Here is a 72,089-nt window from a genome sequence, read left to right as displayed (position 1 = left end):
GACACACATCACCAGCCAATAGGATTGGGGCAGTGAGACATAGTTTCTGTCACGGATCCCATGAGATGTTAACAATAGCAAGACTCCGAAGCGAGTATTATGAAATAGAATTTACCTTTGTTTGGTAGACGAATAGCAGTTAGCTCAGATAGTCTACTCAAGATGACCACTGGGGATAGTTTAGCCTCCTCCCTTTGGACAGCAAGACCTGGGATACAGATAAAAGCAAACAGTCAGACAGTCAGGGAGACAGTCGTCGTCGTGATGGAGCAGTAGTCCAGTTCTGTTATGTTTATCATCCCTCATCACAAAAGCATGTCTCAAAGAGCTTTACATAGCACCATCACACATATACTACATCAGCGTTTCTCAACTGGTGGGTCGCTTTCATTGGGTCGCGGACATTGGCAGAAAAAAAAAAAATTGCCCAAAAAGATTACGCTTTTATTTTGAAGGGCACACGAGCCATACCAGGAAGTAGCGCGCGTCAATGTGTCAAGCCTCCTGACTGTTTTACTTGTTTAACAAGCTGAAGCATATGCTCTGCCTGTGATTCATGAAAACTCTGGCTTTTTATTTCATATTACCGTAGTTAAATTCAGACTATTGAAACTGGATTAGCATGACCAGGTTAACTTGTTTTATTATTATTATTATTATTATTAACTTGTTTAAAAACATATAGGCATGTAATTCAAGATAAGTCTGCCTTTTATTTCATATTTCATACAGTTCAAATAAGACTTTCTGAGCATGACCAGTTTGACTTGTTTAAATTTAAAAACATATAGGCCTGTAATTCAAGTCTGCCTTATTTCAACTGGTTTTTAGCCCTAGTTGCACTTTTTTGTTCATTTGAGGTTTATAACTGTGCATGAAGGCATTGTGTATTAATGCGCTATTTTTTGTGCCATACATTTGAGTGGTTTAAAAAGAAATCCGGGTCGCGACTTCATGACAAGGAAAATAGTGGGCCCTGAGGCTACACCAGTTGAGAACCACTGTACTACATCATATCTACACACAGACTAGGTTACATACATCATATACATACTCCACATTTTACTAGATTATACATTATGATAATACACAAATCCAGCACATCTTTAGACTGTTTAGAGACATTAGATGTAGTCAGAAAGCTGGTGGCTCTCACGGTGAAGACTTAGTGCATCTGTGGTACTACACACAGTGAGTTTATATTGAGTGGGTATCATCATAAATTTGGTGACGTCACTAACATCACAGCATGGACTGCTGTTAATGCTGTGCAAACAAAATGAAGAAATGTACATGATACTAAACAAAACGTCACGCATCGACACCTATTAGAGCTAAGTTATGTCAACAGCTACAAAATAAGTTTTGCGTTTTCATGACAACAAAATTCCATGACTTTTCCAAAACTAAGGATTTTACAAATTCCATGACTTGTCCAGGCCTGGAAAATGAGATTATGAAAATCCCAGGTTTTCCATGACTGTGGGAAGCTATCTGTCCTACTGAAGATGGGCATCTGCTAAATACATAAAAAGTAAAGTAATATCACAATCTTGGGGTCTACTTATCTTGTTGAACAGTGCACAAGTGTGTTTGAATTTAACCTGGTCTATTTGTGATATTCGAAAAACAATACTTGAGTACCATTCAGCATAACATGCAGTAAACGGTGTATGTATTTACTTGTGACTGTATTTGCGTATGAATGCATTGGCAATTATTTTTAATGGACCATATGCATTTTTATTTTCACTTTCAGTTAATACAGATTAATGAAATCTTACCATTTCTGTCAAACTTAAGGAAACATCTGTGGCTCTCAAGCAAACTCTTTAGATTGTCTCTGTGCAAACCAGACCAGAGACTGTTGTCCAGGTACGAGGGGGCATAAAAAAATGAGGAAACCTGTAAAAGAATACTGAAATCAACAACATGCACCTATGAAAGACAAAATCTTGGTGTTTAAAAATAAATTTGGCAATAATGATTTCAAGAGTCACTTTCAGGGTGGGAATTACACCGAGGCCATGAGCCCCGTTGCCCCTCCTTCTGGCCGTGATGCCCTGAGATCCTTAAGGCCACCTTGGCAGTGCCCTGCTAGCCTAGGTAAACCCAGCCCCCACGTGACCTGCTCTCTCAGTTCCTAGTCTCTAGTGACTGAGAACAGGTCTGAGAGCAGGTCACGTGGGGGATGGGTTTACCCAGGCTAGTGCCCTGCTACCAGCCTGCTACTGTCAGTCGCTTTAAAAGTGCCAGTGGTCTCAGTTTAATGTAGCCTGCCCTATGCAAAGGAGGTCTAATTGGCTCATCTTAACACATTCTAGAAAAATCGCTCTTCATGATGTCAATAGTGCAATTGCCTTTGTGCCCTGGCATGTGGCTTTGTGCCCTAAAAAGATTGCGATGCCGAAGGCCAGATGGCCTTGCCCCTAAACTGATGAAATTCCCATCCTGGTCACTTTATTGTCCCACAGGTGGGAAACTAGTCCTGGGCATATGTATGGGTGTAAGCCTTACACCCATACTGCAGCAATAAAAACATTCACATACATAGACATGTTAATAAAAAAAAGACAACAAATGCATCACAGTAAATACAACAAAAGAGTATCTCCACAATGACATTTCTGGCAAATATTACGGCCAAAATAGCCTGACCACAACGCATACCAGACACACAATCGACCGGGTCGGGCAGCCAGGTACTGTCAGTTCAGGAACTGCATCACCCCACTGCAATGAAGTCTTACATAATGGAGTTACATTTCTTGTAGGGGTGGGGGGAAAAATCGACACACCATAGTATCGCGATATTTTGCCTGACGGTATTGTATCGATATTTGGACGGCAAGTATCGATATTATTATTATTTTTTTTTGCAGCCATGCCATGCCAGGCCACCGGGCATCTGCCCGAAGCGCCCGATGTTGCAGTCCGCGCCTGCAGTGGCGTATTGAGTCCAGAGAAGCTTAATAATGTAGCCTACGTGTGGGGCAAAAACAAAACAAAACCAAAAAACACTGCATGTTTTACTTCCGGTGAGGTCAAGGAAAAGGTAGGAAAAGGAGTTAAGACAATATATCGAAATATCATAATATTCAATATATCGCAATACTATCGTATCGTGACTCAAGTATCGTTTTAGTATCATATCGTGGGCATCTGGTGATTCCCCTAATTTCTTGATATCAATAATTGCATAGCCTAGTTTCATGTCTTGATATCGGTATTTGATAATTGCACAGCCTGTTATCTGGCGCTATTCAAAAGTTTAACTGAAACAGAAATAACATTTTTTTTAAACTGATTTAATCTACAGCGCGGGACTCTAAACCTCCTCCCAGAGGGCAGTAGCTGATACTCAGTGTGTAGGATATTTGAGGGATCAGAATCAATTAAATTGGCTTGCCTTATAAGTACCCTGTTAAACTAGAATGATATAGAACGGATATATGCTTCCGCCAACAAGTGAGCAGTCGACATGCATGTCTGTCCAGACTTTGACGTTTGAGCGAAAGTGAAGAAATCTCGTCAAGGTGTTTCTGAGATATGGCGTTACCGAGCTTGAAAATAGCGTTTGTGAGGTCAGTGACCTTGACCTTTGACCACCAAAATGTAATCAGTTCATCCTTGAATCCATGTGGACGTTTGAGGCAAATTCGAAGAAATTCCATCACGCCATTCCTGAGATATCATGTTAACGAGCTTGAAAATGGCGCCGAGAGGTCACAGTGACTTTGACCTTTGATCACCAAAATCTAAATCAGTTCATCCTTGCGTCCAAGTCGACGTTTGAGCCAAATTGGAAGAAATTCTGTCAAGCCGTTCCTGAGATATCGTGTTAACGAACTTGGGAATGGCGTTCGTGGGGTCACAGTGACCTTGAACTTTGACGTTTGACCACCAAAATCTAATCACTTCATCCTTGAGTCCAAGTCAACGTTTGAGGCAAATTTGATTTAATTCGGTCAAGGCATTCCTCAGATAGACAGACAACACGAATCCATAATGCCTCCGGCCTGGCTATCGCCGGCGCAGGCATAAAAATAGAGTGCAGGGATGAATGATGTTTCATTCCTATAATCGCCAATGCAGTCTGCATCAGTCGGACCAGTTTGGACTTTAGTTGTACAGATAAGTTACCATAGCAAGCTGTAATGCTGTATCTGATCTGACTCTCTAATACAGACTGATAAAAAAAGTAATAAATCTTTGATGCACACCATTTAATGTGTTTATTATTATTTGGCAATATAATTATTATTTGGGTGAGGTGAAAAGATGTATTTCTCCATCGTGGGACTATCACAAAACAAGAAACCAATTATAAATTTGTAATAAGTTAAAGGCCCATTCCGTCAATTGTTACTGACGCCGGTGGCCGTTAAGAGTAACTGCAGCACCATACTCGCACGCGCACAAGCAGTTGCCTGGCAACAGCAGAGGTGTTGTTTGCTTTGTAACGTTAACTCATAAAAGTCACTTAAAAACGACAACCTGGACAATTTATCGGTCAGATCAGCCTCGAGATGCCCAGGAAGGATTCTGGATGAATTATCGGACGTTATTGTGGCATGTTTGGCCGTGTTTTGGCTTACATTGGCTGCGGGGGAATGGATAGGATATTCACGTTACCGTGAGCCAGGAACTACCCTGCTTCCCCTGTATGTACGGTACCGTGTAATGCCTGGAGTTGAACAAACTGAACAATCAAACAATGTTTCATAAGCATAACAGTAACGTTAGGCATATTTACGACTGTTACATTCATTATCCACACAAGACGGTAACGTTATTAGTGGAGCTCGGTGGTAATTTCTATAAATGTAAATTAATATTAGCATCAAGCTAACGTTACTATGTGCAGTCCCACTGCAGCTAACTGCAGTCAGAGCCTTCTCCCCCAGTACGTCTTGACCAAACTGAACAGTCAAACAATGTACCGTAAGCATAACAGACAGTAGGCTAACGTTAGGCATATTTCCAACTGTTAGATTAAATATCAACACAAGACAGTAACGTTATTAGTGGGGCTGGTGGTAATTTCTATAAATATAGCTAAATCTATTAGTTAGCCACGTATAGCATCAAGCTAACGTTATGGTTATAATAGGCAGACTCACCACCGCAGCTAACTGCAGTCAAACAATAATGTTCCATGACCATAAGTAGGGATGCACCGATTGCGATTTTGTTGGCCGATTCCGATTTCCGATTTTTGAATAGTCTGACTTGCCGATACCGATTTTTGCCGATTCCGATTTTTTTTTCTAAGAACAATAATTGGCGGGTTATTTTTTTACTTTTTTTTTTTTTTTTTTTACTTTGCTTTAATAGAAAATTAACATTCATGTCACATTTCTTATCATTTGCATGAGGTAGGACATCTCACTCAAAAACATCTCAAAATAAAAGTGTTCCAGGTTACTGGACAGAGCTTTTCTTTTTTGTGTAAATACAATGAATATAAAACAATTAATTCCAGTATATCCCACAGCTATCATGCATTTACTTTTCCAAAAGAAAAAAGGTGCAACAGAACAGGGGCTTCAGATGGAAAGTAGCCTATGGCTAAATCTGTTACAAAGCATATCTTCCCCTATGGGGTTTAATGTTTTTTTTTTGTATATGTCCCTGCCAAATAAACTAATAAACTAAAATAAATAAACGTCAAAATGTTATCCATGGACAAGGAGTTTATAGCCTATAGCTCTGGAGCCCAGAGACCTTCAAAGCCATGCCCACTCTACAGTTGTGGATTTGGCTGTTATTGAGTAGCCTAGATGAGGAAATGAGTTTGAGTTGACTCAGTTTGAATATCGTAGTTTACACACAGAGTGGCGGATGCGTTTTATTATTATGTTCGTCGTTCTATTCGCAATACGAAACAAAAGTCCTCTCCTGGCTGTATGCACGTTACAACGTGAGTGACAGATAGCAGCAGCAGCAGGCAGCAGTGATGTGGACGCTGGTCTGGGAAGAGGGGACGGTGAGAGAGTGACAGTCAGAGAGAGAGCGTTTGCAGTGGGGTGTGCCCATGGCACTGACTGACTGTTGCGTGTGCCGAGAGACAGAGGAGGAAGGGGAAGCGAGCCGCTCAGACTGGACGTGGACTCCAACCTACCCTGCCCCTCCGCGGCTCCACACCGACGAAGACATGCTGTGGCATGTGTGTAGTGGCAGCTTTTGTTTTGGCTGCAACTCATCCGTCTCGGTCTCGCTGCTTTCGTGTGCGCACACGTCACTTGAAAATCGGCTCACAGAATCGGCATTTTAGAGTGACCGGCGCAGATCACCGATCGATGCCGATCACGTGAAAATCGGCCATTTCCGGTCACGTGCCGATCGATCGGTGCATCCCTAACCATAAGCATAACGGTAGTAACGTTAGGGTTGCATTACTTCACACAAGACGGTAATGTTAGCAGAGTTTCTGACCAGGTGGTCAGATACTTGTACTACGGAGTGACAATAAAAATCTTGAATCTTGAAAATCCATTAGCAAGCAGCTAACGTTATCTGGTCAAAACCACATTACAGTAGCTACAAGCAGCAAGTTCCCTTCATGAACCCGAAAACACAGTCCTGACTCTAATTTCCCCCCGATGTCGGTCACATTGCTGCTGTCTGGCCAGACGGGCTTCATTAGATAAATATTTATTTATTTATTTAGTGTGGACTTTTTCTGGAGTCTGTGTTGTTGTTTCCTTTTGCTAGCGACGAACGTAACGTTAGCCATTTCCTGTTAGCCGTCTAAGACAAGAGGCAGGCTCGTGAACGCGCAGACGTCACATCCTCTAGCTGTGGCGGGAAATGCTCACCCCTTCGAAACTGCGGTATTTCCATGTATCTTCTGAACGGCTGGTCGGAGAGAATGACGCCCCTGGTCGCCATTTTTAAGTTACGTCAAGGCACATTCACTCATTGCCAATAAAAAACACTTTGTGCACATTTATTTCTCGCCAGAACTGACGGAATGGGCCTTTAACTTTTAATAGGGAATACTTATAATGGCAAAAACCCACTTGTTTGAAGTTTGAGACTGGAAGCCGTTCCTCTAGTTGTGAGAGGAAATCACAGACCAGGGAAAGCAGTGCCGCATCAAAATGTGGTTTGAACTCCACAACAAACGCTTCCTTAGGAGGGTGGTAAAAAGTCAGAGTTAACATGAGCACAGGAGCAAGCTGCAGGGAATAATAATTGTTATAAAACTAATCAAATAAAATGTCAGACACCAATTAAAGGAGATTTTTTTTTTTACAACCTGGACCTTATTTCCAGCTTTAATTATGATTGTTAACTCACCCTGAGATAGATATATATATATATATATATATATATATATATATATATATATATATATATATATATATATATATATATCTCTATCTATCTATATATATATATATATATATATATATATATATATATATATATATATACGGTATATATATATATAATGCAGAAAGAAGGGGCCTGGAACAGAGGAAATAGACCCATTTAGAGTGGACATCACAGAGTTAGTTGCGCACGCATCGCAGTATCCAAAACTGAGGAGGCATCCGGATCTTCCATATTTCTATGACAGCTGAACCACTAGTTGTAACTTTCTCCGCCCACAAAATACATAATCGCTGTTTACAAACATAAAAAGGGTCTATAGGGACATGTGTAATGCGTGTATTTACGTCCTGTAAATAGCTTACACACACAGTGGCTCATATCCTTATTATATAATGATACTGACATAAATGTGCCCCGCTGTATTTATTTACCTCTGCCAGCCATCCATTGCTCCGTTTCCATCCGGGGACTCCCATCAGTGAGACTTGAGAGCTCAGAGCAGTCGATAAAGCCGACATGACAGTCTATGGCATGGTAAACACGGGATTTCGATAATGCATTTCAATTTGATGGCCAGAAGTATTAATTTGAGCCGGGCCGGACTAACGTCATTATGGATTACAAACTGAGGAGAGGGGTCAACGGGAGCTTCTATCTCTACCAATGTGACGGACAGCAGACGGAGACAGGGTGAACACGCTGCAGCAAGGTAAATACATACAGCATTCATTTTCTCATCGTCTCCATGATATAATAAGTATACTGTATGAGCCACTGCGTGTCAGAAAATAAGCTATTTAGAGGACATAAATACACGCATTACACATGCCCCTATTTCCTCTGTTCGAGGCCGCTGCTCGACGCATTATAGCTTTGTAGTGCATGATCGATTAAAGAAAACTTTTCGGGGCGAGTTAAAAATCCTAATTAAAGCTGGAAATAAGGTCCAGGTTGTAAAAAAATCTGAATTCTCCTTTAAAAAGGAGGAAAAGTCAAATAGAACAAAAATAAGCAAATAAATGAATGAATGAATGAATGAATACATTTAAATAAATAAATAAATAAATAAATAAATAAATAAATAAATAAATAAATAAATAAATAAATAAATAAATAAAAATAGCCACGTGTTTTACAAAGTTATTTAAAATACGGATTAAACAAATTAATAAATTTTCCTTTTCAATTTCAATGAGTGAATTTTATATTAATGAAATAGGTCACCTTGAGAAAGTGTTGACTTTCCTCATGGGTTGCCAGTACAGTTTGGGAGAAGTTGAGGAATTCAGCAACAGGAGCTTCCACCTCACTGGCCTGACAGAACATTGTGAAAGGAGATTTAACCAGCTTGTGCAAACCAAGGCCAATAACCTGGACACCATACAACTCATCTCACACTATCATCAATAACCTGGACACTAGGCTTGGGCGGTATTAGGGAATTCCCGCATATTTTGAATTTCTAATGCGGGACTAATCCCATGGGGCCGATGTGCATGCAGTAATCATGAACATCAAGTATAAATTGTCACGCTACTTGTTTTTACCCTGCTGTAATAATTGTGAGCGCAGGCAGCGGCCGATGCCGATTAATTAAAGATGCCAATAATCGGCGCCGATTGATCTGTCTACCTCTACTGGACACCATACAACTCATCTCACACTATCATCAATAACCTGGACACCATACAACTCATCTCACACTATAATCCCCTGGACACCATACAACTCATCTCACACTATAATCACCTGGACACCATACAACTCATCTCACACTATAATCACCTGGACACCATACAACTCATCTCACACTATAATCACCTGGACACCATACAACTCATCTCACACTATAATCACCTGGACACCATACAACTCATCTCACACTATAATCACCTGGACACCATACAACTCATCTCACACTATAATCACCTGAACACCATACAACTCATCTCACACTATAATCCCCTGGACACCATACAACTCATCTCACACTATAATCACCTGGACACCATACAACTCATCTCACACTATAATCACCTGGACACCATACAACTCATCTCACACTATAATCACCTGGACACCATACAACTCATCTCACACTATAATCACCTGGACACCATACAACTCATCTCACACTATAATCACCTGGACACCATACAACTCATCTCACACTATAATCACCTGAACACCATACAAGTCATCTCACACTATAATCACCTGAACACCATACAACTCATCTCACACTATAATCACCTGAACACCATACAACTCATCTCACACTATAATCCCCTGGACACCATACAACTCATCTGACACTATATAATCACCTGGACACCATACAACTCATCTCACACTATAATCACCTGGACACCATACAACTCATCTCACACTATAATCACCTGGACACCATACAAGTCATCTCACACTATATAATCACCTGGACACCATACAACTCATCTCACACTATAATCACCTGGACACCATACAACGAAAGTTACGTATGTAACTACGGTTCTATGAATCCCGAATGACCGCCAGAGGCGGTGCTTAAGCACTGAATATTCCCCTTCGCGCATGCGCAGTTCGAGTATTGTATACCAACAATGTCACCTGTGACCCCCTGGATGACCGGACAGAGGTTATATCTTCCGGTGTCATCAGGGATCATTTCCTACAGAAACTTCTCGCGAGCACACGAGGATTCTGAGTGACAGAGCGCTCTGGCGGTCATTCGGGATTCATAGAACCGTAGTTACATACGTAACTTTCGTTCTATTTCATCCCTGCTGACCGCCAGAGGCGGTGCTTAAGCACTGAATGACTTATACCAGCAAAGTCACGAGGAATCCTGAGTACCCACCTCAATGAGTATAATCAGAGGATTCTGGCACCAGGACCACGCCCAGTGGATGGGGAGTGGCAACATTCACCCGGTAGAACCTGGAGAAAGTGTCTGGTGACGCCCATGAGGCAGCAGCACATATGTCCCCCAGGGATACCCCTCTCAGGGCAGCCCATGATGTGGAGACACTCCTGGTAGAATGGCCCCTCACGCCGGATGGCAGGAGGCGGTTACTCGCCCCATAGGCATAGCTGATAGCGTCCACAATCCAGTGGGACAGACGCTGTTTGGAGAGAGCGCAACCTTTGTTAGGGCCACCATAACAGAGGAAGAGCTGTTCTGACTGTCGAATGCACATGGTAGCTGTAATATAGGCTCTTAGGGCCCGCACTGGGCACAGCAGTTCCCGCTTGTCCCCCCTCTCTCCTGGTGGGGGGTCAAATCGTGCAAGCCGTATTGGCTGGTTGAGGTGTGAGTGCGACAGCACCTTAGGGAGGAATGCTGTGTTTGGCCACAGAGTGACCCCCGAGCCATCTGAGTTCCACCTCAGACATGAGACACTGACAGACAGGGCGTGCAGCTCACTGACACGCTTTGCTGAGGTAATGGCCAGGAGGAATGCAGTCTTGCATGACACCCACTTTAGCTCCGCCTGTGCCATGGGCTCAAAGGGAGGCCTGCATAGAGCATCCAGCACCAGGGGAAGATCCCATGCTGGGATTCTCGGGGCTCTTGGAGGATGCAACCTCTGAGCCCCCTTCAGGAAGAGGGACACCAGACTGTGGCTCCCCACTGTGCCATTGTCGACTCTGGCATGTCGACACGATATTGCCGCTACGTACACTTTCAGAGTAGCAGGAGCCCGGCCTTTGTCCAGGAGGGACTGCAGGAACTCAAGGACAGTAGGCACAGAACAATGTACTGGGTCCTCGCTCCGACCCATACACCAGTTGTAAAATAGCTTCCATCTGTTGTCGTACTGCAGACGAGTGGATGGCGCCCTTGCATTCATTATAGTATGCCTGACAGGGTCTACACAGCTGCTGAGTAGTGGTTCGGGCCCTCCAGCAGCCAAACGCACAGCTGGAGGCGTTGGGGATTGGGATGCCAGATCTGACCTTCCAGTTGGGACAGGAGATCTCTCCTGTCGGGGAGGCGCCATGGAGCGCTGCGACAGAGTCTGTGCAGCAAAGGGAACCATGTCCTCCCTGGCCAGAAGGGGGCCACCAACAGAATCCTGTGGCCCTCCTGAAGAACTCTCTGAAGTACTAGCCGAATCAGAGGAAGTGGTGGGAAGGCATATAGAAGACCCTCTGGCCAAGGATGAGCCAGTGTGTCCTGGCCCAGAGGGCTGGTTGTCTCCGCTAAGGAGAACCATAGAGGGCAGTGAGTCGACACCTCTGAGGCGAAGAGGTCCACCTCTGCTCTGCCGAAGCGGCTCCAGACTGTGTGCACCACCTCTGGGTTGAGGCACCACTCCCCCGATGGAGGCTTTTGACGGGAGAGGAAGTCTGCCAAGTGGTTCTGCTCTCCCGGTAGATATATTGCCCGTAGGCTGATCAGGCGGGGGGCCGCCCATGTCAGGAGGTCCCTTGACACTTGCAGCAGCCGTGCCGACTTGGTTCCACCCTGATGGTTTATATGATAGACGGTCGAGGTGTTGTCTGACCGAATGAGGACGTGCCTGCCCCTCAGGTATGGCAGGAAGTTCTTGAGAGCTAGGTGCACTGCTCGCAGCTCCAGCACATTGATGTGTCCGGCGCGGTCTTCCCCAGACCACTGCCCGCGAGCCGTCCTGCTCTGCCACACTGCACCCCATCCTGCGGGGCAGGCATCTGTGGTGACAGTCTCCCTGCGGGACGGGATAGAGCCCATAGGGACCCCCCTTGCCATATAGGCCCCGTCCCTCCACGGGGCTAGGGCGAGGAGACACTGCTGTGCCACTCTGACCTTTCTGTGTCTGTGCCGCTTGGCGTCCAAGCGGAAGCCGTTCAGCCACCTCTGCAGGGGGCGCAGCGACAGCAAGCCCAGCGGAACAACAGCTGCGATGGATGTCAGTTTGCCCAAGAGCCGAAGAAACGTGACGTAGGGCAACAGTCTTCCCCTTTGGAACAAGGGAAGAAGGCGTAGGATATCGTCCACACGGTGTGGGGACGGACAGGCTGTCATAGTAACAGTGTTTAATGCTAGCCCAATGAAGGTTGTGGTCTGAGATGGTTCTAGACAACTCTTTTCCATATTTACCTTGAGTCCTAGGTGGGACACGTGGGACAGGAGGCACCCTGTATCTTGGGCCACTTGAGCTCGGGATGGTGCGCAGACCAGCCAGTCGTCTAGGTACGGAAGGACCTTCATGCCCTGAGACTGCAGAGGTGCAAGCGCCGCTGCCACACATCTCGTGAACACCCGTGGGGAGAGAGAGAGCCCGAATGGCAGCACCCTGAACTGCCAGTGGTGGCCTCGATAGGCAAAGCGCAGAAACTGCCGGTGTTGATGGGCAATGGGGACATGAAAATAAGCGTCTTTCAGGTCTATGGATGTGAACCACTCTCCACGGGCTACAGTTCGCAGAACGTCTGCCGTGGTCAACATATGGAAGGGCATGACCTTCATGAACTTGTTGAGTTCCCTCAGGTCCAAGACTGGACGAAATCCGCCAGTCTTTTTCGGCACGAGGAAGTATGTCGAGTAGAACCCCCTGGGGTGCGACAGAGGGTCTACAGCCTCGATGGCACCCTTGGCCAGGAGGGCAGCCAACTCCTGGTCTAAGGCTATGGCTTTCACCGGGTCGTGTATGATGGTAATTTTGACCCGGCTGGATGTTGGGGGCCGGCGTCGGAATTGAAGCTTGTACCCGTGGGTTAAGGTGGCAACCACCCACGGGTCTGAAGCATGAGCAGCCCAGTACCTGAGCTGCTGATGGAAAAAATATCCGACAGCCGGCCGCGCGGCTTCAATGTCCGCCCCGCCGGCCCCTAGGGGCCCTGAAGGGGGGGCGGACAGGATCCGGGGCCCGAGGCCGATTGGAGGGCCGAAAGTCACGGCCCCGCCTCTGCGTGTACTGCTGAGGTTCACGACGGCTACTGATGTGCTCTGGTGGTGGAAAGCGGGCTCGGGGAGCAGCCGAGGGGCCCCTGGGCCTGGTGGGTGGAGGCATACGGCGAAGACCTGCCAGTTGCTGTCTGGTCTGCCCAGCCTGGATGGTTCGTTCCAGCGCTTCCTGTGCCGCTGACCCGAACATCTCTCCTGGCTCCACTGGGAGGCTACGGAGAGTCCTCCTCGACGCCTCAGTCAAATTAGACTGTGAAAGCCAGACTTGGCGACGAGTTTGGACCAGGATGGACATCATTCGTCCAATTTCCCTGGACATAAGGCCGAACGCCTCCAGTGACGCATCACAGAAGGCCACGGAGTCAGCATTCACATTGCCCTCCTGTAGTGAAGCAGAGAGGGCGAGCATGAGGTGTGACAGGGAGTTGCCTATACGACCGGCCCGAGCTCCCGCACCATAAGCCCTTGTGAGAAGGTCGTCAGTCATCCGACACTGGGGTCGGGGGCACCTAGCATCCCTTCGCAGAGCCTCATCGGGGGAAACAATGAGGGATGCGATGGCAGGCTCCATAGCTGGCATGTGATCCAGGCCAACTCTTGCCGTGTCGTGCATGGCTGCCAGGGTTCGACCATCAGCAGAGAGACGGGAGCAAGCTCCAGTGTCCCTCCAACAGGCCTGCAACTCCCTTATGTAGTCCACTGAGTGAGGGACCTCAAAGGCAGTGGAGGCTGGCCTGCGCCTGAAGAAGGCGCTTGCGGGAGCCGATTCCGCCTGCTGCGGTATCTCCATGCGTAGGTGATCTAGCGCCCTGCGCATGACCGTACGCATGGGGCGGTCCTCCGTCTCAGTCAGCGAACTGTGAGCGGAGGAATGGGAGCCCGGCCCTGAGGCCCGGGAGACCCCATCCAATGAGTCTTCCCCATAATCATGAAAGTGAGTCGCAGAAGCTGCCAGGGAGAGTGTATCCTCCTCTGGGGCAAGCACCGGCATTGGAGGAGTGGGCCCCTCAGCCTCCTCTGAGAGGACACCAGGCTGCTGAGCCATGAGCATGGACCTCATCTGGGCCAGCTCAGCGGACAGCTGAGCCACCTTTGATGACAGCCCACTGCGGTCAGACTTCGTCTTTTTCTTGGAGGGTCCAACCGCAGCGGCCTCAGCCAGACGCCTAGAGCTCCTACGTTGGAGCGGAGACACTTGGCCCGATGGGGGGATGTCACCTTCGCCCATTGGGTGTTCCAGCTCTGCCAGTCTGACAGCCCTAACTGCCCTAGGCATGTAGCTGCAGTTCATGCATGGATTGTCCGACAGTGCCTCCCTCAGGTGCACAGGACCAAGGCACGCGGGGCAGAGATCATGGCCATCCTCTGGCTGCAGAGGGGCCTCACAGGATGTGCAATAATGTGCATTATCCATCATGGTGGCACCAGTTAGGAACACCGCCACACCGGCTAATGCACACCCTTTACAGTTAGCCCAGAGCGCGGACGCCACTGGTCCCTACTGTAGATGCTGTATGCTGGGGGGAGGGAGCGCGTACGCTGCCTATACCAGCAGGCAGCAGAGGCTTACTCACACAGTAGCCTATATATATATACACACAATGTAATTAATTAATATATATCTTAATTAATATTACTGTCACTAGCAGTGGTTAGCCAAACAAAACATCTAAACTCATCCAAAATGAAAACACTACTCACAGCGCTGACGCTATAACGTTAGTGAACAGAATGAGACCATATACTGGGGGAAGGGAGCGCGTACGCTGCCTACACCAGCAGAGGCTATTTCTTTTTTTCTTTTTTTTTTTTCTTTTAACCACTCTTACAACGAAAAAACTCTAATCATAGAGCTGAAGCTATAACGTTAATGAACAACATGAGGCCATATGCTGGGAAGAGGGAGCGCGCACGCAGCCTTCCCCAACAGAGGTTTATTCAAGTTACATAACAATAACGATAACTAATAACAACGCAACCCCCACACTTGTAATGCCGGGAGGAGGCTGCGCAACGCAACACTCACCGGCAAGTCTGCAGCAGTAGGTATCGTTGAAGATACAGCTTTGCAAACAATTATGAAGTCACCTCACCTTGTCCGGAGAGGGAAGTGGAAAACACTGCCTTACCGGCGAAAGAACGCCGCAGCGTCCACCTGAACAAAAAATAACTCCTCTCATACGAGGAAGATATTTCCGTCGCAGCTCCTGGAGGGTGAACGTTCGCTGCTCCGACCAACAACGGCCGCGGAACTACTAGCAACGGATTTAACGTTTTAATATGAAGTATCTCGGTAATGCTTTCAAAAGCACTCTGCGCGCGAGAAGTTGAAAAGAAAATTATCCCTGATGACACCGGAAGATATAACCTCTGTCCGGTCATCCAGGGGGTCACAGGTGACATTGTTGGTATACAATACTCGAACTGCGCATGCGCGAAGGGGAATATTCAGTGCTTAAGCACCGCCTCTGGCGGTCAGCAGGGATGAAATAGAACTCATCTCACACTATAATCACCTGGACACCATACAACTCATCTCACACTATAATCCCCTGGACACCATACAACTCATCTCACACTATAATCACCTGAATACCATACAACTCATCTCACACTACAGATTCTACGAGGATCAAATATACCATGTGTGAGTCAATGGGGGAATTAGCTTACAGACTACTAAACTTGGCATAACCAAATCTTGGTGAGTCAATTTTTGTCACAGCTGTATGTCTAATAACATTGCAAGAATTGAGCAGGAATATGCTATAACTTACAAACCTCAATGCTCTGAAAGGATCCGATCTTGTCGAGGAAGCCTTGGATGTCCAAGTTTGATGCCCGTTTGATGCAAGTTTCATGAAGTGTCCCTTGAAGCTCACATGTGTTCTCCATCTCCACCTTGAATTGCTCAAACATGATCTGCAAATTTAGATACAAGTAAATGAAATAAGAAGCTACCCCAACCTTCTTTGGGGAGGTGACTGACACCATATAAGCCCATATTTCTCAAAGTAAAAAATAAATAAATTGGAGCCCCATTCACACTGTTCGATTTTGGGCTGTCCCAGACGATAGACCATAGCCACTTCTTAACATGCAGTGGAATCCGTATTATAACCTGCTCCTAGCCGGTTGGCCTGCATGTTAAACAACAATTAGCCAGCCTACGCGCACTCCCGCGAGTCCGTATCTTATCTACCTCGACCGCCGGTATAAGATCCGCTTCCACGCAATCGCAGCTCATGTTAAACAGTGGCAGGTCATTATCCGCAGATCCGTCTGAGTGGGCGGGTGTGGCTCTTCGTGACTCACTTCACGTTCACTAGTTTATTAATTAATGAATCGTTCGGGCAATCGCTTATATCAACGAGCAAACTCACAGTTTCCTCAAGTGCTGCAAAAACGGCTTGAATTGTTTGGCCGTGTGATCCCAACGCGCTTCAGCTGCAGGCAGCCAGGTCCAGTGCATCAGGAGGGACGCTTACTGCTGCGCTGCTTGCTTGCTCCCATGTCAGAAAAAGCCTAACTTTTGTGGGGAGAAATACATTGAAAACTAGTCAGATATGACTTGAATGCCACTTGTAAAATAAATCACCCACAGTGATTGACGACAGTCCGACCACTATTTTGACTGGGCGGCTTTATGTAGCCTAACAAAGGCGAAGCGGTCATTTTTGGCACATTGCCACCCCTCGTTGTCGGAATGGACTCGTTAAAACGGCATGTTTTTTGAAGTCTCCAGATTTGTCGCTAACGTGATGCAGCCAATTCTATTGTGTGAGGCAGCCATTTGAGGCAGGCAGTGTTGTGTGACTGTGCATCCACACTGTGGAGAGGATAGGAGCTGACTGACTGATAGGCTATCAAACCTTTGTGGGGAGAAATACATTTAAAACTAGTCAGATATGACTTGAATGCCACTTGTAAAATAAATCACCCACAGTGATTGACGACAGTGCGACCACTATTTTGACTGCCTCATTTTTTGGCACAATGCCACCCCCTCGTTGTCGGAATGGACTGTTAAAACGGCATGTTTTTGAATGGAGTTTGGTTACAAATTCGCTAAAGCTGTTTCCTATCACATTTCTTGTTTTCGATACATGCTACTACTGAGTTTGATAGAAACAAAGGACTCTGGATGTGTGGAATTCATTTGTGGCAACATTTCAGGAACAAATTGCGTCGCAATTCTCGCTGCGGCTCTCCTGCACTGAGCCGTGGCAGGTTGCCTGTTTGTGGCTGCAGTGCAGCCTGCTCAGTGCCCTGGAAGAGGAGAAACACGACGGCGATCTTTGCAAATATTGACTTTTGAAATGCGTGTTTCAACATTCCGACCCAATGGTAATAATTGTATTTACATTAAAGGAAGATATTCACATAGTTTTGTAAGTTTTGGTTAGGTATTTTGCAGACGGTATGGGTGCCGCACTTCCAACCTGGGAGTCACAGAACTAACTAGCCTCAACGCGAGACTCATCAGTCATTCTTCCTTCAGTCTCAGATGCGCGGGTCCTCAGCGGCGGTGCTGTGTCTGAGCTGAAAACTTTGGCACTTCCATGTGAATAATGGCTCGGTATTGGAAACTACACAAGATTTTTGGAGTACATTGGCGCCGTAGCATTGGATAACAACATTGTGTGTGAGGTAGGTGCAGTTTCATTGTGATTGATAACGTGTATATCGCGTGATGCCATCCGAAATGACCTCCCAGTGGCTAGAGGACCTGAAGGAATAATGACTTAACCTTGTAACCTGATTTTGGAAACTGATTTTGGAACCAGCCTTGAATGTCTTTCCAACAACTCCCTCGGCATCACTCACTCACCTTTGCTCTCAGACCCAACATGAGGAGAGTTTTCTTTCTGTCGGTCAGAACTTCCGGGAAGGTTTGAGTCACCAGAGACACAAACTCCTCTAGCTGTCCATAGTGCTTGCTGCTCTGATGTTGTGCCAGCTGCCACATGCACGCTGACATGAGTCTCAGGGGCGGCACAAGAAGCTGCAAGGTAGAAACTGACAGTGGAGGATCTGCAAACGTTTAGAAATGGGGAAGGATTTGTTACTCTACTTTTGCACTTCCTTTATTGTTGTACATTACAGGTGGCTAAATATTTTGTTTAGGTATTATTTTACTGACTTAGTTGCAAGCTCTTTCATGTTGTCACTTAAGGCCTAAACAGACTCGTCCGTCAGAGCCTCGCCCCGCCCTCCCCGTATGACGGTGGGTGGAGCGCCGTCATATGGGGAGGGGGCGCCGTCGGCTGACGGGGGCTGCTCGAAAATGTGACTCAGCGGCGACGATACGTGCGTGACGTCATCAGTCCTTACCGTCCTCATCATCGTAAAGTCGTCTTCGAAGCATGACGTTAGATTATAACGAACTAGTTGTGTGGCTTAGCCTTCCCAAATGTTGAGGGTCATTTTTTTGAATTTAATACATAGAATTGGGAACGTTACATTCAATTTCATTCAGACTGCCTTGCACTCAATCGCCACCATTTTCCAGGAGGGAGGGTGTAGTGACGTCCTAGCGTGTAGGGCTCGCTGGCGCCGGCAGACGGCGAGACGGCTCCAATTCGAGGCGGACGGACGAGTCTGTTTAGGCCTTTAGCCCTATATGTTCCGCTGTTCTCCATTCCTCTGCGATCCACTCTGAATCAGCGTCACACAGCATTCCATAAGGAAATTGGGGGGGCCGAGCATTTAAAACGCTCTACTACCCATCTCCGACGTCCGATCACAGATCCAAAGATATAATAATCTCCCTGCGGAAGCCACTAGTATTGGTGGGGGTGTTAAAATGATACTGCTGCGTGAAACAAGTTTAAAAGCAGTCTTTCCACAGCCTGTGCCGAATTTACGGCACGGTGTGTTACGTGTTTGATCTTACTCTCATGGTGCACCGCTTGCAAGCTGTGAGCAAACAACATTGCAGTCACGGATACGGCGGCACAGTGAACAAATCAGCGCACCTGGGAAGCAAAACTCCGAAGGTTCCTGTCGGCACTGGGACGCTTCTCCTCTCCTCCTAAATTTGGCACAGGCAGTGCAAAGACTGCTTTTGGTTGTTTCACCCCCGCTTATACTACTGGCTTCCATAGGGAGATTATTATATCTTTGGATCTGCGATAGAAAAAAGTCTGCATGTCTGGGAACGCCCACAAAATGTTAAACGGTTGGCGCGCGAGTGGGGTAAAACCGCCGATATATCTCATGGGCTGTCGACTCACCAAAAGACGGTGCTGTGGCTCTAAACTACATGTTTGGGGGGTTCTAGAGCAGAACACAAGACGTCTGCTCAGATGTGCGTTTACTGTGATGGTTAAATACCTGATCGTGTCTGCCTGGGCTGGGCTATCAGCTAAATTCTAACTTTGCTGAATGGATAGAACGGGGGAATTTACCCCACCCTGACCCCGCCCCCAGCAAGGCTGAGCCAGCTAGCGGGCGTTCCCAGACATGCGGACTGTCTCTATCGCACATCTGAGAACACCCCCCCCAATTTCCTTATGGAATGCTGTGTGACGCTGATTAGAGTGGATCGCAGAGGAACGGAGAACAACGGAACATATGGGGCCAGTTGTCCCTGTACGAGTGTACCTAGGTCATCATTACTGATGATTGATTGATGAACGCTTAACGTTTAACTCTACCATTCACGATAGTATATGAATTAATCATTCATAACAAACGGCTATTTGTCCTCTTGAAGATTGCCATCTGCTGAATACATAAAATGTAACGTAATATCACAATCTTGGAGGCCACTTCTAATTGCCTCATTCATTTCTGTAAAGCGGGAGATTTGTAACGCTATTTGTTTTGAAAGTAGCGCTGGTTTGCCTTGTGGTTCACTGACTGCACTGTGTTTGCTAACTGGCTAGCACAACTAACTTAACGCTAGGTAAACAGCTAGCTACATGGCTAGCTCAAGTAAACGGAAGGCTGTGGAATCAACAAGCAGTTACTTTAATAAAGCAAGAAGAGTAACTCGACACTCTTAATGGAAAATTTTAAACTGTCGCTCGACCAAATAGCAATATTTTAGTAGGTTAATAGGCTAGTTGCACAAGTGATTAGACGAACTTCCGGTTTTCTTGCCAATCGGCGAGCCAGTTTCCGCTTTATCGGCTTCCTCTCCTTACCGGCCCGGTCGCTGTGCTAGTCGCTGTGTTTATCAAACTTATCTCTAACTATCTGGTTTTTCGACACTATTTCTGGAACTGATTACTGAATTTGGATTACGGACTTGGCTGAATGGATATTTGATTTGACCGCTGCCTGGACACGGACACGAATTTAATGATTGCGGACTTGTATGACGTTTAAGCTGGCTAAACTAACCTAACGTTAGCTAACGAACCCTTAGCTAGAAGCTAGCAAAACACTGAGAACCCCGAATGACAATAACAAGACAAGATGAGTGCTGTGAGGAAAAAGAAATATAATGTACGAGATGTGCACAAGTTACAAAGAGGTATGGGTGGCTCTAATGATCACTGCTGTGTGCCACTTTGCTCAGCTTCAAGTCGCTATAACCGTATGATGAGCTTCCACTGCTTCCCAAAAAACACAAACCTTCGTGCACGGTGGATACAGAAAATCAGGAGGATGGGATTTTCAGTGACCAAACACACAAAGGTATGCAGCCGACATTTCGAGGATAATCAAATCACCACTACTGCTAAGGGTAGACGGATATTAGAAGCAAGCTCCGTCCCATTATTGTTTGAGTGGAACAACTACACCAACAAGACACGAGCTGGTGTTTGGGAACGCTGACCTCGACCGTCAAGTCCGGGACCATGTCCGGAGCCTGTGCCGGATCCTGAGGAGGACATTCAACAAACAGTACCGATGGTTCTGGACCACGACTATGGTGCCAACCGTACCATATGTGTCGACCGGGAGCAGTATGAAGGGATGATGAGGGAAATCGAGGCGCTCAGACAGGAGCTCCAAACATATCATCTACAAAACACTTTTGGACTCCAGCGATTTGCTTCCTCCCCAGAAGACATCCGATTTTACACCAGGTAAGACATCTAGCATTAGTCTAAAATAAACCCATCAAGCTAATAAATAAATAATGGTATAGTTGTAAGATCAAAATGAAGCAGTTTTATTTTAAGTCCAAAATCACACCAAGGTGTGTCTCAATATACTTTCCGACGAATAACAGAATGAATAATACAATGAACATAACAAAAACAAAGTTAATACATCTAGTCTAAATGATTACATCAATGACTGCCCTCTCAGGCCCATGCATACTGTATATAATTGTGTATTTCTTGTCTTTGTGTTAAATATTGTAAATGTTAATATTTTGTCTGTTTTAGTGTATTGCTTTTTCTCTCTCTGGCTAATTAATATGTATTGATGCTTGACTTGCTTTTGTTATTATGTTTTGTTCTTTTGAAGATTCCCAACATACAATCATCTGATGGCATTTTGGAACCTGATCGAGGCAGCAACAGCCAAAATAGTTAGGGTCACCAGAGCAAGGAAAGCCGATGTCACTAGCACGACAACTGAAAGCCCTTTAACCAGACCAACTGTAAGTACACACACACACACACACACACACACACACACACACACACACACACACACACACACACACACACACACACACACACACACACACACACACACACACACACACACACACACACAAAGTATGGGGCATGAAGAGGATACTTTTAAACAACTAACAGCTCATTAAACTTTTTTCCCTCCAGAAACTGTTGCCGATAGATGAGCTCTTCCTTTTCCTGACATACCTGTCCACCGGATGTACCCAGAGGGAGCTTGGCCATAGATTTAACATCCACCGAGCGACAGTCAGCCGAATCATTGTAACCTGGGCCAACTTCCTCTACAGCTTACTGGGCTCCATCTGTATCTGGATGTCACCTGCAGCTGTGAAGGCCACAAGGCCACGTGATTTTGACGGCAGCTACAGCAACACACACATAGTTCTTGATTGCACAGAGCTATGGTGTCAAACACCTTCATCCCTCCTCCTTCAGAGTGAAGTCTTCTCCACCTACAAGTCCCACTGCACCTTCAAGGCCATGGTGGGCATGTCCCCTCATGGAGCCCTGACTTTTGTGTCACCACTCTTTGAGGGTTCCATGAGTGACAAGGAGGTGTTTCGTCAGTCAGGTATTACATCACTCTTAACACCTGACATGGCCGTCATGGTTGACAAGGGATTCTTGGTGGATGACCTTGTGCCTGGGAGTGTTCATCGTCCTGCCTTCCTCTCCAAGAGGACCCAAATGCCAGAGGTGGATGTTCTGAAGACGCAGTCCATTGCCCGTTTGAGAGTCCACGTGGAGAGGTTGATCAGAAGAGTAAAAGAGAACAAACTCTTTGAGACCACTATCCCTCTCTCTATATCAGGGAGCATAAATCAAATATTCACAGTCGCATGTCTCCTCTCAAATTACCAAAATGGACCCCTGGTCAAGAAATGGAGATGTGAAAATTGAAAATTGTAGCCATAACTACCTCTTCTGAGGAACTTGATATGAACTATTCAGTGTTCAATGTACACTTTTCCACCAGACAGCAGCTAAATTCCTTGTAGTTTTAATTGGTAAATAAATTGTCTGATAAAAATGTATTTTGAGTGTTTGACAATTTAAAGGTGCAAGATAATAAAATCACAATCATATTAAGTTACAGTGGTCATTGTTAAGTTGTACAGTTGTCAAAAAGGGTCAATTCCCACAACATTCTGAAACTTTTTTGCCCTTACCTGGATACCAGGAGTGTTGTCTATTCATCCAGATAATTTTGGTGTGATTTGCCTATCTGATTTCACTCAAACAATTAAAAAAAACTTGTCAATTTGTCAGTTTTTATCAGAAAAACGAAGCAAATTACACCAAAATAATCGGGATGGATAGCATTCTGGTTAAGGGGGATTTTATTTTTTGTGAACTGCCCCATACAGCTATAATTGTTAAAATTGTGAACTTTGGTTAACTGTATTAAAATAAAAACAGCAGGAGTCACTCAGCCAATTTACACTTTTATTGTGTTAACATGGTGGGAAGGCAGTGTTATTAATCATGAAAGCATTTCCCATTAATAGTGAAAGTAAGATGATTGATGCTCAACACATTTGATTTGCATAGTGTACAATATTTGATGTCTCAATCTTGAAACCTTACAGGCATTTCTGCATGTAGACATGGAAATAAAACCTGTCTACTTTCTCTCTGATCACCTCCAACATATCACTGTCCCTGTATATTCGTTGAATTAGTATGTCTTCTTCAGCTGAAACCACAAAATCACACCAATCCATTCCAGTTATTAGCATCTGCCCCTGCACTTGTGAGTAGTAAGCATGCGTTTGTTTTAGCTCCAATTTCCCCAAATTCATTTTGAGATACGGGCAGTCAACATAGCTCTTAACGTTTGGGCACTTCATCTCAATCAGACCAAACTGACATGGCTCTGAAGGGTCAAAGATCAACCCATCTGGAGATGCCCCCAGCCAAGGAGCATCGGGGTGGATTACAAATCCACAGGGGTAGTGGTTGACTCTCTTTAGCTGGCAATACTCCCAGATAGCATCTGCTTCCATTTCGAGCCCCCTCTTCATAGCTGCCGTCTGACGGGTCCCTTGCAGTATCCGGTTAGCCAGACCTTCCTCAGAGTTCTCTCTAACTTGACAGATCTCCCTGAAACGTGAGGCAGTCAGTCTAGGCCTCCTTAGGCGATGCCAGTCAGCACATGAACTTTGTGCTCTGGTAGCACACTCAAATTTCTGTGCCATAACCCAGGTGACCTCAAGACACTTAAGGTGTAGCTGTTGTGCTTCAGTACATACAAACATGGAACTGGATGGCTGCAGTCGGTAATTCTGAAGAGGCAGAGATGGAGGTGGTGGGGCAGCATGGAAGGACAGGTCTCTCTTTGCCGTCGCTTGTTGGTAGGACAAAGGACTACCGACTTGAACCTTGCCAAGGGCAGAGTCAACTAGAGGAACTTCACAGCTGATGCCCATGCTGCAAATCATCGGCGCCTCAGCTGCGGAGAAATCCTTATACACCTCTGTCACCCGAAAGACGGAAAGATCAGGCAAGTCCCCACTGAGGCCTTTGTAGAGTGTGCTCCTGTGTGGAACATAAAGGTTATATAAGTGGCGTATGCATATTTCCATTCAAACATTCATGTAGCATATTGCAATACAGTAAATCTATCATCACTGATGACATCATTTCTAGTTGAGTGACATCACTTCTGGGGAAAAAAGAGATAGATATTTTACCTCACACCCTCTGTTGTTGCTCTGCACTTTGGCTTAGCAGACAGCACAGTCATTTTATCCACAGGGCCTGGCTTTATACCCTATTAAGGTAGGGAGGATATAGATTAGAAAATATCACCAACAGGTGTATAATTATAGTGCAACAGGTTAATATGCATTTTTCTTGACTTGCCAAAGTTCTGGGCTTGTGCCATTGTTGTTCTCCCTCGGTACAGCTGAGCACAGGGGGGACCACTGGCACCTTAAGCTGGGAGTAATGTGCCGACTGGAACAGCAAAGCAACACAGTGGTTGCAGAAAGCTGTTCCCGCCACACATGTGCAACTGTGATGCATCAGCTCCACAGGACTGGAATCTTTCAATACCACCTGCAAAAAGTCACATGTCATAGTAAATACTTATTTCTCTTAGCTTGTTTCATTGTTTGACCATTCCTTTAGGATGCAATCTTGGTTTTTAAATAATATATATTTCTAATATTATTCATCTATTATCACAGACCAAATGTTATGTACTTCGATATGTTAAGAGCATGTTGTATAAGTCAAATGCACTAGATTGTTTATTTGACTCATGATAGCCTTGTACTTTTAACACCAGATTGCACCTAAATGAATGGCTGAGTAAAACCAGGGGCGTAGTGGAGGCTAAACACAAGTAAACACAGTTTACCCTCCTCTTTGAAATGAGGCAGATAGTTTACTCACCTATTTGCAGATCACCTGTATCAATTGCAGAGGGGAAACAAGGTGGATAAACTACTCACTATTGATAGTTTACTCACCTCTGTATTTACCACTACACCCCTGGCTAAAACATAGCTTATATACCACGACCAAGTGGTACAAAAACACATGCAAAATTATCTGATGAACAAAACGAACAGATTAACCCAGGTTCTGGGGATCAGCTAGGTCAATGTATCTGCCTACTCTAGCCACTCTTTTGAGCGTTCCATTACTAGTTACGTTGTATTACAACACTAGCTGAATCCCCAGAAACAACAGGAACACTGGGTTATTAAAGTAACATGCATATCGCATATAGCTTCACCATACACTCAAACTGTGTGGCTTCTCAGATTTCCTCATGGATCTGTGGCACAATGCCCTGATAATCATTTCACCTGTGCTCTGATCTTTGTTTGAAACTGAGAGAGGGGGGAGGTTAGTAGTTAGTACAACAACTAACAATGTGTGTTAACATTAATAAAAACAAGCTAACATCGTAAACAAACGTAATCTGAAAAAAATATTAAAACCCATCATTATTGACCAAAATCATCTTATGACATCGCTGTTGTGACATCATTCTAAAATGGATCCTGCCAATCTTGAACATATCCCAGGCTATGATAATCCCCCCAAGAGAAATCCAGTTTGCCTTTATGGGAAGGAAAATAATTCACTTTTTGTGTTTTCTACTGTACTTTTTACTGTACACTGGCATTTGAGGGGTTAAAATTCTGAGTAGGTATGACATGTTGGTATGAGGTATTAGGATGAAGTTAACAAACGTAACAAAAGCAAAGCATCAGCAAGGCAGCTTGAATCTAAACACTACTTACCCTCGTAGTTGTGGAGATAACTCGATATGTATAACTTGAATCCCTTCTCTCGCTTGCTTATGGGAGCGGGGGAACAGGCATTAACGATACGATGGACATCGTTTACGTTTATTTTAGGCAGATCTTGGAGACATCTCGTAAAAATTGGCATTTTTTAAGCAATTCGGTGGTAGAGAAGATGTTCGTTCTAAACCTATGGTTCCAACACTGTTAGCTTTAAACTAACGTTAACGTTAGCTGTAGCTAACGTAATAGCATATTAAGCTTCATACAAGTCCGCAATCCGTAAAAATTCAAGTCCGTGTCCAGGCGGCGGCCTAATCAAATATCAATTCAGCCAAGTCCGTCATAAAAATTCAGTAATGAGTTCCAGAAATAGTGTATAAAAACCAGATAGTCAGAGATAAGTTACATACACACAGTGACCGGGCTAAAGCGGAAGCTGGCGGGCCGATTTGACTACAACCGGAAGTTTGTCTAATCACTTGTGCACAGAGCCTATACAGACCCATCTTTCCATTGGAAACAAACAACATGCGGCGGTTACTTCCTTGCTTTCTTGAATGAGACGAGTCCATTGAGACAAACCTGGTGTAGACCGCCCCCCAGTGGGCTGGAGCCCTAGAAAAATAATTCATAGTACACATCAAGCAAAATGTAACTATTATTTAAGTGTGATTATTTTATTTAGCAAGCGGAGTACATGATTATACTGCACTAGTTGAAACATTTTAATAAAAAAAAACTACCATCTATCAATCTATCAATATGTGCCTACAATACCTACTAAAACTATTCTTGTCCAGTAGCATACATCATTACATCATAAAGTAGGCTAAACAACTTAGATCCAAAATTATAGTACATTCTGACCCTTAATTGCTTCAGCACATTTTGGGAGACAAGTGGCCACACCTGCTGCAGGCAATTACCCCATTATAAATAACAGCCCAACTGGGACATTCCACATGTGGATCCACCCCAAACCAACCATAACATTTTGGTCAATGCCAATTACCACCTGATGAGCCTGATTATCAATTGAACAAGGAAAGTGCATGCAGGTCTGCATGCACTCACTGGATAGGTTAGCTATTGTACTAAGTCCTTAGTAGGGATCCTAAGCACAGCTTGATGAGACCCCAGGAGTTTCCATGATTGTGCTAATACCAAAAGCCTCACATAGTACAGAAAATAGAATCTCCAAAGTTTATACAATGTAAAAACAATACACATTTTTATTTTGGGGGTGGCTGTGGCTCAGGAGGGAGCGGGTCGCCCACTAATCAGGTGGTCAGTGGTTTGATCCCCAGCTCCTCCATCCTTGCTCCCGATAGTTGTGCCCACACCACACCAACCACTATCAGTGTATGAATGTGTGTGTGAATGGGTGAATGTAAGCATACAATCGCTTCTATTGCAATTTGCCCCAATATATTCATTGGCATGTTTAACTCAGTAGTTTTCAGTTACTGATTTCAACAGATCAAAACAATGTGAGAAATCGGAATATTGTTTTTACCATAACTGTTCAGTTGTTGTAATTAATTATTCCAGTGAGATTGCCTCAAGACTGCAGTTTCAGTATTTATGTCTGGAATAAAATAACCATCTGAAATGTAAATATACTCCCAAAGCCTGAATTACTAACTTCTTAATTTGCTTTTTTGGAGGGAAGGGGGGGGGGGGGGGGGGGCTTGAACCAAAGTAATATTGATGATCTTGTGTTATTGACTGGTAGCCTATGCAATGTTTTGCAATTTTTTTTTATAAAAAGCTGAACGTCCATAATTTCTTAACAAACCATTATACAACCCTAACGCTGACCAAACCTAACCAGGCAACTTTTAAATTGAAATAATATGGAGAATCTCAATAAAAATATTATATACAAAATCATTATGTCCTTTGATTGCCAATATACAGCAGGTAGGCCTATTCAGCAGCCGATTGTAGCGGCAAGTATGTGCTGTATAGCAACCACCAGTGTTGGGCAAGTTACTTTCAAAATGTAATATACTACATATTATTAGTTACTTTCATTTGAAAGTAATACGTTACTTATTACACTACTTTTGCATTACTTTCACTGTAATAACAGCAGTAGCAGAATGACATCGCCGCCCCAGAACCAGCCCGAAAAATAATTTCAACCGTCTTGAAGTCAGTGTAAACAATCCAAAATTCTAAATGTTATCGTCATCTATAGTGGTTATTTGCATAAAACACAGTTTGATTAGGAAATGATTTAAATATGTGCTTTGATTAAAATAAAATGTAACTCAATTTGTAACTTGAGATACTTGACAAAGTAACTGGTATAATATTACTGAAATCCTATATAGGCCTATTACATGTAATGTTACTTTTGTAATGAGTTACCCCCAACACTGCTAACCACCACTTTAGGATTTAATATGATCATGACATGGTAGCTCCTTTCAGCACCTACATTAATAGTTAAAAGGAAGTGTTGGAGAAAAATACAAGTTCCATTGGCATTTTTCTCCAACAGGAAGAAGAAGCCAGCACACTTGAATGTCCTTTCAGGTTTTAATCCATCAATGGGAAGACAGCGACAATGGACGTTTCAGCCAAACAGGCCTTCTTCAGCGTTCGTCAGCACTGAAGGCAGCCTGTTTGGCTGAGACATCTTCAGCGTTCGTCAGCACTGAAGGCAGCCTGTTTGGCTGAGACATCTTCAGCTTTCGTCAGCACTGAAGGTGGCCTGTTTGGCTGAGACATCTTCAGCGTTCGTCAGCGCTGAAGGCAGCCTGTTTGGCTGAGACATCTTCAGCGTTCGTCAGCACTGAAGGTGGCCTGTTTGGCTGAGACATCCATTGTTGCCGTCTTGCCAGATGATGGATTAAAACCTTTGAAAGGACATTCAAGTGTGCTGGCTTCTCCTTCCTTTTAGTCATTGTTTTGTGCCTTGCACCTGAGTTTTTATCGATCGGTGAGTGTGCTCGCTACTTCCTTGGATGAACTATATTAATAGTGGCTACTATAAATAATGACTACTACTATTACTACACTCAGATTTAAGCTATCCCAATTTTGCAAAAGTTGTGACAAGTTCTAATATCATCACCACATGTTAAACAGACCTCACAATTAATGCAAATATTTTCTTTAAATAATGGAAAACAAAAGACAATCAATCAGGTTTATTTTATGCAAAAAATACAGTCAAACATTGGTATGTTATTATGAAATTCTTGTAGCTTTAGTTTGGTTCTCGATGGGTCACTGGAATTTTGGAATTCTTATGAAACCTCATATGCCCATAACGTTCCCGTTCTCCTTCCTCTGCGATCCACTCTGAATCAGCGTCACACATCATCCGCGGGTTGAGCGTTCAAAACGCTCTCCTACCGGACTTCAATGTTCGATCGCAGATCCAAAGATATAACAATCTCCCAACGGAAGCCAGTAGTTTAGGAGGGAGTGTTAAAATGATATTCCTGCGTGAAACAACCGTTTAAAAGCAGTCTTTCCGCAGCCTGTGCCGAATTTAGGAGAGGAGAAGAGTCCCGGTGCCAACAGGAACCTTGGGAGTTTGAGTACGGTATTTTACATGTTTTACTTCCCAGGTGCGCTGGATTTGATCACTGCGCTGCCGTATCCATGTGTCTGCAATGTTTATTGCTCGCAAGCGGTGCACCATGATAGTAAGATCAAAAACACCATGCTGTAAATTCAGCACAGGCTGTCGAAAGACTGCTTTTAAATGGTTGTTTCACGCAGAAATATAATTTTAACACCCCCACCTATACTACTGGCTTCCATAGGGAGATTATTATATCTTTGGATCTGCGATCGAATGTCGGAGACGGGTAGGAGAGCATTTTAAACGCTCAACCCGACGCTGATTTAGAGTGGATCACAGATGGGAACCTGATTGAAAACCACTGCAATATCTTCCAAATACAGCCAGTCTAAAATTAAAACCTTTGCTGTTGGTGACATTGGGCAGACATGAGGTTTTCAGTCACGAGTCATTGTGGACCCATGTTCACATCTCTCACTGATGATTGTTTTTAATGTGACTATTAAGGTGGCTTTTGCGTTTGAACATTTTTGAACAGTGAGCACACGAAAACGTTCTCAGTCCAGAATGAACTAAGAGATGATTCTTTAAACAAGTTGTTCGCAAAAAGCGCTTCCCACAGACGTGGCACGCGTGTGGTCGCTCTCCTCTGTGATTTCTCATGTGGAGTCCCAAATGGCTTGACGTGAAAAAGCGAGCACTGCACTCCTTGCACTGGTAGGGTTTTGTCCTTGTATGAAAACGCTGATGCACCTGGAGATCACCTGCCGAAGGAAAACTCTTACTGCAGTCCATGCAGGAATATGGTCTCTCCCCTGTGTGCTTCCGCCTTATGTGAACTGTGAGATTCCCCCTTTGGCTGAAAAGTTTTCCACAGTAGCTGCAGCAGTAAGATCGGTCATTTGAATGAATTTGAATTTTTGAATGCCTTTTCATATGTTGCTTGAAGTGTCCGTTTGAGCTGAAAAGTTTGCCGCATTGGTGGCAGAGGAAAGAGGCATTGTGCTGATTAAAATGCTGCATAAGGGAAGCCAAGTCAGTGAAAGACATCCCACATTTGTGACAGTCAATTTGGTCTTCAATGTTGTGGGCTTTTGTATGGTTTTGCAGCTCATTGATACTGGGAAAGCTCATATCACAGTGACCACAGTGCAGTGAGATTTGACTGGATGCCGTGCCACCATTGGACAGAGACACTGATCTTGGCTTTCGTTTCTGTTGAGCAACCTGGCACTCATGTTGTTGCACATGGAGAACAAGGTTGGGCAAATCAGCGAATGACTTCCCGCATTTGTGACAGTCTAGTGGTTGATGACTTTCAGCATGTCTTTTTAATTCCTCTGCTCTACTAAAGCTTTTAGGGCAGTGACTGCACTGCAGTGGGTTCCCCTGATCTTCAGCACCCAGCTCATTTCTCGTGTCTTCCGTCTCAGTAGCAACAGTGATGTCTAGTGCTTCCGTCTCAGTAGCAACACTGATGTCCAGTGTTGATTCCTGCACCTTTTGATTTGAGCTGCTCTTCAATCTGTGCTCCCACGCCACATGGTATTTAAAACTAGCGAAGAAACTGAAAGACATTCCACATTTCTGGCAGTCAAATGTTTGTTTCTGCTGACTTTTTCTGCCTTCGATGGCCTGGAAAGGATGGTTCGATGAACACCGGTGTGCCAACTTCAAGCATAAAGATGTGAAACCGTCCCCACACTTTAGGCAGCTGTATGCCGCTTGCTTGCACAAAGTCCTCTTGTGATTAGAAAGACTTGTTGAGAATCTGAAAGTTTTTCCACATTCAAAGCACTTAAACTGTCCTCTTTCCTTGTGGACCTGCTGGTGGTTGACCAGCTGGAACTGGGATGCAAAATTCTTCCCAAAGCTGAGATGTCTAGTGTCCAGTGTACTCAAATGCACAGAATTCAACTCTCTAGATCCTGCAGGTGAAGGAAGGTGAACAGGTGCTGGTTTGTCTGCTGGATGAAAATGAAGGAGAAGAGATAATTAATTAATCTGAGTTTCATATTTTGATCCGACATGTTACATAGCCCTTTAACACTTTCAGTGCCACGGCCCTTGGGCAAAAGGTTGCTTGCTGTGCCACATAGGCCGCAATGCATTTTAAAACAGTCATATAATTTTTTTAATAATTACTATGTAAACACTGAACACGCACAAATAACGATGAGACTCTCTTCTATCACCTGCAAAAAAAAGTTTATTGATCCCATTTTCCGTTCTTTAGTTATGAGCCGGAGAAGATAGCTTGATTGAACGAGAAACATACCTTTTTTTCTACGAGCTGAGATAATGAGCCTTTTGTGAAATTAAACATTTCAAGCACATCTCTGACTCTGAAGCGAATTTTCTGATGTCTGGGTCTGTCTGGGTGAAGTGTATGCTGCTCTGCTGCTCTCCGTGCTCCCCCCCCCCCCCCCCCCCTCAACTGCACACGCCTCCTGGGTGTGTCTTATGTGTCTGGTGGCTCTCAGTCTCTGCTGAGTTTGCTGCGCACACACAGTGAATGGTGCGCGACATTCAGCTTTTTGGTTCCGCGTGTGTTTGTCACGGGCTGGCATGCTTCCAGTTCGGAATAATAATGCTGATTATGTGAATGTGCTGTTGCAGCGTACATGGAAGTGCTCAGTTGTGACAGCGGATGCTGCTGCTGGGGGCACAGCTGGCGTTGTGCTCGTTTATGGAGGCACGTCGATGCATACGGACGGATGCGATGCGATTTCCTCATTTTGCCCAGTGACTATTTCTGTGTGTTTGGCTCCTTTTTCTCTGATCAGGAGAGTGCTGTCGCCACCTAATGGGTTTGTAAAATAGGTTATCGACCTCCAATAGCTACAATATTGTTAGAGGCGACGTAAGAAGCTTAGATCGACACCCCCCCGTCAAAAAAACAATTTGGAGTTATGACGCCATTTGGCGTCGCTGGCACTGTACGGTAAATTTCTAATGACGCCATATGGCGTCGCTGGCACTGAACGTGTTAAGCAGTCACCACATAATTTTGATTCAATGTTGTTTGTTGTGCTAATTCCCAAATCCTTATGCTTATGAGTACCAAAGCTCTTGTGAATTTCGATCGCTGCACCATAGTGTTCTGACAGGCTGTATCGGCTGGATAAATTGAGCAACAATTGCATTTTGACTTCCGGTCAGGATTTTTCAAAATAAAAGCTTTCATTCAAACTTGATAAAATACACAAATTGAATATACCGTAATTTCCGCACTATAAGCCGCACCGGAGTATAAGCCGCAGCAGCAAAATTGCCTGTTTGTTACATATATAAGCCGCACCGGACTATAAGCCGCAGGTGTTTTAATGTTTTTATTTATTTATTGTGTTTTAATGTTTAATTACCATATGTAAGGGTTCATGCACAGAGGGGATTGTCGGGAAAGAGATGGCTGTTTGAGGAAGCTCCCATTTATTAACATTTCAACAAAACAACATAACACAACACCACCTGTGTTTTTTTTTACAGTGCACACAGTGTCCGCGGTGTGGTGAAAAGAGGGCAAGAGAGGAAATTAAAACAGAAGTGGATTTATAGTTAGAAAGAGTGCTAAAAAAGAGAGATTTTTTTTTTTTTTTTAAATCCATAGATAAGCCGCACCGTTATATAAGCCGCAGGGCCAAAAAACGGGGGGAAAGCCGTGGCTTATAGTCCGAAATTTACGGTACATACCCTTGGAAAAGGTGATATTGCATTTACCGGTAGATATATCCTTTGGCATTTGTAGTGCTGAAGAATTGTACTAACTTCTAAGCTTGCTCCCTTCAATCAGAAGGCCATTAACGGGGCCAATTTGAAAGCGATGTAAAAAATATATAAAAAAACTGATCCAATATTAATCATTTTAGCAATATCAGAAGGGATGAGGAGGCTGTCGGTAGCCCAACAACGCCTCTTATCTTATGGACTTCTGACTGCTAAGAAACTCATCCTTTTATTCTGGAAGAAAAAAGAAGTACCCACTGTTAAACTCTGGCTAACTGAATTGACAGAAACTCTGCACCTAGAGAGAATCAGATTTATGCTTAAAGTAAATTAGGGGAATTTGAGGAGATCTGGCACCCTTTAATAATCTCCTACCTGAATGCAAACAGCAACTCAAATTCTGTAGACACTACACACACTATTCGGAAGTGTTGCTCACATCAAATGCTATAACACTGTGATGTTATGACAACTATTTCTTTGGTTACATTGTTAATAAGTGCATTTCACTGATATATTACTGTGATGCTTTTTTTTTTGCTGTAGACTTGTTTTGTCTTTTCTTGGAAAAAAGATGAAGCATACTCATGTGGATGGTAAAATATTTGAAACGTAAAAAAAAAATCCAACTCAACCGTTGCAAATCAAACTCAGTAGATATACATGTAGAGTCATACTTCATTTAGTTAACTGCTCTTTAAGCTAAATGTGTGTACATTTTTACTGTTGTTGCCATTTCTGGAAATGCAAATCTAAGCTTGCCGGCTCTCTCAGACCATTGAAACAAGTCAATTTCAAAATAATATTAAAAATCCAATCTCAATCGTTGAGAGGTTCCTCTTAGTGTTCCTATGTTATGTCTCATTGTTAGATTACTACTTTAATTTCTATTGTAAAAACGAACTTTATCACGCTATTATTTTGAAGGCAAAATCACTCAACCAGAAGTGCAATTGTGGGAAACTGTTGATGGAGATGGCTGTATCACAGTGTGGTTCGGCGACCTGTAGCCATACAGCCATAGTAGGGCACTTTTGAGGGGTCCACGCGCACCCCCCTTATTTTTTTTTCTAGTCTGGACTTTTGGCATCCTCTAAAATAAAGATTTTGATGATACCAAGAAAAAAACCTGTCCAAAATGTTTTTTTTTAAATGTTTTATTACCCCTATGAGACCCGCGAGTGAGACTGTCTTTCAGAGACTGGCGCGCTCAAATCTTGAGCTAGGTCAAAGGTAGGGATATCATTTGAAACTAGACAACCTAAGGTTTCCAAGGGGGCCAAGCGTGTCATGCTAGCTTGTCGGGAAGGGGGCTAAATAACTAATGATTCAAAGTTAGGCAAAAAAAAAAAAAAACGGCCATCACTTCCAAATGGTCCCTTGACCTGTCACCTCAATATATCTGAATGGAAATGGGTTATATGGGTACTCACAAGCCTCCCCTGTATAGACATGCCACATTTATGCTCATCACATGCAATTTTGGGCAAGAACCATGCCGTGTTTTGCATGCAGTAGGCCTAGAAAAGTGTAATTTCGGCCTATTGCAGGGGGGTGCACGTGGACCCCTCAAAAGTGCCCTACTACCAGGACTGCAGACGGTTACAAAGGACTGTGAAGACAGCAGCTAAAATCATCCAGAAACATTACCGGAGCATCAAATTACACACTACCCGTCTCAGTAATGGTTTCTTCCCACAGACAGTCAGGTTGTTGAACAGCTGAACCATACGCACATGCGGTCTGTGGTTAACAAAAGTTTATGAAACAGCGAAGTTTGCGTTCACTGTTCAGCAAGATAATCTTCACAAATGAGGACCACTTTTATGACTTTTGAGGCATTTTCTGAAAATTGTGTAAAAACAAACAAACACGTTATGCTTCCAAAGTCATAAAAGTGGTCCACATTTGTGAACATTATCTTGCTGAACACAAACTTCGCTTTTGGACCATATGCATAAGTCTTACCCATTCTGTTAAGGAAACATCTGTGGCTCTCCAGCAAACTCTTAAGACTGTCTGTGTGCAAACCAGACCAGAGACCGTCATCGATGTCCGTGTTGCCATTAAAAAATGAAGCAACCTGTAAAAGAAGATTGAAATGAACATCTGCAACAGCACTTATGGAACACAAAATCTTGACCGCGTCCGGGGGCCCCCACCCTGTATAAGTAGGGTTCCCATATTTCCCACAGTAAAACCCAGTTATTTCCACCACTGGTAATAAGTTAACTTTCAATAAGGAATATTAATAATTTCAAAAACCCACCTGTTTGAAGTTTGGGACTGGAAGCTGTTCCTCTAGTTGTGAGAGGAAATCACAGACCAGGGAAAGCAGTGCTGCATCAAAATGGGGTTTGAACTCTAAAAGAAACACTTCCTTAAGAGGGTGGGGAAAAGTCAGAGTTAACATAAGCACAGGAGCAAGTTGCAGGCAATGATAATTGTCATAAAATAAAACCCAGAAAAAAACCAGAGGATCAAACAAATAACAAGTGAAGGAAAACAGTCAAATAGAATATACGTAAGCCAAAAACTGTTTACAAAGTTATCTCAAATTCAGATGAAATAAAACACCTTTCAATTCCAACGGGTTAATTTTATATTAATGAAATAGGTCACCTTGAGAAAGTGCTGACTTTCCTCGTGGGTTGCCAGTACAGTTTGGGAGAAGTTGAGGAATTCAGCAACAGGAGCTTCCACCTCACTGGCCTGACAGAACATTGTGAAAGGAGATTTAACCAGCTTGTGCAAACCAAGGCCAATAACCTGGACACCATACAACTCATCTCACACCATCATCAATAACCTGGACACCATACAACTCATCTCACACTATCATCAATAACCTGGACAGCATACAACTCATCTCACACTATCATCATTGTACAGATTCTACAAGTACAAAATCTACCATGTGTGAGTCAATGGGGGAATGAGCTTTCAAACCAAACTTGGTATAACCAAATCTTGGTGAGTCAAATTTTTCAAAGCTGTATGCGCAATAACAATGCAACAATTGAGCAGGAATATGCTATAACTGACAAACCTCAATGCTCTGAAATGATCCAATCTTGTCAAGGAAGGCTTGGATATCACATGTGTTCTCCACATTGAATTGTTCAAACATGATCTGGGAATTGAAATAGAAGTAAATGAAATAAGAAGCTGGAGTGAAAAAAAAATATATATATATATATATATTTTTTTGGGGGGGGGGGGGGTTGACCCTACATTAAAGTCGAGCTGAACCCAAAAATGACTTTTCTTTTCTTTTAGTTCAAATACCTGGGTATGCAGTACACCTATTTAATAATGTATGCAAACAAAATCACAACAATCTAATTTCTTTAGTTTTTCACACTTTTTCACATCAAAAGTTCATTTTTCAAGATTTCATTGATAACAGTAATGTACAGTTTACTGACGTCACCTAGTACTATAAAATTTCTACCCCATTTCAACCAATCATATCACGACATGCAGCTGTCAATCAAATCTTCATTTCTGGATAATTTTCTCTTCCAAATGAAGTCGAAAATGGCGCCTAGTGCCTGTCATCTGGCAGAATTCCTATCCCATAAACTAACTACTAACTTGGCCAAGTGTTAGAAACATGAACAAAAAACAAAAACTATAATCTCTAAGAATGCAAAGAAATGTAACTGGCTCGTTAAAACGCGCATTCCAGGGATATCGTATTTACAGCAGCGATAATGGCGCGCGCATCCGAGAGCTTGGTTGTCAGGGGTCGCACTTCGGAGATTCCAGGCCGACGTGCTGCACTCTCCGCTCGGCAACACGAAGGCAGCTGGCTGCCTACGGCTCGCTGAGCTCCACTCCTCCCGTCAAAATGCTCTTCCCGAGGGGAGCGCCACAACACACTGAATCCCACTCAATTTGGAGGCGGAACACGCCAGGATTGGCCAAAGCCCAATCCAGTCCCCAGAATTGTCAAATAAAATCATCAACATGATACTATGACCCGCCTCTCAACCTGTCATCTTAGACAAACTATGTTTTCAGTCTGAAACGGACTCATTATGCACGTGACGAACAGGTTCAGTTCGACTTTAAGCCCGACGCCCGTATTTTTCAAAGCTTCACACTTTTAACTCATCTACTTCTCTTTATCTACATCTCCTCCTTTGTGATTCGTATACAGTAGGGAAAACAACATGGGATAGAGACTTTGATGCATCACATAATAAAAAAAATATCTGTTAAGTATCCTCATGAGATTTCATTAAAGTAGTGGACGGGTTGGCATTTCTACAGGAATGGCTGGTGGTAGTCAAATGACATGTGGTGACACTGAGTGGACAATTCATACACAGAATTTATTATTGTTGCGTTGGAACTTGGAACCAGCCTTGAATGTCTCTCCAACAACTCCCTCTCCCTTGGCATCATTCACTCACCTTTGCTCTCAGACCCAACATGAGGAGAGTTTTCTTTCTGTCGGTCAGAACTTCTGGGAAGGTTTGAGTCACCAGAGAGACAAACTCCTCTAGCTGTCCATAGTGCTTGCTGCTCTGATGTTGTGCCAGCTGCCACATGCACGCTGACATGAGTCTCAGGGGCGGCACAAGAACCTGCAAGGTAGAAACTGGGAGTGGAGGATCTGCAAACATTTAGAAATGGGGAAGAATTGGTTAGACTGACTCTACTTTAGACTTTTGCAATTCCTTTATTTTTGTATATGGTGGCAATATATTGACATTATTCTACTGATTTAGGCTCTTTCATGTTGTTCCTGTAGTTCAGGGATCGGCAACCTTTTTGATGTGAAGTGCAATTTTCAAATTTGATTGTCAATCAGTGTGCCACACCAAGATCAATGACTCGAACATCAAAATTTAAATCTCCAACGGATCTATAATGTTATTCCATCCAAAATCAGGACATTTTAATTAAAGCACTATACAAGATACACAGCACGGTCTTTATCTGTCTTCCGCGCTTGCATTTTTCATCTGCTGTCTGCAAGGCAACATTGGCAACAGAGGCAGAGTACAGTAGGTCACTACCGTAAATATCCTAAATAATAAAAATGCGAGCGAGGAAGACGGAGAAAAACAGTGCTGTGTATCTTGTATAGTGCAACTGCCAATGGCTGTGAAATGGTAATTTGGCAGGGCACTGCATACATTTCTACAAAAAAAAATCAATTGCACACTTATTGCTGCTGTGCTCTGCTCTGTTGTTCCACTGGTTACCCCTTCCCATGCCAGAGGTGGCACCCATGTCATAGGTTGCTGACCCCTGCTGTAGTTCATTATTACTGGTGAGTAGAGTTACCAGTGGTGATTGATTCACTCTACCATTCATCATTCACAACATAGCAGCTGTCTGTCCTGTCTGCTAAATACATACAATGCTGGGGGGCAGCTCTTCCAGAGCTACTATGGAGAATGGAGGAGTGGAGTGTTAGATGCCGCTACACGCTGCAGGTATCGCCAGAAGATTGCAAAACATATAGGATATGATCCATATACAATGTAGAGAAGTGATTTTTCCAGAAACTTGTCAGATTTTGCTAGTGATAGATGATTTCGCATTCATCAAAGTAAATATTTTGCCCATTTTCCGCAAGCCACGTATCTTCTGAACAGTCTGACTGACACTAAAATGGAATTTTTCAGACGCAGACCAGGAGAAAATTAACTTTGTTCAAGACATGTCTCTCACTCTCAGGGGATTTGGCAAAAGGAGTTCACGTTAGCAGGGAGTGAGTAGCTAAAGCTACATGTGAAGTTCGTTGATGTAGACTTGTAGTTAGATCTGTAGGGAAAACTAGAACGACCGCACCGCGGATATATGCCTCCGCCAAACAAGTGAGCAGTCGAGATGCATGTCTGTCCAGACTTTGACGTTTGAGCCAAATGTGAGGAAATTTAAAGAGCATGAAACAAGCATTGTGATGTCATAGTAACCTTGAAATTTGAGCACCAAAATATAATCAGTTCATCCTTGAGTCCAAGTGAACGTTTGAGGCAAAATGGAAGAAAATCCGTCAAGGTGTTCTTGAGATATTGCATTAACAAGCTTGAAAATGGCGTTTGTGAGGTCACAGTCACAGTGACCTTAACCTTTGTCATTTGACCACCAAAATGTAATTAGTTCATCCTTGAGTCCAAGTCGACGTTTGAGCCAAATTGGAAGAAATTCCGTCTAGGCAGTCCTGAGATATCACATTAAAGAGTTTGGAAATGGGGTTTGTGAGGTCAAAGTGACCTTGAACTTTGACCACCAAAATCTAATCAGTTCATCCTTGAGTCCAAGTTAAAGTTTGAGGCAAATTAGAAGAAATTCCATTAAGGCATTCCTGAGATATCGTGTTAATGAGCTTGAAAATGGCATCCGAGAGGTCACAGTGACATCGACCTCTGATCACCAAAATCGAATCAGTTCATCCTTGCGTCCAAGTCGACGTTTGAGCCAAATTGGAAGAGATTCCGTCAAGCCGTTCCTGAGATATCGCGTTAACAAACTTGGGAATGGCGTTCATGAGGTCACAGGACCTTGAACTTTGACCACCAAAATCTAATCAGTTCATCCTTGAGTCCAAGTCGACATTTGATGCAAATCTGATGAAATTCCGTGAAGGCGATCCTCAGATATCGCGTTAAGGAACGACGGACGGACAACCAGAATGAATCCATAATGCCTCCGACCTGGCTATCGCCGGCAGAGGCATAAAAATGGAGTGGAGAGATCTCTAAATTATCCACGATCCATCTCTGCACAGACTGTTAGCCAACTGGCTAACACAACTAGCTTTTGATATAATTTGTCCATGAATGACATCAGTGCCTCCACAACTTAACACAGACCAACTCTCAATAACTGTCAAACTACCGTAAATGAATGCCCGCAAAACTGTTTGCAGTTTTCAGAATTGTTCTCCTTTAAACTAAAAATAAGTTGGGGAAAAAAGTTGGACCTCAACGCCTTTCCAAAAATCTCTCTATAGAGAAGAGTCTATTGGTTCGGTCTGCCTGATCCCTTCTTCTCTGCTCCCGCCTCTCTCTTTCACGCTCCATCTCCTCCTCAATCAGATTGGCTAGGCGACGCCGCTTCCTCTGTGGTGGGGCTGGGGCCATTTCTTGTGCTCTGTCTGGCTCTCCCTCTCCTTTTCCTCCAACCACCACCTCCTCCTCCTCCTCCTCCTCCTCCCCTCCATCACCTTGCTCCTGTTCAGCTCCTGGCTTCGGCACACCCTCCAAAGGCAACGTGGCCCGAACCACCACAGGCATTATTGAACGCTTCTTCTCCAGGGCCTCGTCCATCAGGTTGTACCAAGGCCAGGTGGCCGGTTTGGCCTCACCACGGTCCGTACCACTACCGGTTGGTAGATCCTTCAGTTTCTAGAAGAAACGGCAATTGGACAGTGCATAAAGTAAACACAATACACTTGCAGTACTGACATGGGGTGGCCTGTGGTTAATGCTCAAGAACAATTAATACCTTGTACTGGGTCTTCAAGTTGTCCCATTTTTTTTGGGCAGATTTGTGGTCAACTTTACCCTCCAGCCCAATCTCAGCTAGTACATGACTGCAAAACAAACGCATACACAAAACAAACAGAAATACCCCATAAATGTAGTAGAACTAATCATTTACAACTTTGTGTTTTTATCATTAAAAAGTGGGTGTTACTAGTGTGCTGTACACTCTGGTGTATTATGGCAAGGAGAACTACGACACAATGGTATCTGTTGACAAGTAACCCTCGTTTTAGGTTCAGAAAATATTAGGAACACTGCTCTTTCTGTGACCAATGCAACAGTCTCTTGACTGTAGGAGAACTGGGCATAACGTTACTAGCTATTCTGTCCTTCCTGAAGCTTCATCCAGAGCAAAATAATCTGTGTTGTTCACTGTTGTATTGTAAGTGTGTAACTTACTTCCATCCATTGATGGCCGAATTCCTGTCCCCCGTAAAAATCTGCTTGAGGCGGATCCTGGCCTTTATCAGCCTCGCCGTATGTTGTTTTGTCCCTGTAAAAGAAAAAAGTTGCCACACTGTTATTTAGACAGTGAGCGGACGGTCGCTGCCGCTAGCTAAAGCCAAAACATGATTGTATAGCTAACGTTATTATGAGCTAACAAATAACGTTACCAAACATATTTCTTATTGATAACCTTACATATTCAACCAACAAATGGATACTTAAGCAAAGACAGGTAATCATTTAAAGCATGGTGAAAAACAAACTTCTTTTACACTTAAAGGTGAGCGCAGCGTCTGCCATGTTGATATCCTCCAGTCCTGGCTGTGTGTAGTCCATAGTCTTGTCCATCCTTTGTATGATCAGCCTGCATGGAACTATAAAGAAACTGGTGTGCACAATTTCAGTGGGGAAGCAAAATATTTTTCATGTGTGTCTTCAAGTGGGTGCTGCCATACCTGGGTGCTTCACAGGGACCAGATCCTTCCCCAGGACTTCACTTCTTCTGCTAGAGCCCTCTGGAGTCCATTCATCATCGCTCTGCTCTGCTTCATCAGCCTCCTCCTCTCTGCTGTGATCAGATTCTCCTTCCTCTTGGTTGTCCCCATCTGATACCGTTTCTGTTCTGTATCTTTTGCATTCACTCCTGTACTCCTGCCTTAGTTTTGCTTCGTGAGGAAGAGACTGTGTGGACAAAACCGTATCCTGAGTAGGAGAGGAGTAGGCTGTGAGGAGGAAAAACAAATTCAGATATTTGCAATCAAAATAGTTTCCTCTTGCAGAAGGATAACCTCATTAGCCAAATGGACGAGACGCCTCCTGCATATACTGCAATGCAAAGCTAAAAGGGGGTAACTAAATTTTTGTCAAAAATGAGTTTTTGTCATTTTTGGAACATTGAAGATCTGCTTTAGCATGTGGAAAAATATCTTGAGTCGCTCATATGAAATTAACCCCAGAGGTGCCAGCTCATATGACGTTAACCCCTGAGGTACCAGCTCATACAACATTAACCCCCGAGGCGCCGCGCATATGAAATTAACCCCAGAGGTGCCAGCTCATACGGCATTATCCCCCGAGGTGACAGCTCATACAACATTAACCCTCCAGGTACCAGCTCATATGACATTAACCACCGAGGCACCAGCTCATATGACATTAACCACTGAGCTACTAGCTCATACAACATTAACCCCCGAGGTGCCGCTCATATGAAATTAACACGATGTGCCAGCTCATATGACATCAACCCCCGAGGAGCCATCTCATATGACATTAACCCCGAGGCGCCAACACAGACACACAACAAGAGTCCCACCAAACTAGGCTTGAAGGATGTGTAGCGGCCTGATAATCTAGTTATATTATATTTATACGGATATTATATTAAGCGTAATTGTGCCATGAACATGAGACTTCATGTCTATAGCTGCTTTCACACATGTTTGGTATTCAGGAGTTATCTAGAGCAGTGGTTCCCAACCTACGGTACGCGTACCGTAGGTGGTACTTGCGCCCCCTGCTGGTGGTACTTGGAAGGCTCTGTGAATTTTTTTTTTTTTTTTTTTTTTTTTAAGTTTTTGTGCAAAATCCATGGTGGTCATTAGTACTGTAGTAGTTTTCAAACATGTGAAAGTGAAATAATAATAATAATTATTAATATTATTGGCAGTGTTTCTCAAGGTAGGTGGTACTTGCGCCCCCCCCTGCTGGTGGTACTTGATCCCTGGAATCCCAATGTTTAAATTATGAAATAAACCCAACTTTAAAATCAATTGTAAAACATGTTTATCTATCAAAATAATACTACGAATGAAAATAAACTTGTGATCATTGAAATTGAGGTTTATTTTGTTGTCTTGAGATTTAGAAACAAATATTTGTTTCTGACGGACACTATACCTGTTGCGCATGCACAATTACCTGCCCGCCCCGCATGGTTACACAAGTGGTGAACAAAGACGAGGAGGGATGCTAAAGTGGATCAAAACGGGAGGGAATCGTAAAAGAGCTGTAGTAGAGGAGAGCAGCAACGATGAAGCACAAGGAGGTGAAGACAGCAGTCAACCCAGCACAAGTGCAGCTGCTGCAGGTTGCACATAGGCTGCAGGTTGGAATAAATTTGCCTCCTGCGTGAACTGTGCATAGCTGAATAGACTGTATTTTAACGTCGGTCATATGGTGGTACTTGGAGAGCCAACTACTTTCTCAGGTGGTACTTGGTGTAAAAAGGTTGGGAACCACTGATCTAGAGGCCATGCGGATGGCTGTCATGTGTGAACAGATTTTCGTGGCTCATGCGCGCTCCCGCGGAGCCTCCTCCTAGACGGAGGGAAGTGTAGCCCCAGCCGTAGTCGCAGAAGCGTATTGTCCCCCCCCCCCCCCCCCTCCAGAGCTCCGTGAAGTAGTCAGCTCGTGAGTGCATGAGGACAGAGACATCGTGACAGATTATTATTATATAAATAGTTGATGTGAATGAGCGAGCAAAAAACACATCATGCCATTTGGTTTCCAAATGAAGCTCAAACCTGCTCCGTGTGCGACAGCCAACATGTTGCTGGATTGCTGGATTGAAAGGCTCATGGCTCTGATCTGATTTCATGTCTGCTTCGCACAGCACACACATTTAATAAGCATTTTTGGACGCGAGGGTTGTCCCGCTTCCCAGTATTGGACATCGCTAGGTAGGGTATCTAGATCTGGTTGCGTTCATGTCTTTGATTTAACGTTTACACAGCGTTTGTGAAGATTCAATGGCAGAACCGCAAATTCCAAGTAGCGTCAAGTCAGGCAGTATAAAACGAAAACTTCCGGGTATAACCTTCGCAATAATGGCAATTAAATAAAGTAAATGCACGTGTAATGTTTTTTGTGTGTTTCGAAAGATACAGAACGGAGATAAACTGGAAGAATATCTGCTCCCTTCGAAAAGTCAATTTTAACCCGTAGTGACTAGTGAGTCGACATTCTGATTTTTTGTTACTAAGTAATACAACATTTATTTTATTTTGAAGGTAAAAACGTATAGCTTCCTGTATTCTGTATAATTCTAGTAGGTTTGATGCATTTTAGGACTGAACATAGCAAAGACCTGTTTTGTTTGTAGTGCTTGCGACTCGAGGAAATCGATGCATCTGGGCGTGAGTTGTAGGGTTGTTTAATTAATTACTTACTAACGTTATGCGCAAATGATTATATGCCGTGAACGTTAGGCAGTTATCGCCCAATATGTATTTTTAGTTTTCACAACTCCCCATTGTGTGGTCATGCCCAAATTCCCCCACCCCCGCCCCCTCTCTACTTTACAAACTCTGCGGCGGTGCTACTCATGTGAGAATGCAACATGCCTCATGTGTGAAAGGGTACACTTCACGTATCATCCGGGGCAGGCTCAGTGGGGAGCAACCCTCACCTGATCCGGAGTTCATGTGTGAAAATAGCTTATGTTATCATTATTATCATATATATTGGTTTTATATAGTGATAAGCAACCAAGTGAAGGATCAAATTGAAGTTACTGTCTTTTTGCTTGGCATCACCCCTTATTATTTTGCAGACAATGCAAAGCCAGAGTATGGCAACTTCCAAATAAGGGTCAAAGGTCAAGTTTGAGCTATAAAAAAAATTATGGTAAATGGTAAATGGCCTGCATTTATATAGCGCTTTTATCCAAAGCGCTTTACAATCAGTAGATAGTCTACATTCACCCATTCATACACCTGCCGCCACGCAGGGTGCCTACACACCATCGGGAGCAAGGAGGGTTAAGTGTCTTGCCCAAGGACACAGCGACAGCAGCTGGGAGGGAGCGGGGATCGAGCCGCCAACCCTTGCGTCATTGGCCGACCCGCTCTACCTCCTGAGCTAAAGCCGCCCCGGGAGAGAGAGGGCGACTAGCTGTAGGGCTCCGTGAACCTCGTAGGATATAGGCTTTTTTCTTAGAGTAATTTCGTTTTGTTTATAATTTTGTTGCGTCTATTCGCTTTGTAAATATCCAGTGTGTATATATCAACATATTTTATATAGTGCACATAGTAGCGTATTTGCACTTTTGCGGAAAAGAGCACAGAGGACAACAGCGCGCAGCGAACAAAGACGGGGACTATTGTGTGCTCTCGCTGCGCGCCAAATGGAGAATATCGACAAGGATATCAACATCAGGACTCTAACCAGCGCTACCACGTACAGATACGACAGGGACGCGCTAATAAACATCATGAATAAACAGCAAAATCACCCCAACCAGGACTGGTTGGCACCAGACCTCGCCGAGTTCCCCGAACTCAAGCAGCAGCGGCGGAGAAGAGGAAGGCGAGGAGGATTTACCGTCCGCCTACGGAGACGGGCAAACAGACCAAAAAGGTCTTGGTGGAAAGGTTTTCTTGCGTTCACTGGGGGTGTGGGGACGCCGCTGTGTCCCGGCCCGGCCTTCTCTCCCACGCCTTATGTGGGGGGGGGGGGGGGGGCGGGGCGGGGGGCATCGGTGCTCTTCATCACTGGTCGAGGGCTGCCGGTTGGTTTAGAACAGTTTAGGTAGGCGATAGATTAGCTACAGCCTAAGGCTGACCTGTTAGTGTTCAGGCAAAGATCAGACTAGAGCAGAGTAGGATAGGCCAGATTAGGCTGTAGACTAGCTAGATACTATGTCCCAGTTAGCTCTGGTTAATGCTTAGAGTAGTCAGTTGTCTGATCTTCCCCCCCCCCTCTCTTTCTCTTCCCCCTCCTGTTCCCCACTCTCCCACATTTCCCACTCCTCCCCCCCGCACCCTCTCTTTCCATGCTCTTCCCTCCCCCGCTCCCCCTGCTCTCCCTCCCCTGCACCCTCCCACCTCTCCTTCTCTGTTCTCTCCTCCTCCCTGTCCTCTCCCCTCTCTCACATTCCCCCTGCACTCCTTCCCCTGCACCCCCCCACCTCTCCTTCTCTGCTCTCTCCTCCCCTCTGTCCTCTCGGGGGGGGGGGGGGGAGGGGGCGGAGAGGTCTGTTCCCTCCCCCGCCTCCTCCTCCCGCGTTCCCCCTGCACCCTCCCACCTCTCCTTCTCTGTTCTCTCCTCCTCTCCCCCTGCACTCCTTCCCCTGCACCCTCCCACCTCTCCTTCTCTGTTCTCTCCTCCTCTCTGTCCCCTCTGGGGGGGGGGGGGGGGGGGGGGGGGATGTGGGACGCTCCCCCTGCTTCTCTACCCTGGCTCTCCCTCCCCTGCACCCCCATCTCTCCTTCTCTCCTCCTCCTCCTCCTATCTTCTCCCCACCTCCCCCCTCTCCTCCGTCTATATTGCTCATTCTCTCCCCACCTCCTCCCTCCCCCTGCTCCCTTCCCCTCTCCTGCTCTCTCCTCTTGCTCCTCCCCACCTCCTATACCCTCCCCACCCCATCACTCTCTCACATTCCCCCTGCTATTCTCCCTTCTCCTGCGCTCTCCTCTGCTCTCCCCTCATTCCTATATTTTCTATATTATCAATTGTTCAAATGTTATCTTTATTCTGTATATTCTTGTTACTGTGTGTTAGCTAGAATTAGCTAGACATACTTTCTGTGAAGCCCTCTGAGACATGCTTGTGAATTAGGGCTATATAAATAAACTTGACTTGACTTGACCACCTTTACCGAGTGTACTGCTGGCTAATGTTCAATCGATTGAGAACAAGATGTGTGAATTAAGAGCATGGGCACAGTTCCAAAAGGACATAGCGAGCTGCAACGTTATGTGTTTCACTGAAACCTGGCTCTCACCTGAGACAGCAGACCACACCATCACAATACCTGGATTTAGCCTGCACAGATCTGATCGCGACCCAAAACGTCCGGGTAAGAAAAGAGGGGGCGGTGTTTGTTTGATGATTAATAAGAACTGGAGTACCAACAACACTAATATCGGGACGTTTTGCTCAGCAGACCTGGAATATGTCATGATTCAGTGTGTACCACACCACAGTCCGCGGGAATATACCTCAGTGACTCTAGCTGCTGTGTATATTCCACCACAGGCAGACACAAAGAACGCTCTCAGAGAACTGGACCACACGATCAGCGCACAGAAAGCAAGACAGCCGGAAACGGCGATGGTGGTCGCAGGGGATTTTAATAGAGCGAACCTGAGGAAGAGAATGCCCACCCTCCACCAGAATATACACTGTAGCACACGAGGCAAAAATACACTGGACCAATGTTACACTGACATTGCTGGATGCTACAAAGCAACACCCCGACCTCCATTCGGCAAATCGGACCACGCCTCCATCTGGCTCGTCCCCAAACACAAACCAAAGCTCAAACTCCACCCCCCAGTCCACCGAACCGCCCAACGCTGGTCAGACGAATCAGATGACATCCTGAGAGACTGTTTTGACCAAGTGACATGGAGAGAATTCAACACAGGAGACCTGGAAGAATACGCTGAAACGGTGTCATGTTTTATTAAACATTGCACAGAGGACATAGTCCCCACAAAAACAGTTAAAACAATGCCGAACCAGAAACCATGGATCAATAGTGAGGTCAGGGCTGCACTTCACGCCCAGACAACAGCCTTCAAGTCCGGGACGCCAGAACAATACAAGCAGACGAAATACGCCCTCCGAGTTACAATAAAAAAAAACGCAGAGAGAATATGGAAGGCAGCTGGAGGCAAAACTGGACTCCAACAACCCCAGAGACCTGTGGAGGGGACTGCATGCTGCCACAGACTTTAAAGGAGAAAAACAGCAAAAAGCCAACGCGTCTCCCACCCTGCCAGACGAACTCAACGCATTCTACGCCAGGTTCGACCCCTCTGTCAGAGCGCCTCCCCTCCTCTCCTACCCCCCTCCTCCCTCAGCCACCTCTCACCACCACCACCCCTCCTCCCCTCTCTCCTCCCCCCCACCACCCCCCCCTCCCCACCCCCCCTCACACCAATAGCCAGCAAGTGCTTTGAAAAGCTGGTCATATCAAAGATCCGCCCCACACTCCCCCCGGACCACGACCCGCTACAATTCGCATACCGCCCCAACAGGAGCACAGCGGACGCAGTAGCACACGTGCTCCACACCGCCCTGTCCCACCTGGAGGGGAAGGACACATATGTAAGAATGCTGTTCGTGGACTACAGCTCAGCATTCAACACCATAGTACCCTCCAGGCTGGTACGCAAGCTCAGGGATCTGGGACTAAACACGGCAATGTGCGACTGGATCCTGGATTTCCTGACAGACCGCCGCCAGGTGGTGAGGGTGGGCAACCTCACCTCCTCCCCACTGACCATCAGCATAGGAGTGCCCCAGGGGTGCGTCTCCAGCCCCTTCTGGTACGACCTCTACACCCATGACTGCGTGGCGACTCAAACCTCAAACACCATCGTGAAGTTTGCAGACGACACAGCAGTCGTGGGGCTGATCTCGGGGGACGACGAGACGGCCTACAGAGAGGAGGTGAGGGCCCTGGAACAATGGTGCCAGGACAACCACCTCTCTCTGAACGTCTCCAAGACCAAGGAGATCATTGTGGACTACAGGAGAGGGGGGGGCGCACACCCCCCAATCACCATCAACGGCACAGTGGTGGAAAGGGTGGACAGCTTCAAGTACCTGGGAGTCAACATCCACCAGGACCTGACCTGGGCCGGTCACACCGCCACTGTTGTCAAAAAGGCCCAACAGCGAATACACGGACTCAGGCGCCTGAAGAAATTTGGGCTAAGGAAAGAAATCCTCAGGGACTTCTACAGAGGCACCATTGAAAGCCTGCTGACTGGCGGCTTCAGCACCTGGTACGGGAACTGTACCACCATGGACCGCAGGGCGCTACGGAGGGTGAGGCGCGCGGCCCAGCACGTAACAGGATGTGAGTTGCCAGAACTGCATGAACTGTATAACCAGCGGTGCCTCAGGAGGTCCCTGAAGATCATCAAAGACACAAATCATCCCCACAACAGCCTGTTCTCCCTGCTACCCTCAGGGAGGAGATACAGGGTTCCAAAAGCACGCACAAATCGCTTGAGGAACAGTTTCTTCCCGCAGGCCACGAGACTCCTTAACATACACAAATAGTGTAGTAGTCGTACCGTACCGTACTGCAGCTGCTACCATTACGTATGTCTAATGTTTAATTGTATGTTTAATAAGGTACATGCTATTTGCACCTGTATGTCAAATACGTCGAATTTAAAATGTTTAAGCACGCCTAACGTATGCACATGACATGTGCACCTATGTGCAGTGAATATGCCACTGTCTCGGACTGTCTTATCACTATACTGCCTTATTGCTTATTGTTGCTATTGCTTATTGCCTTATTGCTTATGCACTCATTGTTATATTTGTACTATGTCGTAAACGGAGTCTACAGCACAAGAATTTCACACGTGATACTTGTACCATGGAGTGACAATAAAAATCTTGAATCTTGAATCTGTCTGCTAAATACATACATCGCTCCCAGAGCCACTATGGAGAATGGAGGAAAGCAAGTATGCAAGAGTGTTGGATGCTGCTACACGCTGCAGGTATCGCCAGAAGATTGCAAAACATATAGGATATGATCCATATACAATGACGAGAAGTGATTTTTCCAGCAACTTGTCCAATTTTGCTAGTGCTTTCCTATCGCTTCCTATGAAGCCTGCTGCCCCCCTTAATAAATCCATGGTCCCCATTGACCGTAAAAAGTTGCCCCCCAGCATGATCACATGGTTTGCAAACAAGCCAATGGTCTCTCGCCCCGTGACGTGACCTGAAAACAGGTTTCGCCACAGCCACGCCCACTTAGGAGAATAGCAGCAGCAGGTCCTGAGTCTATTGGAGTCAATGGGAAAAGTGAACATGATCACAGATGATGATGACAGATTCTTTCGCAGTCATCAAAGTAAATATTGGGCTGATTTTCCGCAAAGCCACATATCTTCTGAACATTCTGACTGACACTAAAATGGCATTTTTCAGACAGAGACTAGGAGAAAATGTACTTTGTTCATTGTTCTGTGGTTGGGGAAAAAATGGAGTGGAGACTAGAGATCTCTAAATTATCCACGATCCGTCTCTGCTCAGACTGTTAGCTAACTGGCTAGCACAACTAGCTTTTGATGTAATTTGTCCATGAATGACATCACTGCCTCCACAACTTAACACAGAACAACTCTCAATAACTGTCAAACTAAATGAATGCCTGCAAAACTGTTTGCAGTTTTCACATATGTGTGAGATCACGTGCAACATAATTTGGCATTGTTCTCCTTTAAACTAAAAATAAGTTCGAAAAACTATTGGACCTCAACGCCTTTCCAAAAATCTCTCTATAGAGAAGAGTCTATCGGTTCGCTCTACCGGATCCCTTTCTTCTCTGCTCCTGCCTCTCTCTTTCACGCTCCATCTCCTCCTCAATCAGATCGGCCAGGCGACGCCGCTTCCTCTGTGGTGAGGCTGGGGCCATTTCTTATGCTCTTTCTGGTAGGGATGCACCGATCGCAAAATTTTGGGGGAATACCGATGTTTAAGACAACAATTTGGCCCATAGCTGATACCAATATGTTTTTTATGCCTTTTTTGAGAGGGAAACAAATAAATCTTCATTATAAACAAATAACTGACCTGTTTTAAAGTCTTTTGAGCCCTTCATCACACTATCTTTGAATGAGCACAAATTCAATCATACTGTAATGTAATTATGAAACAAACAGATTATGTGACCCAACGGAGCTAAATATCAGCCACTGCAATCAGTGAACAGCACTTTTTTTGCAGATAGCCAATATACCCCTACCAATGTATCCCTACTTTGTGGCTCTCCTGCCTCTCCCTCTCCTTGTCCTCCAACTCAACTGACACCTGCTCCTCCTCAATCACCTTGCTCCTGTTTAGCTCCTGGCTTTGGCACACCCTCCAACGGCAACGTGACCCAAACCACCGCAGGCGTTATTGAACGCTTCTTCTCCAGGGCCTCGTCCATCAGGTTGTACCAAGGCCAGGTGGCCGGTGTGGCCTCACCACGGTCCGTACCACGACCGGTTGGTGGATCCTTCAGTTTCTAGAAGAAACGGCAATTGGACAGTGCATAAAGTAAACACAATACACTTGCAGTACTGACATGTGGCCTGTGGCTAATGCTCAAGAACAATGAATACCTTGTACTGGGTCTTCAAGTTGCCCCATTTTTTTCGGGCAGATTTGTGGTCAACTTTACCCTCCAGCCCAATCTCAGCTAGTACTTGACTGCAAAACACAAACAGAAATACCACAAAAATGTAGTACTACTAATGATTTGCAACTTACAACTTTGTGTTTTTATCATTAAAAAGTGGGTGTTGCTAGTGTGCTGTACACTCTGGTGTATTATGGGAAAGAGAACTACGACGCAATGGTATCTGTTGACAAGTAACCCTTGTTTCAGGTTCAGAAAATATTAGGAACACTGCTCTTTCTGTGACCAATGCAACAGTCTCTTGACTGTAGGAGAACTGGCCATAACGTTACTAGCTATTCTGTCCTTCCTGAAGCTTCATCCAGAGCATAATAATCTTTATTTATTTGTTTATTTATTTAAAAGGATGCCCATTAGCCGCCGCCAAAATGAGCGCTAGTCTTCCTGGGGTCCAAACTAGGGATGTTCATTTTGAAAATTTTCCAAAATCGATAATCGGTGAAAATTATCGATCAATTATCGATCATATTAATACTTAGAAAATGTTCAATTTTTTTTTTTTTACAAAATGAATGCCTATGGCAGAAAATACGAAAGACAACGTGTTCTTCTCAATTAACTCTTTATTTCAATGTGTCTCCTCTCCAACACTGCTGTCCCCGGTGCATGCCGGTGTGAATTTCCCATGTTTAAAACAGTTTTGTTGGCACAAAGGCCCGTGCCCAGCCAGAAAACTAGAGGCTATATGAAGCTCCACCTCACGTTAGTTGGCTGTGCAATGGACTGGGGCGAGGAGGAACGAATTCCACCCAAACCTAGTCCAAATTTTTTTTTTTTTTTTTTTAATAATTAAAAAATCGATCCAAATGCCACAGGATCGATTCCAATCCTTAATGATCAATTATCGATTTTCGATAATTGATGAACATCCCTAGTCCAAACACAATACACATTACATTACAAGCAATTGTAAACTGTAGACAGTAAAGTGCAGTAGTAAAATACCATATTAAAATGATAAGAAATAGTAAATGCATTGCAATACAGGAAAATCACAGAAAAACAGAGTAAAAACCGATACAAAATAGGATAGAAAAACAACAATAGTTTGGTCAGCTAGTTATGTAGCTGGCCTATTGCGCAGACATCAACTGATCTACAAAGACACTGTACTATTCAAAACATGAAATTCAAAGTTGTGTCAAAGTGTTTGCTGGTGTTTGTGAGTGCAGATGGGATCTTAACTTCCTTTTAAAACCAACCCTCCCATGAATGGAGGAAATATTTCCTGGTAGACAATTCCAGGCCATTATAGATCTGTATATGACAGTCTTCTTCATATAGTTGGTGTTGGGTCTAGGCAAAATCAATTGACCCCTATTAGCCCCTCTGGTGGAGTGTGTGTGAGTACTTGAGCTATAAATAATGCTGTTGAAAAGAAAACCAGGAGTTTGGGTATGAATAACTTTGTGAAAATGTAAAAGTAGGATGGATGATAGTCTCTGCTCAACAGAGAGCCATGTGAGACGTGTATGCATGTCAGCTATGCTAGACCTAGGGGAGTACCCAAGGACCAGCCTAGCTGCCTTGTTTTGTGCAACTTGTAACTTATCAAGAAGACCTTTAGCTGTTATCTGTGTTGTTCACTGTTGTATTAGGTGTGTAACCTACTTCCATCCATTGACGGCCGAATTCCTGTCCCCCGTAAAAATCTGCTTGAGCCGCATCCTGGCCTTTATCAGCCTCGCCGTATGTTGTTTTGTCCCTGTAAAATAAATCAGTTGCCACACTGTCATTTAGACAGTGAGCGGGCAGTTGCTGCCGCTAGCTAAAGCCAAAACATGATTGTATAGCTAACGTTATTATCAGCTAACAAATAATGTTACCAAACCTATTTCTTATTGATAACCTTACATATTCAACCAACAAATGGATTGTTAAAGGAGCCCAGTCTGAGTTGTTTAACCACCGGATAGGCTAGCTTGGCTGACGCGCTTGCTCTGTTGATGTTCAATACGATACCATATTGTTGTGTGTTGTGTAGAGAAACGATCGAGGCAGTCCTTTGCTTTGCAGAAACAGTGCATTTATTGCTCCAGTGCACGAATGTGAATACAGTCCATTTTCTTGTCCACGATACAAAAACCAGAGCACACCAAATGTTAGCGCCACAGCGAAGCGGTCAAAAACCCTTTGCCCTTCCGGTGTCAAAACACCTGGTGAACCATAGTCAAGCCGGTACCTATATAGATTACCTGAGCACAGGTAATATGGTACAGCGACACCCCAAGGACATACACTGCATTACACATAATAATCACAGGAAATAATACCGGACCAAATTTGGCTCCTACATGGAAACTTAAGTAAAGACAGGTAATCATTTAAAGCATGGTGAAAAACAAACTTCACTTACACTTAAAGGTGAGCGCAGTGTCTGCCATACTGCTATCCTCCAGTCCTGGCTGTGTGTAGTCCATAGTCTTGTCCATCCTTTGTATGATCAGCCTGCATGGAACTATAAAGAAACTGGTGTGCACAATTCCGGTGGGGAAGCAAAATATTTTCATGGGTGTCTTCAAGTGGGTGCTGCCATACCTGGGTGCTTCAAAGGGACCAGATCCTTCCCCAGGACTTCACTTCTTCTGCTAGAGCCCTCTGGAGTCCAATCATCATCGCTCTGCTCTGCTTCATCAGCCGCCTCCTCTCTGCTGTGATCAGATTCTCCTTCCTCTTGGTTGTCCCTGTCTGAAACTGATTCTGTTCTGTATCTTTTGCATTCACTCCTGTACTTCTGCCTTGGTTTTGCTTCGTGAGGAAGAGACTGTGTGGACAAAACTGTATCCTGAGTAGGAGAGGAGTAGCCTGCGAGGAGGAAAAGCAAATTCAGATATTCGCAATCAAAATAGTTTCCTCTTGCAGAAGGATAACCTCATTAGCCAAATGGACGAGACGCCTCCTGCATAAACTGGTCTACAGCGTGGTTAGAGACACAAATGGCTTACATAATATGTTGAATTATACATGTATTATACAGGTTATGTGTTTATCAGAATCAGAAAGATTTTAATGATCCCCGGGGGGAAATTGGGACAAGTTACAGCTGCTCGCACTCAGGCATGAATATCCACATAACACACATAGCATAACACAGTATCACACAGTATCTCCCTAAACGTAAACAGTCAATACAATAAGTAAAATGCAGTAAAATGCAATAGAGTAAACTAAAATAAAGTAGAGTAAAGTAGAATAAAGTAGAATAAAGTAGAATGTACAGTACGTGACAAATTGCAGTTATTGCACACTGGAATTATATTAAGTCGACTTGCACATTACATGCGGCTCAGCTAAGGCACAGTTAACCTATCGGCTGACTCAGTCTCAGGGAGACTGAGTGTTTAAACCTCTTGTTTTCATAAGTGTCTGCAAGAGTATGTATGTATCTTGTATAGTGAAACTGCAAATGGCTGTGACATAGTAATTTGACTTTGGCAGGGCACTTCAACATTTCTACAAAAAACAATTTCAATTGCACACATATTGCTACTGTGCTCTGCTCTGTTGTTCCACTGGTTACCCCTTCGCGTGCCAGAGGTGGCACCCATGTCATAGGTTGCTGAACACTGCTGTAGTTCATTATTACTGGTGAGTAGAGTCACCAGTGGTGATTGATTCATATTCATCATTCACAACATAGCAGCTGTCTGTCCTGTCTGCTAAATACATACATCGCTCCCAGAGCCACTATGGAGAATGGAGGAAAGCAAGTATGCAAGAGTGTTGGATGCCGCTACACGCTGCAGGTATCGCCAGAAGATTGCAAAACATATAGGATATGATCCATATACAATGAAGAGAAGTGATTTTTCCAGCAACTTGTCCAATTTTGCTAGTGCTTTCCTATCGCTTCCTATGCAGCCTGCTGCCGGTTGCCCCCCTTAACTCATTGAGTGCCAGCCACTTTTGGAGAACGGACGCTCCCAGTGCCAGAGTTTCAGAGCGTTTTCAGTGATTTCTCGAGGCCCACAGAATATTGTGTGATATTACTATGTAAACAGCGAACACGCACAAAGAACGATGAGACTCTATTGTATCAGCAGCAAAAAAAAGTTTATTGATATCATTTTCCGTTCTTTAGTTATCAGCCGGAGAAGATAGGTCAAAAACAGCAAAAACAGGCGTTTCCATCTAGAAAGCTGAGATATTGAGCCTTTTGTGAAATTAAGCATTTCAAGCAAATCACTGACTCTGAAACTAATATTTTCTGACCTGAAACATCTGAACAGTAATTTCCTTCAATATAACAGCACCCCCACCCCCCTCAACTCCAAACTCCTCCTCCGTGGGTGTGTCTCTGGTGGCTTTGCTCGCTCTGCTGCTTGCGGATCCACGTTCGGATGGCCGCCGCTCGTCGGGGGAGTCTGGATCGGGCTCACTCGTTTCTGGGGTTTCGGTTGTGAGCTGGGATGAAGCTGCGTCCGATTCTGGGCTTTCTGCTGCGCGTTTCAAAGTGTGCTGCACCCAGAGTCTATTTTCGGAGCCCCCCACCGTTGTGCGCCGGCTCCCAGCGCGACAGCGAAAAGCCAAACCATTCAATGGTTTCATCACGGCTTTTTCTGCTGTTTTTACTCAACTTTCTCTAATCTGGAGAGCACTGTCGCCACCTAATGGGTCGGTAAAATAGGTTATACACATTCAACATGCCCCAAAATTTTACAGGAGATGTATTAGGCATTGATCCACGTCCCACCGTCAAAAAACGCAATTGACGAACATACTCGTCCTTGGCACTCTACGTTACTAAACGAATTGACGAACATACTCGTCCTTGGCACTCAATGAGTTAATATATCCATGGTTGCCCCCATTGACCGTAAAAAGTTTTCCCCCCAGCATGATCACATGGTTTGCAAACAAGCCAATGGTCTCTCGCCCCTTGACACCTGAAAACTGGTTTTCGCCACAGCCACGCCCACTTAGGAGAATAGCAGCAGCAGGACCCGAGTCTATTGGAGTTAGGGTTGCCAACCGTCCCTTAAAATACGGAATCGTCCCGTATTTGTAAACAAAAAGACATGTTCCGTATTGAACCGATACGGGACGCCCTTTGTCCCGTATTGGAGAAACACGCAGTGCAAAGAGTGAAGGGCTATTTGGATTGAGCGAGTAAACCCCGCAGCCGCTGCTGCTCTGCCCCTCACCCTGTCTGGGGTGTCCTGTTACGTTCAACTACCCTAGATTGCACCTCTCATTCTGTTTGTTGAGTCACGACCAATGAAGCGCTGTCAGCGTTGCTAGATTCAACTAACCTCTGAAGACAGCACATTGAGTAGGCTATTTACATTGTACCTATACAAATGTAGCATGCCATTTGTTTTTGTTGTGTTCAGATGATTTCAGTTGAAATCTAAAATGTTTTTGCACTAATGATTTAAACTTTCATACCAGGTTTGTTCTGTTCAAAAGAATAGCCTATGTAACGTTGCTGTTTGCACTGTTAAAAGAAAATTTAATAAGTAGGCCTACATGCAAATGTGAAGTAGGCTATTTAGACCTATATCAAAATACTGTTTGCACTAGCCTACTGTTTGTTTTTTGATACAGCTGTTTTATTAAGAATGAGAAACTTTTGTTTTACAACGCCCAAATAAAATTCTTGGATGATAATCTAGGAATAGGCTATGCGCAAAAGTGTTTTCTTGTGTTAATAATAATAATAATAATAATAATAATAATAATAATAATAATGTGTAAATGGTTGAAGCTGAAGCAATTGCAGTTATGTGATTGTTATATTTAAGTCCACTACCGACAACCCCCCCCCCCCTCCTTATTTCCATTTCAAGAAGTTGGCAACCCTAATTGGAGTCAATGGGAGAAGTGAACATGATCACAGATGATGATGACAGATTCTTTCGCAGTCATCAAAGTAAATATTGGGCTCATTTTCCACAAGCCACATATCTTCTGAACATTCTGACTGACACTAAAATGGCATTTTTCAGACAGAGACCAGGAGAACATTTACTTTGTTCAAGACATGTCTCTCACTCTTGCGAGATTTGGCAACAGGAGCTCACGTTAGCAGGGAGTGAATAGCTAAAGCTACATGTGAAGTTCGTTGATGTAGCCAAGTAGCCAAATCTGTGGTTGGGGAAAAAATGGAGTGGAAAGATCTCTAAATTATCTGTGATCCGTTTCTGCATAGACTGTTAGCTAACTGGCTAGCACAACTAGCTTTTGATGTAATTTGTCCATGAATGACATCACTGCCTCTAGAGTTGCGCGATCTTGACCTCAGTCAGATCGTCCAATCGCCACCCTTTGACATCGCCAATGCACGATGTCATCGCAAGCGTGGTCAGACAGTGGGTGTGTGTGTGTTAGGGCTGCCCCCTCCAGGTCGATTGTTTGGTCGACGAGATTCACGTTGGTCGAACAATCGCTGTTGTTAATAATTTTGTTAAAAAAAATAAAAAAAAATTGCAGGCCATGCCAGGCCACCGGGCTACTATAAACTTTCGTTCCAAGGCCAGCAGTAAACAAACGGTAGCATATTTTAATTTTGTTTTAACAGCAACAGTTTTGTCATAACAGTAATTTACAAATTCCCCAGTTACTGAATGGGCTGCACAATATGTTTTGTGCAAGTGAAGTGAAGTTGCATTGTTCAAAAACTACCTAAGAACAGTAGTCCACACACACACATCCAGTTAAGGTGGACTGTAAGTAGACTGTAACAAACAGTTCAGTTTGTCAGGTGCATGCAACTATGACATGACTTTATGAAAGTTGTTGGTCTGTCTACTTGACAATGTTGCTGCAATAAAATGGTTGAAGTCAGATGTACAGACTGGAAAATTGTTCTTATATAAACCAGATGTTGACAAATTTTTCCTTTGGGGACATCATTTGCAGTTGAAAAAGTAAGAAATCGCAATATATCGAAATATTCAATATATCGCAATATTCAATATATCGCAATATCGGCGATATTGCAACATCGCAATACTATCGTATCGTGACTCAAGTATCGTTTTTGTATCGTATCGTGGGCATCTGGTGATTCCCACCCCTAGTAGTAAATTTTTTTTTTTGGGGGGGGTACGGTGGTGCAGTGGTAAGCGCTGTCGCCTCACAGCTCGAAGGTCCTGGGTTCGATTCCCACCTGGGACGCTGTGAACACTGAAGGAATGCGTGCCCGTCCGCATGTCCTCGAGTGCCCACCGCCCGGGTGGGGTCGTCAAAAGGGCCTTTCTGTGTGGAGTTTGCATGTTCTCCCCGTGCCTCCCGGGGGTTTCCTTCATATAGGAACCCCCTTCAGCCTACAGACTTTTAAAAGTGAGCCTCCCCCCACACAGCGACTTTCATCCCCGCCGTCATCTCCGCAAAGAAATATCATGGCAGTTTAAATATAGCAAACGTGTAAAATATAACGCTATACTATAGCAAGACTGTCTGGACAACGTGACAATGATCTAAACACATCAGCTAACTACTATAAGATATTTCCCTGCATCTCATACTGGGATTAGATCGGTATTAAGTTTGGACAGACTGGAATGGATTGCTTTCATCCTCCTGCAGCACTGCAAGATGGACAGGTAGGATGATTAATTACAGCCTCTGACTGGCTGGTTTGAATGCAGTAGGCTAGTAGCGTTTGTTAACTCATTCACCGCCAATGACGTCTTTGACGTGTTATCAGAAATAGCCCTCCCCGCCAATGACGTGTTTGACGTGTTTTTGTTTTTATTGGTGCAGCGCCTGCAGCAAACACTTGCCCAGCCTGTGACACAGACACAGGTCCCTGCCTTCAAAGGGTAGCCGACAGCACGCGATCAAACACATACCGCAGCTGTTGTTTTGAAATTGAGCAAGAGGAAAAGCAGCAAAACGGGTAACGCTTCCTTGTGCAGACAGGAGAAACGCCATTGAAACGCCCTTGGCGCGCTGCACGAGCTGGAGTCGCCTTCCTCTGTGCCAGCCAGGAGAAAACGGGAGAAAGTAATCAAGAGATGTGTTTGATCATCGGAGGAATGAGGAAATGATCGATCAGTTTGCGAGGGCGGTGAGGACGTGTTGAATAGCCGAGGGGAAAACGGGAACGATCAGATAGCACAGGGAGGATATGACAGGGAGACATGGACGAGGACGGGTGCAAAATAAACACACAACAGCAAGGCACAAGGCAGAAGCGGGAGTCAGAGCAGCCCGCTGTCCTTTCTCAAGAGCTCTTCAGTTGGTTCATGTAATCGCTGGGCTGCGTGCCCTCCAGTGTTGCTCCTGGCCAATCCCAGCGCCACAGGGCGTGGTTATTGCTTATCCTATGTGGGGTTAGAAATCTAAAAGGATCGTGTGTGTGTGTGTGTGTGTGTGTGTGTGTCTGTCTGTCTGTCTGTCGGTGTGTCTGTCTGTCTGTCTGTCTGTCTGTCTGCACACTCACACCGAGTAAACTGTATTGTTGAATGTAAAAAAAAAAGCACTTCATGTGTATATATATATATATATTTTTTTTTTTTGTCATTTGTGTCCTAACGAATAATATTTACATGTCTGATGTCAATACAGTTCAAAATAAAAGAATTGAGAGCGAGTTCTGCATGAGATTGTGTGCATAAATACATAAATGCCATTTTCTGCAATTTCTTTTCTCAGAGAGACATTTTGGGGGAAAACAGGGTGTATATAAATGGCTATAAGTAGAGTACAGAACATGCTAAAAGCTCACTTTTTTTTCCTGGTGAACCCAGAGACGTACATCTTCATTTTGAGGTATTGCAAATCACTCTGGTGCTAATAGATAATTTACTGTGGGTCTTGAAAGATGACCAACAATTATGAAAATCTTTGGCCTGTGCTAAATATTGGCAGTCCTAAACTGGCGGTGAATGAGTTAATGGTCTGGTCTGAACACACACTCTGCTCCGTCACACTGCTGCATCACATCTCTGCTGCTCTCAAGGAGCAGCCACACACGGGGGCGACTGAGATCGGCTAGGGGAAATCAATCATCATTTCAGCCATTGAGTCGGCAATATACGATCCGATCACCAATCGGCACAACCCTAACTGCCTCCACAACTTAACACAGACCAACTCTCAATAACTGTCAAACTAAATCAATGCCTGCAAAACTGTTTGCAGTTTTCACATATGTGTGAGATCACGTGCAACATAATTTGGCATTGTTCTCCTTTAAACTAAAAATAAGTTCGGAAAAAAATTGGACCTCAACGCCTTTCCAAAAATCTCTCTATAGAGAAGTCTATCGGTTCGCTCTACCTGATCCCTTCTTCTCTGCCCCTGCCTCTCTCTTTTACACTCCATCTCCTCCTCAATCAGATCGGCCAGGCGACACCGCTTCCTCTGTGGTGAGGCTGGAGCCATTTCTTATGCTCTTTCTGGTAGGGATGCACCGATTGCAAAATTTTGGGGGAATACCGATGTTTAAGATAACAATTTGGCCCATAGCTGATACCGATATGTTTTTATGCCTTTTTTGTGAGGGAAACAAATAAATCTTCATTATAAACAAATATCGGAGCTGTTTTAAAGTATTTTGAGCGCTTGATCACACTATCTTTGAATGAGTACAAGTTCAATCATACTGTAATGTAATTATGAAACAAACAGATTATGTGACCCAACTGAGCTAAATATCAGCCACTGCAATTGGTGAACAGCACCTTTTTTTGCAGATAGCCGATATACCCCTACCAATGTATCCCTACTTTGTGGCTCTCCTGCCTCTCCCTCTCCTTGTCCTCCAACTCAACTGACACCTGCTCCTCCTCCATCACCTTGCTCCTGTTCAGCTCCTGGCTTCGGCACACCCTCCAACGGCAACGTGACCCAAACCACCGCAGGCGTTATTGAACGCTTCTTCTCCAGGGCCTCGTCCATCAGGTTGTACCAAGGCCAGGTGGCCGGTGTGGCCTCACCACGGTCCGTACCACGACCGGTTGGTGGATCCTTCAGTTTCTAGAAGAAACGGCAATTGGACAGTGCATAAAGTAAACACAATACACTTGCAGTACTGACATGTGGCCTGTGACTAATGCTCAAGAACAATTAATACCTTGTACTGGGTCTTCAAGTTGTCCCATTTTTTTTGGGCAGATTTGTGGTCAACTTTACCCTCCAGCCCAATCTCAGCTAGTACTTGACTGCAAAACAAACACATACACAAAACAAACAGAAATACCCCATAAATGTAGTAGATCTAATCATTTACAACTTACAACTTTGAGTTTTTATCATTAAAAAGGTGGTGTTGCTAGTGTGCTGTACACTGGGGTGTATTATGTTAAAGAGAACTACGACGCAGTAACCCTCGTTTTAGGTTCAGAAAATATTAGGACCACCGCTCTTTCTGTGACCGATGCGACAATCTCTTGACTGTATGTGAACTGGGCATAGGGTTGCCAACTGTCCCTTAAAATACGGAATCGTCCCGTATTTGTAAACAAAAAGACGTATTCCGTATTGAACTGATACGGGACGCGCTTTGTCCCGTATTCGAGAGACACTGTAGTACAAAGCTATTTGAGCAAGTAAACTCCACAGAGGAGTCTCATCCGCTGGCAATGGCACCGCTGCCTCTTCCCCTATGTAGCCGGTGACACCGGCCCAGTGTCATGTTACAGTAGCCTAGGGCTGTGGACAGTGCGCACTCACCAGGCACAATGCCATTGTTTTTCACATTGTCAATATATTTAGATCTGATAATAAAGGCTTTGAGAGCCTGGTTTAGGTACCTTGAAAGTGCTTGAATTACTCTTAAAAGCTGTACAAACCCTGCTTACAACAGTAGGCTATTGCAGGTGTAAGACTTGTTACAGTAATCAGAGATATCCTCAGTCTAATCGATACTTTTCAATAGCCTAACCTAATTGTCCTTTTATTCAGAAGATTTCATCTGAAATCTAAAATGTTTTGCACTAATGATGTAAACTCTTGCAGGTCTGTCTATTCAAAAGAATAAGGTCTGTCTATTCAAAAGAATAGCTACCGTAAATTCCGGACCATAAGGCGCACCGGTATATAAGCCGCAGCAGCAAAATTGACTGTTTTTTACATATATAAGCCGCACCGGACTATAAGCCGCGGGCGTTTTGATGGCTAATTACCATATGTAAGGGTTCGTACACAGAGGGGATTGTCGGGAAAGAGATGGCTGTTTGGGGAAGCTCCCATTTATTAACATTTCAACAAAACAAAACAAAAGTCAGGTCACTAATCCCCAGACAAAATCACACAACAATAGGCTATATGTGCAGCAAACGGCTGTAACCAGAGAAGTCAAGTCACTAATCCTCGTCTTCCTCTTCTTCCTGCGTACTGAAACCACCAAAGTCCTCATCTTCAGTGTCGGAAACGAACAGGTTCAGGGTGGCTTCGTCAACCACTCTCCTCTCTCCTTCATTGTCACTCAAAACCAAACGAACTCCTCTTCGTCACTGTCGGTGTCGGCATCGAACAGCCTCTGAAGCCTCTGACGGCCCTCAGCGCCAGCTGTGGCGGCGTCATCCTCTTCATCCCGCAGCAGTCCAGCCTTTTGGAACCCGTTGGTGATTGTGGATGTTTTCACACTCCTATAATATTCCGTGATCTTCCTTTGTGTGAATTCGCCGAAGTTTGTGATTTTCTCCTGGTAGTCGGGAGGGAGTTGTTCAGTAGTTCTCGCCCGGACGGACAGTCCCTTTCGTCTCATGAATCGGAAGCACCAAGATGGGCCACCTATGAAATGTTCAATTTTCATTTCGGTGGCGACTGTTTTGGCCTTCAGTCGGATCTGCACCGTGGAAACGCCTCGGCCGTCTGCTCTCTGGGTCAACACCCAATCTTCAAGGGAATCTTCAAGTTCGGGCCATCTGCTTTTATGACCTCTGAAGGACTTTTTGGTCTTCTTGCACTGAGACAGTTCCTCCTGCTGCACCTTCCAACGCCTCACCATTGACTCGTCGATGCCCAGGTTACGCGCTGCTGCTCTATTTCCCTCTTTTAATGCGAGATTGACTGCTTTCAACTTGAAAGCTGCGTCGTGTGAATTTCTGCGTACCTTCCCCATGGTAAGTAAGAGAGAGTCTGCTCGTCTTGTTGTGATTCCGGGCTGCTGATGAACTTTGAACCGGTAGGAGTAACGGGTTGATTTCCGCCAATGATGTCAAGTCTTTCATACACAAAGGCAATTCAAGGTGCTTTACAAAAAAATAATCGAAAAAACAAGCAGCAAAGCAATGCACATAAAATGTGCTGATGAAGCTGTGTAACCTGTAAAATCCATCGATTTTGGAGGTCACCGAGTGGCCGTTTGCTTACCGTAATTACCATATGTAAGGGTTCACGCACAGAGGGGATTGTTGGCTGTTTGAGGAAGCTCCCATTTACCGTATTACCGTAACATTTCAACAAAACAACATAACACAACACCACCTTTGTTTATTTTTACAGTGCACACAGTGTCCGCGGTGTGGTGAAAAGAGGGCAAGAGAGGAAATTAAAACAGAAGTGGATTTATAGTTAGAAAGAGTGCTAAAAAAGAGAGATTTTATTTGTATTTTTTTTTTTTTTCTGAAAAAATCCATAGATAAGCCGCACCGTTATATAAACCGCAGGGCCAAAAAACGGGGAAAAAGCTGCGGCTTATAGTCCGGAATTTACGGTATGTAAAATTGCTGTTTGCACTGTTGAAAGAATTTTTTTGAATGGAGTAGGCTACATGCCAATGTGAAGATAAATTAGGCTATCTCAAAATATAATTTGCACTACTGTTTATTGTTTTTCTTAAAATGTTGAACTTTATCCATAGTGCAAAAAACCTAAAAAACTGATCAAAACCACGTCTGTGTGTTTGCTTGTATTAATGGGTAGCCTAAATGGTTGAAGCCAAAGCCCCCTAACTGGGCATAACGTTACTAGCTATTCTGTCCTTCCTGAAGCTTCATCCAGAGCATAATAATCTGTGTTGTTCACTGTTGTATTATAGGTGTGTAACTTACTTCCATCCATTGATGGCCGAATTCCTCTCCCGCGTAAAAATCTGCTTGAGCCGAATCCTGGCCTTTATCAGCCTCGCCGTATGTTGTTTTGTCCCTGTAATGGCATATTTCATTTTTTTTTTACCCATCTAGACCGCCTAAAACCAGGTCCAGCTCAAAGACCATTGCACCTAGAGTCGACCTTTCAAACCTGGACTAGATTACCAAGGGGACATTAGACTATCATGGCACACTCAGATTTGTGAAACCTTTAAAATGCAGAAATGGCAGATTTCAGTGTTTTTAACCCATCTAGACCGCCTAGATTGCATAGCTAACGTTATTATCAGCCAACACGTGCATACCGTAACATGTCTTATCGATAACGTTAACGCTACATACTCAACCAACAAATTGGTACTTTAAGTAATGACAGGCAATCATTTAAAGCCCCCCTCCAGTCAGTTTTGTCATGTTTAAGATATTTCATGTGCAGCCGTGTTTTGTTCCTGCTCTGCTAATGCAGCCAGGTGATGAGCCAGGTGGAGGGGGGCTTTAAAGCATGGTTAAAATTAAAAACAAACTTCACTTACACTTGAAGGTAAACGCAGCGTCTGCCATGCTGCTATCCTCCAGGTTGTGTATCGTCCTACTGCTTTGGGGGCAGGCGGAGCATAAAGCGACTTCCTGGCACCCTGCAAACAACTGAACGCGCTAAAATGAAGTGACGATTCTGTTTTAAAATTAAAATAAAGTTATGTTTGTTAATTAGCGAGCTCTTGCGAGAGCTTTGTTCTTCTTCGTCGATTGTAAGGGTCGCAAGCCGATGGTCGCAATGTTCCAATGGTTCCTAGCCGCAGGAATAGCTGTGTAGTGTGAGCGAATATAAGAGCTAGCGAATATAAGAAGTTCCGGTGAGATTTTTCAAAGAATTTCAAAGTAAAAGAACGATTCTGCACAATTATAGAGCAGACAGGGGCGAATGAAAAATGATTATTTTCCACATTAAACTAATAAACTAGGCATTTAAATGAAGCTATACAATACAAATGATGTTTCTGTATGACAATAAGTGTTTGAATAACATTGAGAATTTTCTTCTCAGTATCTTAATAGATAAAAGCTGTTTTAATCTGCGAACTATTTTTCTATGCCTTTTAAAAACATGAATTACGCCGCTTTTACTCTGAAGGTAACCGGAAGTCTTATATTCGTTTATAGTACACAGCTAGGAATAGCTGTGCTGTGTGAGCATGAATGAGTCCGAAAGTATACTTCCGGGTTCGTGAGGCCACAATCTCCATGGCCACAACCCATTGTGAAATCCCCTAAAACCATTTTCCAGTTTCCTTGCGCTTCAGAAACCTGGTGACGCCTGCTCCCTAGTGGGCTGGAGCCACAGAGCATAGACATATATAAAGGCTAGATGGCTTAAGGCGGAGTCACCAGCGTCGTTGAAGCGCCGCCATCTTGCTACGGCAGGCTTTCTGGTACGTTCTATGGTAGCTGTTGGAGGGTGCACAGACAAAAATACTCATAACTCGCTGAAATCTTGACGGATTTACAAACGGTTTGGTTTATTACAAGCATATTCCGTTCCCGAGATATGGCAACAACAACAAAAAAACACTAAAAACACTATTTTTTTGATGGGCTCCAAATTACACCAAAATTAAACCGAAGCATCTATGCCATGAGAGGGATTCAGGCACAAAGTTTCATGCAGTTTCATCCATTTCCCTAGGAGTTATGATCATCTGATGTGATAATACTAACCCAACAACAGATGCTCATAGCTCCTAGCAAAATGAATGAAACTGCATGAAACTAGGTGCGTGAATTCATCTCATGATGATGATGCTTCAGTTTAAGTTTGGTGTAATTTGGAGCCAAAAATAATAATAAAATGTTAGCGTTTTTTTAACCCATAGATATATATAAAGCTGTGGTGCCGTAGCAAGATGGCCACCATGCGACGACGTCGCTCTCCATTCCACAGATGATTGAACTCTGCCCCCAATCAGTCATTGTCTGAGAAATAAAAATCCTCTTCTTCTCCACTTTCAGCCAATCCTCCATCATTGTCTGGGAACATCTCCCATACAAGAGAGCCCGCATTTCCTAGTGAAAGGGAAAAGGGAATTGATTGTGTTAACTCGTATTATAAAGCAATTGCAACATGTGCTGAATTCAAAACCTCTTCAGTCATTGTCATTCAATTCACGAAAACCAGTGTCAGATTGCAGAAATGCCTGTAGACAGGACCACATAATAAGGCAAAGGCTTAAATTTCCAAAACAATGTCTGCCACTATAGCCTCAAATTAATGAGCGGTCTCTTCTTCAGGAAAGCTACCTTTGTTACCACATCTTCTCATTGCTTGTTCCGCAGATGGCGTAGGTGTGTATTTCTGAAAGAGAAGAACCACAAAATGTATATATTAAATAGGAAAATTGTTTTTAATTTTAATTTTAATTTAATTTAATTGTTTTGGTAATCTAATATGTTCTTTTCTTTCTTACCGTGCATGCATGTACTTTCAGTTACATTCGTATAATTCATCTCTACCTCAAAAATCAACCTTCGTTAACTATTACCTTTGCAGGACCAGGTTTGTAGACATTGGCCTGATTTTTTTTCATCCTCTTCTGGAGTTGATAGGTGTACTTGTCATCCTTGCTCCTTAAAAGGAAGAACAAATAAAGGTTCAGTTGTGGCGTACCACAGCAGAGACAATGGGGAGAGACATTCACCTGTTGGTCAACACAATTGTTTGGGGAGTAGGCTACAAAGCAACATGTTAGCAGCCCACTTTTACCTGTATGATCGCAGTTGAAGTGTGAGAAAATAAATCCAGTCGGATACACCCTTTGGTCTTGGGTCTTTCTCCCGCACTTCCACATTGGTGACCCTGGACGGTGCTCCGATTGAGCAGTGTTATTGATTCAACACGATGCCGAAGAAAAATAAGCCCAGGAAGGGATTCAGCCCTCGGCTGCGATGAGGACGTCTCCGACAGCCCGGGCAGCAGTGCCGGGTTGGCCGCTAATGTTGGCTATGTCTCCGTGAAGCTTCCACCGTTCTGGCATGCCAGTCCGCGCTCATGGTTTCACCACATTGAGGCGCAGTTTGGACTCCGGCGGATTGTAGACGACACACCACAATGTATTACTACGTGGTGGCCGCGTTGGATACCTCGGTAACCGGCCGAGTGTTGGAGCTGCTGGATGACCCCCCTCCCATGGGCAAGTACGATGCCATTAAGGCTTTGCTGTTGAGAACATTTGAACTGTCAGAGGTGGAGAAGGGCAGAGCGGATTCTGTCTCTTAATGGACTTGGTGACAGCAAGTCGTCTGAGTTAATGGAGAAGATTTTGGCCACGCTGGGCTCGTCAGATCCGGCTTTCCTGCTCACGTATATTTTCCTGCGGCAGCTGCCAAACTCTGTGCGTGCTGTCCTGGCAGGGTCCCCGCTTTCTGCCTCCAGGGACTACCGTGCGTTGGCGGCCGAGGCGGACAGGGTTTTCCTCGCCACTCGTCAGCTGCACGTGCACACGCTGCATCCCGCGCCAGTCTGGTCGGCGCCACCGGAGGGCGCGGCATACGCCGTGGCGGCAGCAGGCGGCCACCGCAGGGAGGACGACGGGCTGTGTTATTTCCACAGGAGGTTTGGAGCTAAGGCAAAGCAGTGCCGGCCGCCCTGTAAGTTTGGCGCCCAGGGAAACGGGAGAGCCAGCGTCCAACAGCAGCGATGAGCGTTGGTGAGGGTGGCAAGCTGCTGTTTATCAGAGACACTGTTTCAGGCTGGCGGTTGCTGCTGGACTCCGGCGCTCAGCATAGTATTTTGCCGGCGTCTGCAATGGAGGACATGGCTGGGGTGGCAGGCCCCGCCCTGGTCGCTGCTAATGGCACGCCCATACGTACTTTTGGCACAAGGTATGTGGAGGTGTGTTTTGCCGGTCGCCGTTTTGGCTGGGACTTTGTCATGGCAAGGGTGTCGCTACCCCTGCTCGGCGTGGACTTTCTGTGTGCCTTTGGATGGACGTTAAGAACTGCCGCCTGATTGACGCCACTTCATTCTGTTCCTACCCGTGTTCACGGGGCGACGTGGGGACTGTCGGGCTGTCCAATGTGCTCGCCACCGGTGACGAGTACCAGCGCCTCCTCAGTGAGTTCCCAGTTCTCACCACACCCACTTTCTCAGCGGTGGTGGCTAAGCATGGAGTCGAACATTACATCACCACCACTGGCCCCCCTGTCTACACGTGCGCGCGCCGCCTGGATCCGGCCAAGCTCGCCATCGCCAGGGAGGAGTTTGTGGCTATGGAGCGCCTGGGCATCGTTCGTCGCTCCGACAGCCCGTGGGCTTCCCCGCTGCATATGGTTACGAAGGCCGATGGCGTGTGGCGCCCGTGCGGGGACTACCGCCGCCTCAACAACGCCACGACGCCTGACCGCTATCCAGTCCCGCACATACAAGACTTCTCGGCCCACCTGGCGGGGGCAACAATTTATTCTAAGGTGGATCTAGTGCGGGGCTATCACCATGTCCCGGTGCGCCCGCAGGATGTGCCTAAGACAGCGGTACTAACTCCATTCGGAGTGTTCGAGTTTCTGCGTATGCCCTTTGGCCTCAAGGGGGCAGCGCAGACTTTTCAACGGCTGATGGACTCGGTGTTGCGGAGCATGCCGTTTTTGTTTGTGTACTTGGACGATATCCTGGTGGCTAGTGCGTCGCTGGAGCAGCACATGGCCCACCTTCGGCAGTTGTTTGTGCGGCTCGGGGAGCACGGGGTCATCATAAATCCGGCCAAGTGTCGGTTCGGCATGGCAGTCATCGATTTCCTGGGGCACAGAGTCACCGCGGAGGGCTCTGTTCCTCTGCCCGCCAAGGTGGACGCCGTGGCCACGTTCCCACGCCCCCGGACTGTGAAAGCGCTGCAGGAGTTCTTGGGGATGGTGAATTTTTATAACAGGTTAATCCCTCGGGCGGCACATCACATGCGGCCCCTGTACGATGCACTGCTGGGTCGCGACCCCAACGGCCGGAACACACATCTTGCGTGTGCGTGGCGTCTGCGTGGCGTGTGCGTGCTTGCTGCGGCTGGCACGCCCGTGGCATCCACACAGGCAGCGTGGCTGGGGCGGCAGCAGCTGCTGCGCTGCTGCCTGTCTCCCAACTATCTTCCTATAGAGTTTACCATTTATTAAATTTGCTATAAACAATACAATGATGATTTTAACTGAAGATCGCTTGGGCTCACTTCAGAATCGAGGCAGTATGATTTGTGTGTGTGTGTGTGTGGTGGGGAGGGGAGGAACGAAGCCACGTTGTAGCCTATCTGGTTTTTCAGAGGGCAGGAGAACTGTAGCTGTGAGCTCAGCTCATCCTCTCGTCTCAAATCAAAACGAGCCTTGATTGGCAACCAGAGTCAAAAAAAATATGCCGCAAATTCGCCCACAGAAATAAACACGGAAGTGTTGTGAGAATTTTATTGTTGATATAAAAGAGAATATGCTCTCAATTGTATAACATTGTAATTTAGGATGTTACCTGAACGCAACACAGGTGGTTACAGCCAATGACATGCACGGAAAACGTATGTATGTGTGTGTGTGTCTCTGACCCAGTGTCAGTGTCAATAAACAGCTCCATGGGAGAAGAACCACTTCTTGCTGCTGCTCTGGGAGTGCACGCGAGAACTGCTGCATTAACCCACTCTGCTAACAGTTATTATGTCTGCTTTGAAAATAGTGCTTGTATGATATGATTATGAACAGAAATAGGTCATTTTTAATGTGGATTTCTGTAGAGACGCTAGAGACGCGCGCGGAAAGCTGAAAAAATAGGCTTCGGTTCTATTCTCTAGATGACGCGCGTCTCACGCTCGCAAGACACGCGCCTGAGACGCGCGTCTGATGCCGGTGGTGTGGCTGCTGTAACCTGTTAACATGGAAACCGAAATGAAAACGCCACGCAGACGCCACGCAGACGCACAGCACACGCAAGATGTGTGTTCCGGCCGCAAGGCCGCGGTGGACTGGTCCCCGGAGCGGGACAAAGCGTTCCAGGACGCTAAGGACGTGCTGGCCGACGCTGCCTTGCTGGCACACCCGTCGCTTACGGCCCCAATCGCCCTCACCACCGACGCATCGGACTACGCGGTGGGGGCGGTGTATGAGCAGTGGGTGAGCGGTGCCTGGCAGCCGTTGGCTTTCTTTAGCAGGAAGTTACGGGACAATGAGAGGAAGTATAGCACTTTTGATCGTGAACTCCTGGGTTTGTTCCTGGCGGTCCAGCACTTCAGGTTCCTGCTGGAGGGGCGTCGGTTCACTGCGTACGTGGATCATAAGCCACTGGCGTCCGCCATGTCCAAGGCGGAGCCACCCAGGACCGGACGCCAGCAGCGTCAACTGGCTGAGATCTCAGAGTACACCACGGACATCCAGCACGTGGCGGGAAAGCACAACTTTGTGGCAGACTGCCTCTCCCGGGCGGTGGCGGGCGCCGTGCACCTGGGGCTCGACTACGCCGGCATGGCCGCGGATCAGGCCAACGACGTGGGAGTGCAGGCCTGCCGGTCAGCGGAGACCAGGCTGCGGCTACAAGCGGTGGCGTTTGGGGACGTCGGCGCCACGCTCCTGTGCGATGTCTCTACGGGGCTGGCGAGGCCCTTGGTTCCAATCGAGTGGCGCCGGCAGGTTTTCAACGCCATGCATGGACTTTCGCACCCAGGGGTGAAGTCGTCTGTGAAGCTGGTAGCGGCCAAGTTGGCCGGGGCTGAAGAAGGAAGTACGAGATTGGGCTAGACGGTGTGTAGCCTGCCAGCGGGCTAAGGTTCATCGCCACACCAAAGCCCCCTGGGCCCCGTTCCTGGTTCCGGAGCGGCGGTTCGACCACGTCAACGTGGACCTGGTGGGGCCACTTCCCTCCTCCCACGGGTTCACCCACCTCCTCACGATGGTGGACAGGACCACCTGGTGGCCGGAGGCGGTGCCGCTGTCGTCGACCACGTCTGCAGAGGTGGCTAGGGCCTTCATCGGGTCGTGGGTCGCCAGGTTCGGCGCGCCGGCTGACCTCACTTCGGACTGTGGTCCACAGTTCACGTCGGAGCTCTGGGGTGCTACGGCGGAGGGGCTGGGCACGAAGCTTCACCGCACCACAGCCTACCACCCGCCGGCGAATGGACTGTGCGCGAGGTTTCACCGTTCCATGAAAGCCGCTCTCCGGGCTAGCCTCGTGGATGGTGGCTGGGTGGACAGGCTTCCGTGGGTCATGCTGGGCCTGCGGACGGCCCCCAAAGAGGACCTGCAGTCTTCGTCTACTGAGATGGTGTATGGTCAGCCATTGCGAGTGCCGGGAGAGTTAATTCCAGGGGTCGACGCTCCCTGGTTGGCCGCTCGTCAGCAGGCGGCGCTCCTGGACGTGGCCAAGGATTTTGCCCGTCCCCACTTCGAGACACGACGTGCCGGAGGTGCACATGCCGCCGGATCTGCTCTCGGCGGGTTATGTCTTCGTGCGGCATGACGCGCACCGGTCGCCGCTGCAGCCCCCCTATGACGGCCCCTTTCGCGTTCTGGAGGCAGGGACCAAGTATTTTGTGCTGGACATAGGGGGGAGGAAGGAGCACGTTTCTGTGGACCGCCTGAAGCCAGCCCATT

General features: G+C 45.3%; 3 protein-coding genes and 1 long non-coding RNA gene across 4 annotated transcripts; 1 reads left to right on the top strand and 3 right to left on the bottom strand.

The window, feature by feature from the left end:
- Window positions 1–20,403: 20,403 nt before the first annotated feature.
- On the top strand, window positions 20,404–22,743 carry LOC310799495 (uncharacterized protein; the record flags this gene model as incomplete). The annotated part of the gene is made up of 3 exons (XM_083662085.1): window positions 20,404–21,279; window positions 21,668–21,803; window positions 21,988–22,743. Exons 1-3 carry the CDS (start codon window positions 21,101–21,103, stop codon window positions 22,741–22,743), a joined length of 1,071 nt encoding a protein of 356 aa, XP_083518211.1. The 5' UTR covers window positions 20,404–21,100.
- Window positions 22,744–23,275: 532 nt separating this feature from the next.
- On the bottom strand, window positions 23,276–26,504 carry LOC310790255 (uncharacterized protein). The gene is made up of 4 exons (XM_083651921.1): window positions 26,103–26,504; window positions 24,709–24,903; window positions 24,537–24,616; window positions 23,276–24,381 (listed from the first exon to the last, which is right to left on the bottom strand). Exons 2-4 carry the CDS (start codon window positions 24,868–24,870, stop codon window positions 23,427–23,429), a joined length of 1,197 nt encoding a protein of 398 aa, XP_083508047.1. The 5' UTR covers window positions 24,871–24,903; window positions 26,103–26,504; the 3' UTR covers window positions 23,276–23,426.
- A 2,785-nt stretch (window positions 26,505–29,289) lies between these two features.
- Window positions 29,290–41,938, bottom strand: LOC310790244 (uncharacterized protein). Its single transcript, XM_083651912.1, has 11 exons — window positions 41,792–41,938; window positions 41,609–41,710; window positions 41,289–41,382; window positions 40,849–40,936; window positions 40,568–40,748; window positions 37,800–38,002; window positions 36,428–36,511; window positions 36,001–36,090; window positions 35,648–35,758; window positions 35,347–35,461; window positions 29,290–31,619 (listed from the first exon to the last, which is right to left on the bottom strand). The coding sequence occupies exons 2-11, from the start codon at window positions 41,682–41,684 to the stop codon at window positions 30,127–30,129; spliced, it is 2,535 nt and encodes an 844-aa protein (XP_083508038.1). The 5' UTR covers window positions 41,685–41,710; window positions 41,792–41,938; the 3' UTR covers window positions 29,290–30,126.
- An 11,224-nt stretch (window positions 41,939–53,162) lies between these two features.
- LOC310772481 lies at window positions 53,163–54,143 on the bottom strand. The gene is made up of 3 exons (XR_014552496.1): window positions 54,040–54,143; window positions 53,858–53,959; window positions 53,163–53,206 (listed from the first exon to the last, which is right to left on the bottom strand). It is a non-coding gene; the product is annotated as an uncharacterized lncRNA (long non-coding RNA).
- Between the last annotated feature and the right edge of the window lie 17,946 nt (window positions 54,144–72,089).

This window comes from Poromitra crassiceps (assembly GCF_964638095.1).
Source record: "Poromitra crassiceps genome assembly, chromosome: 2".
Classification (NCBI taxonomy): domain Eukaryota; kingdom Metazoa; phylum Chordata; class Actinopteri; order Beryciformes; family Melamphaidae; genus Poromitra; species Poromitra crassiceps.
This window is presented reverse-complemented; position numbering and strand designations above follow the sequence as displayed.

Bases quoted from the DNA above. Each gene is read 5' to 3' on its own strand.
- LOC310790255 (XM_083651921.1), bottom strand. From the start codon at position 24,870: ATGCATCACAGTTGCACATGTGTGGCGGGAACAGCTTTCTGCAACCAC. The intron at 24,617-24,708 runs GCAAGTCAAGAA...CTACCTTAATAG, and splicing joins GGCACAAGCCCAGAACTTTG to GGTATAAAGCCAGGCCCTGT. The intron at 24,382-24,536 runs GTAAAATATCTA...TGTTCCACACAG, and splicing joins GCAACAACAGAGGGTGTGAG to GAGCACACTCTACAAAGGCC.
- LOC310790244 (XM_083651912.1), bottom strand. From the start codon at position 41,684: ATGGACAAGACTATGGACTACACACAGCCAGGACTGGAGGATATCAAC. The intron at 36,512-37,799 runs GTGAGTGAATGA...TTCAATTCCCAG, and splicing joins TGTTGGGTCTGAGAGCAAAG to ATCATGTTTGAACAATTCAA. The intron at 35,462-35,647 runs GTGGGTTTTTGA...CTTCTTTTACAG, and splicing joins CAGTCCCAAACTTCAAACAG to GTTGCTTCATTTTTTAATGG.